General features: G+C 48.9%; 1 protein-coding gene and 1 long non-coding RNA gene across 2 annotated transcripts; one reads left to right on the top strand and one right to left on the bottom strand.

The window, feature by feature from the left end:
* Window positions 1–16,421: 16,421 nt before the first annotated feature.
* Window positions 16,422–18,303, bottom strand: LOC147004206 (uncharacterized). Its single transcript, XR_015047229.1, has 3 exons — window positions 18,212–18,303; window positions 17,095–17,195; window positions 16,422–16,863 (listed from the first exon to the last, which is right to left on the bottom strand). It is a non-coding gene; the product is annotated as an uncharacterized LOC147004206 (long non-coding RNA).
* A 9,442-nt stretch (window positions 18,304–27,745) lies between these two features.
* Window positions 27,746–56,626, top strand: Spocd1 (SPOC domain containing 1). Its single transcript, XM_085838393.1, has 16 exons — window positions 27,746–28,541; window positions 41,127–41,139; window positions 43,197–43,209; window positions 45,758–45,796; window positions 46,650–46,790; window positions 47,244–47,301; window positions 47,473–47,551; window positions 48,711–48,870; window positions 48,972–49,088; window positions 51,369–51,494; window positions 53,172–53,355; window positions 53,509–53,659; window positions 53,980–54,115; window positions 54,540–54,629; window positions 55,040–55,226; window positions 56,004–56,626. Exons 1-16 carry the CDS (start codon window positions 27,746–27,748, stop codon window positions 56,624–56,626), a joined length of 2,913 nt encoding a protein of 970 aa, XP_085694519.1.
* The last annotated feature ends 13,950 nt before the right edge of the window (window positions 56,627–70,576 follow it).

Below are 70,576 nucleotides of genomic sequence, written 5' to 3'. Positions count from 1 at the left end.
ATTGGAAGTATCTAGGGCACAATTCCTCATCCTGAGAGTCAGCAATGAGGGAGGAAAGAATCAGGCCCTTAGCCTGGTCTCTACCACTTCACCTCAACCTGAAAGTCCTGCCTTATGAGGAAAGCTATATATATATATATATCCCAGATTAGAAGGATTGATAGGATTTGGAAGCCACTTTCTTTTTATATCCCTTAATAAAATAATTGATTCAGGCAATAATCACTGATGGATGGAACAATTAATCACAGGAGGTTGATAACGAATGTTCTAATGGGAAGCAGGTCATTACCTCTGATGGCACCAACACTTGAGAACTTCATGTGTCCCCTGCGATGCTGTGACACACACAACTCAGCTTGTGAGTTGTTTCCCAAACATGAGACCCTAGAAAAAGGATTTGGGTCCAAGTAATTTACCTCGGAAATGATCGTAGGCATAAAGGAGAGGGGTGGTGATGCTGGGGAGGAAGAAAGTCAGTAACAGAAGGAAGGATCCGAGCTGCAGAGATGACTACACAAGCGTGAAGACCTGGATTCATATCTCCAGCACCCGTGTACCACCTGGCGGCATGGGGTGTGCCTCTGATCACACCACAGGGGAGGTGAAGCCTGGGGGGGCCCCAGGACCTCACTGGCAGTCAGTCTAGCTATATGGGTGGGCTCTAGGGTATGGTGAAAGACTCTGTCTTGGAAAAATAAGGTGGAGAGCAAATGAGGAAGCCATCCAAGATTGGCCCTTGGTTCTACATGCACCCACATGTTCACACTCATCTACACACACACACAAAAGATTAAAAATGAACTGATGTGGGGGTGACACTCAAGCAATGGAAGCTCAAGGCTACAGAACATTCCAGAAGCCTCCCCTAGAGAAAAAGAAGGCTGGCCATTTAGCCTCTGGTTCCCATTCTGTTCTTACTAAGCGTCTTCCAGGGATGCTAAGCTCCCAGTAATTCTCAGGACCAGAGAATTCCCATGCGTGGCTGGTTCAGAACAGGTGGAGTATACTAATGACCTCCAGGACTGGTCAAGGATATGTGGCCAGGCACTGCCAGCACTGCTGTGGATCCTTGCCAGAGGACCGAACCTCAGGTTGACCTCTAGTTATTGGAAATACAGGGCAGGGAGGAGTAAAAGAGGGTTATGAAGAAGAATCCAGTAGATGCGCTCTGACAGGGAGCATCCTACAGGACATAGGGTCCTCCAACAGGGTGATTTCTGAGCTGCTTCCCACTGTGAGTAGCTGGACATGACCTTGGTGGGACTTATCTGAGGAGTGTAAAGGCAAGCCCTCACGAGGTCCAGAAGCTGAGGCATCCCTCCAGGACTCTAGTCTGGGCCTCTGCTTTCTGGATTTCCCAAGCTGTGCTGCTCAGGATGGAGTGGCTTCTTGGTTAAGCCCTAATACAGACAAGCTGAGGAGAACTGTGGGCGTGGTCAAAGTGGGTCTCAGACAAGCAATGGTTTCCCCAGCATCTGCAGCATCTTGACAGATCCTCACAGGAGCTTGAAACTCAGTTATTGCTGCCAGGTGCAATACCTGCCCTCTGTCTCTCTGCCCCCACCCCCTCAGCCAGGCCCCTGCCTGCACACCCTAGGCAGGTGTCTCTGGTCCTCACTAAGCACAAGCATTTCTTTAGGACTAGGCTTCTGGCTGTGGCAGGTGTGTGTATGTGTGTGTGCAGGTGTGTGTGTGTGTGCAGGTGTGTATGTGGTAGGTGTGTGTGTAGGTGTATAGGTGTGCAGGTATGTGTGTGTGTGTAGATGTGTGTGTGTGTGTGTGCAGGTATGTGTGTGGTAGGTGTGTGTGTGTGTGTGTGTGTGTGTGTGTGTGCAGGTGTGTAGCAGGCATGTGCTTTGAGAGTTCTGGGGAGCCCTGCTTTGCTCTCAGGACAACCCAGTACTTCTTGGGCCGGATCCACTTCCCCCTCACAGACTTGGGCTCTCTGTGAATATACAGATTTGCCCTGGTCATCTGAGCAAATAATCTGGGTTTGTTCAAGGTCATCTGAGCAGCCACCAGTGGTCTCTGAGCATCCTGGCTCTGAAGCACTGGGTTGAGGCTGAGGGTGGCTTGTTAATGTAGTTGCCTGGCTCAAGTCTGTGAAGTCAATGCAAATGTCAAGTGGCTGATATGGTTTCATGGTACTGAGCCTCTCCACAGGTCAGGCAGGGTCCAGTGTTTGCCCTGGCTCTGTCAGGTGTCAGGACCTCCCATCCTTCTGTCTAGGGCTCCTCTGACTCACATTCCCTCATCTCTGCCAGTGTCCACCCCCCACCCCCAGTCTTTATACTGTTTTGTTTACCCTTGGGGACATTTCTGCCTGTCTCAGCCTCTGGCCTCTTTTTTTCTAACTCTCAGTTGCTCGATGTTCTTTCTCCCCCCGAATGCAATCTGTGACCCAGTTCCTCATAGCAACAATGCAAGGTAGCGTCACAAGCATGGTGGGCGGGCAGAGGCACCATTGGCCACCTTCTCAGCCGTCTTCGGCTGGCTGTGTTGGTAGATGTGGGACTGTCCAGTTTAAAGGCAGGCGTATTTACAGTCAACAGAATTGCCAAACCATCCTTGATAAAGACCTCCTTAACCGTATAACGTATTTTTTTAACCTTGTAATCACTCTTTGTTTATTCTGATCCATGTACCCTAATCCCATTCATCTCTTTATCTCTTTGTGTCTGCCCTCTGCCCTTGCAACCCCTCCCCAGATAAACTTAAAAAACAAAAACAAAAACAAGGCAAAGCAGAACAAAACAAAAGGCATCTTATTACGGGAGCTGCAGGCTCAGCTGTCCCACAGCGTGGCCCTGGGTCCACACATCTTCACTTGCAAACGTTCATTGCAATGACTCCTTGGTCTGGTCTGAGTCCTCTGGCTTCTGCTACTCTATCAATACTGCATCCTCACCTGGACTCCTTTCAGATATCCCTGAGTTATGGCGGTTCTGCTGCTTTCAATCAGCAGGCCTGGCCCCTTTACGAGCACCGGCAGTTCCTAGATGGGGTGGATGTTGGGGTGGGCCCACTCAAAGCCCTGGATCTGGGCCTGGGTGGGAGCCGAGTTGGTCAGCACCCCCAGCTCTCCCACACCCACGCCACTAGAGTGAGCTCTCCAGCACTGCCTTGGCTAGTTCACCCAATGCCCTGCAAGGGGCAGGGTCAACTCTCTTACTCTCATGCCCTCGGGCTGGCTCACCTATCTCCATGCCGCCAGGGTCAGTTCTAGTGTGCTACCCAGGCAAGATGCAGGGCCTGCTCTCTTGAGTGCTGCAGATGTTGAGGGGCGGGGCTGGCTCTCCTGCTCTACAGACCTCTGGCCAGCTCTCTGACTTAACACAGGCAGGTTTGAGGAAGGAAGGGCATCTCTCCTGTGACCACTCCACCTCTTGGCAGATGATGGGTGGATCTACCTCCCCACACACCCATGAGCCCTTCACTTGGTTCCCCCAACCCCATGGCCAGCTCTATTGTGCTACCCAGAGGAGGTGCAAGGCCCGCTCTTCTGATTGCCCCAGTGAGGAGCAGGACCAGGTCTGCACAACCCTTGTTCCCAGGCAGCAGCCCAGACTAGGGATCTCTGCATGGCCTTTGGTGGTAATATGAGCTGTAAGCATGGACACAGACCTCTGCTGCTGCTCTCCTGGGGACCCAGACATTGCCGTCAGTGTAATGTGGGCTAGAAGTTAGGTCCCCATGGCCTCAGGTAGCAGGGCAGACTGCCCATATCAGGCAGTTCCTTTCTACCCTTTCTCTACCACACACTCGCACATTGCACAATGTCGTGGCTCCTGTGGTGGGTGGTGTCTTTGCTGAGCTGCCTCACTGGCCCTTATTGTGGGGTTTTGAGACAGGGTCTCCAAATGTAGTTCAAGTCAGCCTTGAACTTGCAATCCTGCTTTAGTGGCCCAAGTGCTAGGATTCCAGGTGTGACTTTCTACTATGTTCCTTTAATATCAAGTTTTCATTTTTTTTTATCTTTTGTTCATTTTTCTATTGGGTTTGGGATCTTTTCATTGATTAGGTGGGGCCTTTTCTGAATTGTAGAACTATTTAGCCAGGGTAGACTTTTACCCTGATCTACCCTCTTTTACCCAGGTTCAGGTTGCAGGGAGATACTCACTTCCATACTATGGCTTCTCCCATGGATGTCAACAATCCTGCTCTCTGATAAGTGAGTGGGGAGAGGGTTTATATGCCTGTGGGACTCCCCAGAAAAGCCTGAGCTGTGGGTGGGTGGGTATCACTACAGCTGAGCACCTCAGGCCCCTGTCTCTGGAGGTCCACAGCAGATAGTGAAGAGCTGAGTGACTCCTGTTGCCCTCCAGCCAAGGTGGCCTGTTGCAGACACTTGAGAAGCTACAGAGAGGATCAGCCAGATGTGGGAAGTGGGTGGCCTGGATCCTAGCAGTTCCAGATGTTTGGGTGGGTGGGGTGCCGGGGGAGGTAGGCGACCTTATAAGCACTGACTACCCCACTTTGAAGTCCTGCAGCGACAATTTTCTCCTCCCACATCCCGTGACCTCTGCCAAGGTCACGGCTCAGTCCCACTTGCCTGCCCAGTGCCCGACACACTTCCTCAGGGGCACACAGTCCGGGTCTTCTCAAGTCATGTTCGATATCTAGTTAAGGGGTACATTTATCTCCAGCGTTCCCCGGGACCTTCCCTTTTGATTTTCAAGAACATTTTCTTCCCTCTGCCAGAGCAGTCCTTTCGAATCAAAGGCTCGGCTTTTCCAAAGTGTAGTTTCTGATGTGGGCTTCAGTGGACTGGCTGCGAAGTTCCTGAGACAATGAGAGGGAATGCTGGCTGCCTCTTTCTCTTTATCTTCTCGCAGTAAAGCTCCAGTTCTCCTCGAGGTAAAGTGGAGCCTCTGATTGACGCGAGGACGCGGGGAAAATGAAAGCCAAATTATTATTATTTCAAGTTGTGTTCTTGCGGCGTTCCCAGATGTCTGTGGTACGTCTGTGTTCCTTGTGTGTTTGTCATCTTTTAACTTTATTCACAGAGTCTTCTGTCACTTGCAAGTTAACTGTTTTTAGTCAAATTTAGATGTTTTTTATTTTTCTTCTAGTGCTGTTCTGGGGTTTGCTTTTTACATATAGTTCTTACAATCAAAGGGACTTCATTCGTACGGTGTTGAGTGCGCCCGAGGTGGAGTTCCAATTTTGTACTTTTTCTAATTGTATTTATTAAATAAATTCTTCATCCAGTGGTCAGAATCCTTCACTTCTGGTACATAGATGGATAGATGGAATTCATCTTGTTTTGTAAGATATTTTTACTTATGGTTTGATCAGTCCCTCATTTTTCCATGTGTGTGCGTGTGCCTGTGCTTGCACGTGTGTGTGTGTGTGTGTGTGTGTGTGTGTGTGTGTGTGTGTGTGTGTTTGGAGGCCAGAGGAGGAGGTCAGATGTCCTCTATAACTCTCTGCCTTGTTTCACTTTTTTTTTAAAAAAAAGATTTATTTACTTATTTATTATATAAGTACACTGTGGTTGTCTTCAGACACTCCAGAGGAGGGCGTCAGATCTCATTATGGGTGGTTGTGAGCCACCATGTGGTTGCTGGGATTTGAACTCAGGACCTCTGGAAGAGCAGTCAGTGCTCTTAACCGCTGAGCCATCTCTCCAGCCCCTTGTTTCACTTTTTAAATTTTTTTATTTTAATTCTAGTAAGGCTAGCTAGACACTTCCAGCTATCCTCCTGTCTCTGACACTTGCAGCCACTGGGGTTATAGGCACATGTGGCCAATCCCACTTTTTTGTGTATGTGTTTGAGATTCAGACTCTTATCTTCAGACCTGTATAGTGAATGCTCTCACCTACTGGCCCATCTCTCCATCCCTGACTTCCCTCATTTTCACTAGGAAAAAACAATGTTTTTTGAGACACGGTCTCTCTAAATAACCTTGGATGACTTGGAATTCACTACATAGACCAGGATGATCCGGGACTCACAGGGATCCCCCTGCCTCTGCCTCCTGAGGGCTTCACTCAGTGTTTTCCTTCATTGGACATGGTGGCACGTGCCTGTAATCCTAGCGCTCTGGAGGCTGGAGTAGGAGATTGCTGAAGACTTTGAGTCAGGCTTATATACAGAGGGCAACATAGTGAGCCTGAGGCCAGCCTGGACTACGTAGCAAACCCTACCTCAAAACACAAAAATAGGGCTGGGGAGATAGCTTAGTGGGTAAAAAGCTGGTCTCTCCCACACCAATCACTATCAAGAAAATGTCCCTCAAGCCGGGCGTGGTGGCGCACTCCTTTAAACCCAGCACTTGGGAGGCAGAGGCAGGTGGATTTCTGAGTTCAAGGCTAACCTGGTCTGTAACCTCCCCTCCTCAGCCTGAAACCTGGCTGAACAAGTTTCACTGTTAGCAGGAATAGAGCATCAGGGGTGGAGTCTGCCACCCTATCGTTCTGCCACTCCCACTGCTACTGCCTGCCGCCTTGCTGTTCCTGAGCTATCACGTGGTCACCTGAAACTGGACTCCAAGGATTATTTGGCAGGAATGGGCCCCTTCCCCTTCTTCCTAACCCAGTGTCTGGGAATCGTAAAATTAAACCTTGAACAGACTAGTTGTCTTGGTTTCATTCTCTCTCTGGTCGCCTAGCTCCCTCTTCTCTTCCAGATTCCAGGATGCCTCCCAGACTAGAACCCAGACATGTAAGCCACTGGCCGGCCGCAACACTGGTCTACAAAGTGAGTTCCAGGACAGCTAAGGCTACACAGAGAAACCCTGTCTCGAAAAACCAAACAAAAACAAAAACAAATGCCCCTCAGATATGCCCAGAGACAAACTGGTAGAAGTAATTCTTCGATTTCAGTTCCCTTTACTCAGGTGACCCTCGTTTGTGTGAAGTCAACACAACTGACCAGCACACCATCTGAATGCTACAGCGGGATGGAGATGGGAGGCGAAGCCTTGGAAGCTGCAGGGTGAATAGCTGGTGTGCACAACCCCCTAGCAACGGGCAAACAAGGCAGGTCATCTCCCAGCGACCTTGCGTGTGCACTCACACACAAGAGTGCATACAGACATACGCGAACATACATCAGATACACAAAGATAAACAAAGCACGTTTTTTTCCCCTTTCTTGCAGGACTCCGGAGTGTGGAATGGGAGTCAGGGCTTAATGGGCACAAAGTTTCCATTTGGTTGTAGAGACGATGGTGCTGATGGCTAGAAGGCGTCTTGAATGTGCCGAATGCCACCAAACTGCACAATTGAAACAGATAAGATGGTGAATGTTGTGTGTGTTTTCCTGCCACCGAATACTGTATTCTTTTTTTTTTTTCCTGGTATGTTTTATTCTTGTGTAATCAGCTTTGTGGGGTTTTTTTTTCCCCTTCCAGATTAACTGGAGAATCAACTTGTCACATTCTATTAAAAGTCCCTTTGATATTTTTACTGCAGTTACATCAAGTTTATGGATTGCCTTGGGGAGAAGTGACATTTTTATGGCCCTGATCTTTCCCCCAGGTGGAGGCCTTCTCATTGACTGGGATCTCTTTATGTCTTTCAGTAAAGTTGTATAATTCCGTTTCTATCAACGTGTTCTTAGCTATGTGACAGTTTGAGTTGCTGCTGTGAATGGAATCTTGGGTACAGCACAGGAGCTCTGGCTCGAGTGACTCTAGCCCATCCCTGGGCTACATGGCTGGCCTGCAGGGACCTAGGACAGGAAGCACACACTTTGGGAGTCATTTCACCAAGAACCCTGTGAAGGCAGCACGTGGGTCTGCCCAAGGTTTCAGAGCAAAAGGGAGAGGAGGGTGGAGCTCAGCTGAAGGGGCTGGCAAGGTCAAGAGGAGGAGGGACTTTCTGGAAGGTTCTTCTAGATCAGAGGAACCTGAACTTGTCACCAAAGGGACCTCAGCTGAGATGGGAGCCTTTGCTTGTGTGTGACTCTTGAGGATGTAGTTCAAGCTGCAGCGCGGAGAGATCCTGATGTGCTCATTTCCTTCCTTTCTCTGAAGCCTGCTGACCTCACCAGCAAATAAGGGTGAATTCTAAGAGTTGGCTTCACTCTCTCCGCTGGGCTGCAGGTGGCAGGAACTGTGCAAGCTGAGTTCATTCTTGGGCAGAGTTCCTGCTGGCCCCCAGGGGACACAGATGCCTTTGGGCCCACAGCTTGGCAAATGTCGGGGCAGGGGCTGTGCCCCCATTGACTCTTGGGCCAGGTTCCTACCCTGGGCACAGTGTGCACCCCACGTTGAGCACAGGGTGGTGTGTGGTCAGTGTGCAGGGAAGATGACTGAGAGATGCGGGGCTTTGAGAGATGAACGAGGTTTTCTACCCCTTCCCCAAGGGTCTTAACTTGTGCCCCAAAGGAAATCCTTTTGTAGAACGCCATGGAGTCCTTCGAGCATCTCCTTTCATTTATTTTCTTTCTTTCTTTTCTTATTATAAAGGCTCTTCTGTAGCCCAGGCTGGTCTCCCAACTCACCACTTAGCCAAGGGGGACCCTGAGCTTCTGAGCTTGGCAGTTTATGTGGTGCAAGGGGTCATTCATACCCAGGACTTCAAGCATGCTAGGTAAGTCGTCTACAGAATGAGCTACACCCCCAAACCTATTAAGTGTATTTCTGCAGAGGTCTGGTAGGATGGGTGTTCCCACACACACTAGACATGGAAGCATTCACAGAGTATCCACCCTAGGTGAGGTGGGACTTCCATGTGGTAACAAAGCCTTGGACAGTCTGGGAAGACAGTCATAAAGAACACTTGGGGAAGGAAAATTTATGAGAAGGATACAGGCCTCCAGGCATGGAGGTCCACACCTTTCATCTCAGCACTGGAGAGGCAGAGGCAAGCTATCTCTCTGATTTAAAGGCTAGCCTGGTCTACACAGTGAGTTCCAGGACAACCAGGATTATTTAGAGAGACAAAATAAATAGATAAATAAGAAATAAATGAGAATGTGAAAGAAAGTCACAGCTGAAGGGGGCGGCACGCTGAGAAGAGCTGAGAAGATTCTGGGTTAGGGGACAGACTCGCAAAAGACCTGAGGCTGGATGGAGAGCTGAACAGTAGCCAGAGTGGCTGCCCCCACCCCCCCATAGCTGGGATTTCTGTAATAGTGAGTTGGAAGAACTGATACATGCCCACCAGGTTTCTGCTTCTGCTTCCCCCTCCCCAGTGCACGTCATCGTCACCTTTCCGTAGGTAGGTGACAGGGTCATCCCACAAGTCAGGTAAGAACAGACCTGTGTTGCCTGAGGATTCTGTCAGCCACCCAACAGCAGCCGCCTCCAGCTGTAAAATGGAAGGAAGACTGGCTGGTGAGTTGTTGGAATTTTCTGCTCTGAGTGAGGCAGGGGCAGAAGACCTTGCTCAGTTAGGTGCTGGCTGTCATCTGTGAGGACCTAAGGCACTGGCCGTCACTCAGGATTATCCTCAGCCCTACAGAAAAAGCTGGGCCTGGTGGTGCACACAGGGGAGGCAGAGTCAGGACGGTCCTTAGGGCTTGCAGCCCAGTGGCTGAGCCTAATCAGAGAACTCCAGTCCCAGTGAGAGACCCTGACTCCAGAAACAAGCTGCATGATTTCAGAAGAACAAGGCCTGAGGTTGACCTCTGGCCTCCATGTGCCTAAGCATGTGAATACACACACACACACACACACACACACACTCATTAAATACATTTAAAAAAGCATCTATCTGACACCTCCTTCCCTCTATTTGTCTGATGACCTCCTGGCCTGGCCACCCTCTTCCCATCTCTTTTCCCTCTGTCACCAGCCAGCTCACCCTCAACTTTGTAGCATTTAGGAAAGAACTCATTTATAGTCTTGGACACGGGGCCCAGCACCCACTCATGCCTTCAACCAAGTCTAGGGAAAGACCTTAGACTAAGACTTAAGGTCACTGTAAAGAAGAAACTGGGCTCTTCCATCAAAGCCTTGACATGTTGTTCCTCCAGACTTCCGGCATACCTCAGACATTTTTCCTTTGCTTTTTTTATACTCAACAGTTTGGCTGAAAATTAAGTGCTTGAGTCACACACACACACTACACACACACACACACACACACACACACACGCACGCACGCACGCACACGCACATGCACACATACACAGGCATACACACACACATGCACACACATGCATACACACAGGCATACACACATGCACACGAGTGCACACGAACACACACACGCACACACACATGCACACACATACGCACACGCACACGAGCACACACTCACAGAGGCACACACACGCTCATGTTCACGCACATGGCTTTGTAGGTGCTGCTCTATGTTTTTTCCCATCTGATGCAGTTTGTTCCACTCTGTGTGGCACCCAAAGGATTATTTATCAGCATCACAACCTAATCATTTTTTTAACAACCTATTTTTCTGGGTCTCATTAACTTTTCAATACATCTCCCTTTTTTTCCTAGAACATTTCTTTATGTCTTAAAATATTTATTTTATGTTATCTTAGTTGATTTCTTCAAAGACTTCTTATGCATATACGATCCATGTTAGCTCTTTGTCTCTGTAATAAAATACCCAAGGCAGGCTACTTTATAGTGCAAAGAGGTTCACTGATTTCACAATTCTGAGCTGCATGGCACAGACTCTGGTGAGGGTCCTCCTGAAATAGCTCATGAAAGAAACATCGATCCATCTCTGTTTCTGTGTCCTGTCTTCCCCTCCTGTTGTGAAACTACTCAGAGCCAGTCATATAAATATCCATAGGTCACACCTTGTAGTCAGCCTGAGTTTCCACCCTCTTAATATCATTAACCTGTCACACTGAGGCTTAAAAACTCCTGCATTAGCTCATGGTCCCTGATTGTTGTTACCTTTGTGCTGCTGTAACAAAATACCTAAATCTGAGTACTTTATAAAGAAAAGAAGTTGGTTTTTTTTACTCATCTTCTAAAGAACCAAGGGCATAGCACTGGTCTGCTGGCTCTGGTGACAGCTTCATGGTAGATGACATCTCAGTTGCTGAGTGGCCATCTACAGCCCAGCACCTGCGCAGTTTGAGTCCTGGGACCTTGACTAGAGCCATCAAAGGAATGAGAAGAGTACACACACACAAACAGAAAGGCTCAGAGGGTTCCGCTGCTGCTACACTAGCACCCTCAATCCTCAGAGGTCTCTGTGGCTGAGCAGTCTGGGGCAGTAAACGTCGGGGAGGAAGAAGCTGTGGTTGCTAGTGAAGTGACCTCTATGTGTTCAGAGCCCCCCAAGACCAAGTTCTCAGCACAAAGAGATTTATTTGCAGCAGAGAAACAGAGGGCAGGGAATAAGAGACAATGACAGGAGACAGAGGATGAAGGAGAGGAAGGGAACAAAGGGAGAGAGGGCAGGGATATTTGTCCCTAGGGGGGGGGGTGGCAGGGTGATGGTGGTGGTGGTGTGGGGGTTGGGGTGGGGACAAAGGACTGCCTCTGGATAGAGAGGAGACAGATGTGGCCTATAGGCAAATGACAGATTATAAAGGGGAACGGGAAACTGAAGTGTTAGGATGAGTTGGTTTGTTTCGATTGGGAATATTAATTAGGGTAGCCAAAGGGGGCTTTTGATTGCTGAACTTCAATACTTGGATAGCTGGACCTTGGTATTAGCCTCAGGAGGAGGAAGTGGCCAAATAAGGAGACAGACCTTGGTGGCTAGCTTTAGGAATGTAATCTAATGTTTTTTAGCAAGGCAGAGGGAATTGGGGAGAAGGGCAAGGCCTGCCAGAGTCATGTTTGCTGTGCTTGGGCTGGCCAGAGTCCCTACAGCCAGCCTATGCACACTATAAACTCTTAGACTCCAGAGGAAAGCTTTGCCATCCGCTAAGCCCCACCTCTTAGAAGTGCCAGCACCCAGCAGTGTTACCCTGGGGGCTAGCTTCTAGCAGCTGTGCCACATACGCAAAGCTCCCCCAACCACAGCAGTCATTTTTTTTTTCTCTAATCAATTAAATGTAAAGCGGTTCACCTTCCTTCCCCGCCCCCCCCCGGGGGGGGCTAGGATTGAACTCACAGCCTCACCCCTGTTCTGCAAGCCCTCCACCTCTGCACTCTACACTCAGCCCGTTCCTGCTCCGGGGCTGCCCACCCCACCCCCCAGCCCCCTTTCCTGTTTTCCCCCTTTCCTTTACGCTTGTGTTTTGGTGGAGTGTTATTTTGTGCTATGTTCACGCTGACTGACTTCTATTCTGCAGTCTCTGCCATCTTCCTTCCACCTTTTCCGGAGCCCTGAGCCCTTCTGTTATCTTGTTATTATCTCCCCAGCTCTCCTATCAAGCACTTTATCTAGGCATTTGGTTTGTTTCTGCTCGGGTGTCCTGTGTTTATTTGACTGCTTGGTTCCTCTTTTCATCTCCTTGCTTGTCCTTGCCCTCCTCGGCTCCTGTATCTGTGTTCAGATCTAGAGGAGGTTCACTGTTGCTAGTATTTGATTCATGTGAACTTTCTCTTGACAAACATTGGCAAGAGGTCAAGGTGGGGAGGAGCCAGGGCTGTTTCGGGGTAGCAGAATTTTCCTTTATTGTATGAGTTCTTTGCGCCTTTGTTTCCCCACAGGTAAAGACCGTCCTCAGCTGCCTGGGTGGGGTTTTTTTTTTCTATTGTTTTAAGATTAAACAAATTTAAACTCTGTGTGTGTGTGTGTGTCCGGGTGTGGGTTTGCATGAGAGTGGAGAGCCCATGAAGGGTATTGGATCCTCTGGAGTTACAGGTGATTGCATGGCAATGGGGTCTGGAAACCAAACTTGGTTCCTCTGTAAGATCAGTATGTGCTCTTAACTCCTGAGCCATCGCTCTCTCTAGATCATGTTTCTTTAAGCAGATGTAGATTGTGTTATGCACACATGTGTATGTGCACAAGTGTGTATGTGCACATGTGTGTGCATGTGAGTATGGAGGACAACCTTGGGTGACTTTCCCAGGAATATTGTGCCTCTCTTCTTTTTTTCTTCCTGTCTTCCTTCCTTCCTCTATTCCTTCCTTCCTTCCTTCCTTCCTTCCTTCCTTCCTTCCTTCCTTCCTTCCTTCCTTCTTTCCTTCCTCTCTCTCTCTCTCTCTCTCCCTCTCTCCCTCTCTCCCTCCCTCCCTCCCTCCCTTCCTCCCTCCCTTCTTCCTTCCTTCCTTCCTTCCTTCCTTCCTTCCTTCCTTCCTTCCTTCCTTTCTCCCTGAGACAAAGTCTTTTATTGGTCTGAAACTCACCAATGGGGCTAGACTGACTGGCCAGAGAGCCTTGAGGATTCTTCTGACTGCTCCTCCCAACTGCTGCCATTTACAGGCAAGTGTCAGCATGCCTTGTGTTTGCAAGGCAAGCACTTTATTTACAAGGCCACCTTCCTAGCTCCCCCCCTCTATCACATACACACATACACACATACACACACACACACTCGCGCGCGCGCGCGAGATGCATGTGGAGGTTGAAGGACAACTTTGTGGAGTCAGTTTTCTCTGTTCACCTTTACATGGACTCTGAGCATCAATCAGTATGAGGTTGTTGGGTTTGCCAAAGTGCCTTTACCCACTGAGCCATCTTACTGACCCTGCTTTGCTTTCTGACACAGTGTTTTTTAAACTTTGTCACCCAGGCTGACCTGGGATTCACTATGTAGCTCAGGTTGTCCTTGAACTCACAGCCTCAGACTTCTGAGTGCTGGGATTACAGGTGTGGGTTACTATGCCCCGAGTGTGAATGGTTTCTAATTCGCTCTAGTTCTTTTTCTTTTTTTTTTTTTTTTTTAAGATTTATTTATTTATTATATGTAAGTACACTGTAGCTGTCTTCAGACATTCCAGAAGAGGGCGCCAGATCTCGTTGCGGATGGTTGTGAGCCACCATGTGGTTGCTGGGATTTGAACTCTGGACCTTCGGAAGAGCAGTCGGGTGCTCTTACCCACTGAGCCATCTCACCAGCCCTCGCTCTAGTTCTTGTTTGATGAAAACCAGTCAGGTTCTGGAAGGCCACTACTCCTCAGGTGGGCCTCTATTTTGTACATCCAGGTCCCCTCCCATCCTGCTTTGAAAGGGGAATTCCTTGCCACCCCCTTCAGCCCCCACCCCCACCCCCAGTTTCCTTCAGTGGCTTCCAATTGTCTTCCTTGGGGCTACACAACTGCACTCTTGTTGACACAGTTGGCCTCATCTTCTATGGGCTGTACTCTATCTACATCAGCTGACATCCTTCCCTTCCCTTCCTACCTTGGCTTCACCCTAGTGCTTCTGCCCCTCCTGCTCTGCCTGGTTCTACTGAGCCTCCAGTTCTCAGCTGAGAAGGTCAGTCCCCCAGGAGACCAGACTCCCAGCAAGGCTCAGCCAGGACTACACAGAGTTAGGACAAACAGGGCTCTGAGTCCACCCAGGGAGTGACTGGCCTCTTCACAGTGGTGTTCACAGTGAAAGGTCACTATCCAACAGTAGCCTTGGGATTCCCTCAGCGGGATCCAGGCAGCTCCTGGCACAGAGAATGTTGCTGAGTAGGTGGAGAGAAAGCGCTTCAGTCTCCTGCAGGCTTTAGTTTTTTTCTTTCTTTCTTTCTTTCTTTCTTTCTTTCTTTCTTTCTTTCTTTCTTTCTTTCTTTCTTTCTTTCTTTCTTTCTTTCTTTCCTCCCCTTCCCCTCCCCCTCCCCCTTCCCCGCTCCTCCCTTCCCCCTCCCTTCCCTTCCCCTCTCTCTCTCTCTCTCTCTCTCTGTCTTTCTTTCTTTCTTTCTTTCCTTGGAATAGAATCTTATAATGTAGCTCCCACTGGCCTTGAACTTGTCCTTCTACCTCAGTCTCCCAGTTTCCTGGGGGCTGTACACCAATGAAGAGGGACAGAGGATATTGCAGAGCTGCCTCATAGTTTGTAGTTCTGGCCTGGCGGGCTGTGGCTGTAACCTGTGGAGATCTCTGAGGGACCAGGGCCAAACTGCAGCCTACAGACAGTTTTAGTTTTCCTTTGAATTGTGTTTTCATTGTGCAAACAGCATTCAGAGAGCAAAAGGCTATGTTCAAGAAGCAGGAAAAGCCACTGGCCCCCATCTATCTTCTCCATCTGATATGTCAGGAATAGCACCGGACCTGCAGTCCAGTACCAAGACTGTTATCTGTCTGGGGTTCGGGCCAGGCCACCTCTGGCAGGCTTTACTGCCTATCTCTGTGCCTTGCTGTCTCCCTTGCCTGCCTCACAAGTCTATGGAGGCAGTTGGGGAATGAACTGTGACAGTATGTATTGGCAAGTCCTTGGCGGAGAGTCCAGCATAGGGCGGGCACTCTGTACCGTTTCTTTTTTTATCAAAGCAGCTGCTTTCATTTCTTCTCGTATTTTCTGCCAGGCTTTCATCAAGTCCAGATGAACGTTTCGCACACTGAGGCCATGCTTTCAATGTAACTTTGCCGTTATCCTTGCCTATACCAAGGCAATGGCTTTGACGGTTTCATAATTGTTTTGTGGCGGAACGCCTTGTCACTGGATTGATCCATCCTTATTTACCCAGCTGTCTTTCTGCTCTTGGGCTCTTTCCTGTGTTATAAAAGACTCTGGGCTGAATTCTGCGCTCTGCCGGAGCAATCCTTTCATTTGTATCTAGTTTGTATCTCTTCTGTTGAAGCCAGACTATTCTTCTGTTTGTAGTTACTGTTTCTGTCTCCTTTCTGGAATTGTCTACTCATGGCCTTGGGGTGAATATCACTTAGCAACTCAGATTTTTTTTTTTAGTGATGTTTAGAATTTATGAAATGCAAATACTCTACTCAGGTGGATTTTTTTTTTTTTTTTTGTATTTTGAGATCCATTTTCTCTGTATAGCCCTGACCATACTGGAACTCACTCTATATACCAGGCTGTCCTAGAATTCAGAGATCCACCTTCCTGTCTCCTGAGCACTGGAATTAAAAGACATGGGCTACACTATGCTTGGCAGTTTTAGTTTTTTTTTTATGTTACATAAATGTTAAAAGTTTTGTTTTTTAACCATCTTTGCATTTGTAATTTTCTCTGATTCTCCCTCTCTTACTTTTCAACCTCCACTCCGTCACTCACTTTGTAGACCAGGCTGTCCCCACAGAAGTCCACCTGCCTGTCTCCTGAGTGCTGGGATTAAAGCTGTGTGCCATCGTGTGCTTCCTCCCATTCTGTCCCTCCTTCTCCTTTCCCCATCCACCTACTGGTCTCTTTCTTCCTTTTCTTATCTCTCTTTTTAGGTCTCATTGATCCCAGGCAGGCTTCAAACTTGCTGAGTAGCTGGAAATGACCTTCAACTTCTGATTCTCTCACATCTACCTCCTGAGTGCCCGGATGATGGGGGACACACCACTGCATTCAGGTGCTGGGGACTGACCCCAGGGCTTCGTGCTGGAAACATGAACACCCTACCAACTGAGCTATATCCCCAGACCTAGTTTACAGCTTCTTTTATTGAATTTATTCAACAGACATGATGCAGACTTCTGCTTTGTGAGCCGGGTGCACGAAGAGGCTTGAGGTAACAGACAGGGCAGGTTCTGGTTTGCAGAATAGGGATACAGCCATGGAAACCATTGCAGTGTAGCCTGATAATTAGATACAGAAGAGCAGCAGCAGGGATTGTGGGACTCTGCCAGCCTCCTCCTAAGAACTTCCATGTGCTAGCTCCCTCAAACCTCACAAAAGTCCCGAGGCTTGATAGTCATTTTGATTTACTCCATTCTGAAGATGAGGAGGCCGGTTACATGGTTTTCCCAAGCTCCAAAAGCAAGTCACAGTCAAACTAATTACATTTGGGATCAGATAAGGGGACTTCAGAGCTTGCTTTCTTCACCAGCTCACCACCAACAATGAGTAGCTAGAGATGTGGTGGTAGTGGCTGCAGTGTCGTTGGAGTCCTCTTGAAGGAACGCCTCCAGGGAGCGGTGAGTCAAAACCGAGTACTGGAAAACAGAAGACAACTTCAGACAGCCAGGGCTACACAGAAAAACCCTGTCTTGAAAAACCAAAAAAAAAAAAAAACTAACTAAAAAAGATAACTTCAGGAGCAGATGAGGGACTGGAGAGGAGGGATGTGACACAAAGCGGGGCTGGCATCCCAAAGGGGTGAAGAGCCTTCCCTTGGGGCATGGAGTGGCCCGAAGCCTAGGACTCCCTGGGCTCTAACTGCCTACCTTTCAGTAACCTGATTATTCACTACAGGTTCCATGTGAGACTCTAAGGACATGGAGGTGAGGAAGACATGCAAGGTCCTGTCTGCATGGAGTTTACAGTTCTGGAAGAGATGAGAAGGAAGCTGGATGGAGAATATTTGCCATTCATCAGTGCTCCACAGACTGTTAAGCTTTCTTCCTGGGGCCGGAGAGACAATGCGCTTCCAGAGGACCTGAGTTTGATTTCCAGCACCAACATGGCAGCTCACTACAGTCTGTAACTACACTCCTGGTCAGATGTGCAGGCACTGTGTGTGCATAAGGAGTGTGGATGTACATGAAGGCAGAACACTCATCACACGTGAAATTAAAAAATTAATATTGTTTAAAAGATTTTTCTCCTGAATTTTGGGTCATTCCCAGGATCTTGAATTGCTCTTTATCAAAGCCCAAGGCAGCCTCCCTTGCAACCGCAGCCCCTTGCAGCCGCAGCCCCCTTGCAGCCGCAGCTTCCCTTGCAGCTGCAGCCTCAGCCTCCCTTGAAGCTGCAGCCTCCCTTGCAGCCACAGCCTCCCTTGCAGCTGCATGCAGGTGTGTGACCTAGACTCTTCCAGTAGATGTTTTGGCTATGATGACATGCTGGCACCTCTGTTCTAGAATCAGCAGTGGCTCTCCCATGGGTCCCTGCAGAGTGTGACTTGGCGAGATCCTTTCCAAAGCTGCATCTAGAGCCTGCTACTATAACATTCCCAATACGTTCTGCTTAAACCAGCTGCTTTCAAGCAGGTGTGTACTAACAAGTGTGCGAAGAGTGAAAGTGTCCATTTAGATACTCAGAGGAACTCAGGGGTTGAGAGGCTAAGAGCCTGGTCCTACCCACAGAACCCAAACCCAATAGAATACAGAGAACAGGTGCTCCCACCCTGGTATGCTCAGTCGGGCTCCCCAGCCAGGTGTTCCTGAGAGCGCTCTCTCTCTCTCTCTCTCTCTCTCTCTCTCTCTCTCTCTCTCTCTCTCTCCTGATATGCTCAGTCGAGCTCCCCACCCTGGTGCTCCTGGGAGGATACTCCCAGTGCACTCAGTCCCTCAGGGGTTGCACACACATTTGACCACTGGGTCTCCCTTCTTTGATACTCACCCTGGATGGACAGACAGAACAAGGCTTTTCTCTCCCCTAGTGAGGCACACAGGCTGCCACTGGCTGGAAAGAGCCTGTGTTCATGGTGCCCAGGCACAAGGCTCTGGATCTTTTGCAGGGACTGTTGTTCACTGTGTGTTGTCACATGACCCTGCATCCAGGTCAAGAGTCATGAGTGAGGGGCTAGGGTTTGAAGCCTCATGGACCTGTCCCAGGACAAAAAGGACAAGTAGGGTCAGTTCAAGGCTGTGACCCTGGGCTGGAGCTGTCAGCTCTAAACATGTCTCGCAACAGGCTGGCTCAGTGCCCCTGGGACCCAGACTTGTACCCTTGAAACCACTGTGCTGATCAGCGGTGGAGAGATAACAGGGGCCCTCGCCCACCATTCTGGATCTGCTTTAATGAAATCATATCCCGGGGGATAAAATAACTGGAAGGGAGTTAGGGAATTGCACAAACGGGTTTATCCACAGGCCCACAGCCTGTTAGCAGCCCAAGAAGCAAAGCTTTCTTTCTGTTGGATATATCTCTCTGCATTTCCCAAGGCTGGTGGATCAATAGCTACAAACAGCCAAAATAAATTTCTGTTTCTGCTCCTTGTGCCCTCAGATGGAGGGGTGGACTGCTAGAAAACACAGGCTCACATCAGGAGTCACGGCTGTTTACGGGTGGGCACGGCGAGTCAGGACGGTGCTTTGCATGTCAGGGTTTCGTGCTTGCTTCAAAGACATAGAGACAGATCATAGGAGAAGAGGTACCTGCACCTGCCCTGCTGGCCTCAAGGCCTCTGTGAGTGTCAGTTATTCTGAACACTGTCAATGTCTGCAGCTGGAAGCTATATCCGTCCTCTGGGAAGGGAAGGCCTTTGTTCAAGGTCACAGAGCTACTGCATGGCAGAGCTGGGCAGAAGCCAGCATGTGAGTTCCAGTATCCTTGCCCCAAAAGTTTGTCCTCTTGGGCCATCTGACCCCTGTATGCAGGCTTGGGGAGAGGCTGGAGTCATCGTACAAGTCTCTGCAGGGAGAAGAGCCTCCTCCTTCTGGTTGTAGCACCAAGGGTGTGGAGAGCGATACCAGGCTTCGGAAGGACCTGCTCCCCAGGGCTGCAGCTCTATTTTTAGCCTCAAATCCATCAATAAATGGTGTCTGGTGGAGCCAGAGACTCTTGACTGCCTGATACTGAGAGCAAGAGGATCATTTATTAAGCACTTCCCGTGCAGGGCATCGTGTGGCGTCTAACTGGACTGTGAGCTTCGGTCTGCACACTACTGCCATCGTCACCAGAATAATCCCCATCACTGCATACACAGAAGGAAATGAAGCCTGAAGGTTGGGGATGCCCAGTAGATTATACACTGAGCCACGATCCAAATGCAAATCACATTCCTCAGGCCCGTGGCCTCCTGGTCCATGCCTTGTGGTCCTCATAGCTACTCTGATGAAATAGGCCCTAGTCAGTGGCAGTCTGGTCAGTCAATTGTGATTCTTAGAAGGCGGCGTCACATGGGAGAATAGATTACACTAGCTAGCTGGGAAGGGTCAATTGGCCTGAGTCTTGGGAGTTTCCAGATGGAGGGAGCCTAGTGTTGTGAGGCAGGAGAGTACAGGGAAGGTAAAGGGCGGATGTGGCAGCATATGATGGGGTCAGGAAACAGCACACTGAGATAGGGGAACTAAGGTGCAGGCAGGACAAGATGGAGAAGGATCTTGAAGTCAGGCCCGGGGAGGTGGCTGCTGGTTAAGCTCTCACTGTGCAAGCCTGAGGACCTGGGTTTGTACCCTCAGCACCTATGTAAAAGCCAAGAAATGCAACGTGCACCTACAATCCCAGGACTGGGGGCAGAGACAGGAGGATACCTGGAGCTCGCTGGTCAGTGAGTCTAGCTGAATCGGGGAGCGCCAGGGTCAGGGGGAGACCCTGTCTCCAGGAGTAAGATGGTGAGCAACTGAGGAAGACATGGGAGTCCTCTCTAGGAACGAGCACACAGGATCACACACACACACTCAGATCCATGCGGACGCACAGAGGCTCTTGAACATAGGACGCAGTCATGTCTGCATTTTATGTGGACTGTGGGTAGAGCTGGGGTTTTGAGGGAAAGACTCGAGAGACGTTGAGACTTCGGGGAACTGACGACACCAGCAGTATCCGAACTACCTGCTGTGCGTGGTGTGTGTGTCCTGTTAGGAGCTTTCTAGAGACATCATGTGATTCCCAGATCTGGTGCTCAGCCAATGTCAGCCATTTAACCTTGTTCTCCCTCTGTGACAGATGAGGAGACTGAGGCCATGAGAGAGCAGTGATGGTCTGATCATTGCCGTGATGATTCTGGAAATGCTGCTCTGTGGAGGGAGAGAGCATCTGACGGTTCTCAAGGGAGACGGAGGTTACCTGACATCCAGGACTGGGGACAACACAGCAGGCTCCAGAGGTGCCTGAGAGGTCAATTCTATTATCTAGCTACCTTCCTTTCTCCTCCCTCCTCCCTCTTCCCTCCTCTTCTTCCTCTTCCTTCTTCTCCTCCTCCTTTTTTTTTAAAAAAGACTTATTTATTTATTATATGTAAGTACATTGTAGCTGTCTTCAGACACACCAGAAGAGTGCATCCAATCTCATTATGGATGGTTGTGAGCCACCATGTGGTTGCTGGGATTTGAACTCAGGACCTTCTGAAGAGCAGTCAGTGCTCTTAGCTGCTGAGCCATCTCTCCAGCCCCTCCTCCTCCTTTTTAAAGGCAGGATGCCACACATTCCAGGTTGGCCAAAAGCTCTCGGATAGCCAAGGGTGACCTTGAACTCCTTATTCTTCTCACTCCACAACCTTCGATCTCTGCAGGGCTGGGGATTGGACACAGGGCTTCATACATGCAGGGTGAACACTCTACCAAGTAAGCCACACTCCAGCTCTCCTGCAGTCCTTTAAGTAAGTTTGTTCACACCCTCAGAGGGTGGCAGTTAGGTTCTCTCACCTCGAAGTTCCCTGGGCTGAGATGGAGGAAAGATGCTATTTCTGCAGGGTGAGGAAGAGGGGAAAGGGCAGAGTCTCAAGTTGCCGCTACAGGGGTGTAGCCAGGGGTCAGGAATCAGACCTTGCGACAAGCCTGGAAGTGAGTGGAGAGGGATCAGTCTTTTTCTTAACTGCATTCAACGTGAGGGTGACATCAACGGTCACCCTCACGATCACATGCACGCGCGCACACACACACACACACGCACACGGCTGTGTACAAATGTCAAAGAGGTTAGAGTCAACTGAAAGAGCAGATAATTGCCCAAACACAAGTTTTGTTTGCTTTGCTTTTTAAAAATGTATTTATTCATGTGTTTTATGTATATGAGTGCTTTGTCTTTGTACACACCAGAAGAGGGCATCAGATCCCTTTACAGATGGTTGTGAGCCACCATGTGCTTGCTGGGAGTTGAACTTAGGACCTCTGGAAGAGCAGCCAGTGCTCTTAACCACTGAGCCATGTCTCCAGACCCATTTGCTTTGTTTTTTGAAACAGAATTCACATAGCCCAAGCTGGCCTCAAATTTACCATGTGGTTGAAGGTGACCTTGAATGTCTAAGCCTCTTGCCCCCCTGAGTGTTGACTTTGCAAGCCTGGATCACCATCACCAATTTACCTCGTGCTAGAGAACAAACTCAAAGCATCATGCATGCTAGGCAAATACTTTGTCAACTGAGCTATCCCTCCAGTCCCCAAACTGGATTATTTTGAGCTATCCCTCCAATCCCCAAACTGGATTATTTTCAACACAAAATAAAGTATTATTGAATTACATTTCATAGATAAAGTATCTCCAAGCCCACACTGAGATGAACCCCTAAATGATGTAATCAAGGAATTGGGACAGAACTCGCCTGTGACATTCCAAATGACAGATGAAGTTTTTGCACCTGTGAAGAGGTGGGACTCAGATCCCCGCCCCCCATGTGGAAGACTGTGCTTGCACCATGACCTCCCCTCTCCATCATAGTTCACAGTGGGGAGGGGGAGGGAGAAGAACCTGTTTACAGGAGAAAGCTGACCAGGTTATCCAAGACAGCACCAACAGTGACGTCCTACGTGTCCACTGGCAGCCTTGGCCAGGGTGCCAGCAGTACTTAGCCATCTTGAAAAAGGGCCACCTGTCCCACGCGTGCACGCGCACACACACACAGTCACCAGCAGCAGTCACATCCTCTGATGGTTGTAGCTGTCAATGCCCTTGTGGGATGAGGACCATAAACCCCTGGCTGTGAACCCAGAGGACTCAGAGGTGTAGCCATGTGTGTGGCATCGTCAAAGGTCGAGGACAGTGTCATCTAGTGATTTGTAGTTGTGGGATTGAAACCTTCCCATGGCAGCAGATGTGACCCTGAGTGTACAACTGTGTCTACAAGAGTCCCCAAAAGGTTAGAAGGACAGTGCCACTTGTTAACCTCAGAAGCTCCTGGGTACAGTTATGTCTGGTCATGCATGTGTGGAGCCCTGTGTCTGATCCTCAGCCCTGTGGACTGAGCCTTGGGACACAGAGCCTCTGGCTGGAAGCTCCCAGGGTCTGTTCTTTGGTTTTCTAGTTCGTGAGTTTGGCCACTATGAACGCATCCGTCATCAAGTGCAGGAGCCTGGGACCATGCCAGTCCCACTCTCACCCCTGCTTGCTTCCCGTGGAGGTCGGATTAAGAATGATCCCCAGAGACTCATAGATGTGTGGCCTTGTTGGAGGAAGTATGGCACTTGGGTTAGGCTTTGAGGTTTCAAAAGCTCACCCTCAGACCCAGGCTCAGTCTCTCTGTGTCTGTGTATCATGATGCAGCTCTCAGTTCCAGTGCAGTGCGTGCTGCAATGCTCCATGCTGTGATGACAAGGACGATGGACTAGACCTCTGAAACCACGAGCAAGCCTTCAGTTCGGTTCCCTTGGTTATGACATCTCTTCACAGCAATACAATGTGTGCTAAGACACCGCTTCTTAGGGTGCGCATTCTGTCCTGTTTCCTGGAGGTCATCTATTTGCTTCCTTCTCGTTCCTTTCTCTACCAAGCCTTTGGCTTGCTTCCATCTGTGGCCCCCATTTTTACACACTCCCTCAGTTCCTTGGATGGTCCAGCCTTCCAGACCTGCCCAGCCACTCCTCCTACAGCCTCCGATAACTCATTGGAAACATAAAATTTATTTCTACTTCTGTAAGCCGGGCAGTGGTAGCGCTCACCTTAAATTCCAGCACTTGGGAGGCAGAGGCAGGCAGATCTCTCTGAGTTCTACTTTTAAATTTAAAAGAAATACAGCAAAAAAAAAAAAAAAAGCAAGATGTGTTTATGACAGGAGAGAGGGAAGTAGAAAGAGGGGGTTGTGGGGGAAGGAGAGAGAGAGAAAGAGAGAGAGGAAGAGAGAGAGAGAGAGAGAGAGAGAGAGAGAGAGAAAGAGAGAGAGGAAGAGAGAGAGAGAGAGAGAGAGAGAGAGAGAGAGAGAGAGAGGAAGAGAGAGAGAAAAACACATTACCTACAGCAGATACTGTATAAGCCTGAGGATCCCGGATGTTGCAGATGTACGCTTACTGCTGATAGAGTGCAAATTGGCATAGCCCCTTGGGAGCATAGCTGGGTTTCAGGAGAGTAGAGCATTCCTCATTTCCCCTGGCAGTTACCTCTGGTGCCAGGGTCACCCTCCCTCAGCTCCCTCTAGTTTAAGCAGCTAAAAGCATGTGCTGTTCATTCAGAGGACCTGAGTTCAATTCCCAGCACCCATGTCTGGTGGTTCCCACCTGCCCATAATTCCAGCTTCAGAGGATCTGGCATTCTTATGGCTTCTGGAGGCACACACACTCATACATACACTCACAGGTACACACAAACACAGATACACAAACACACTCACAGACACAGATACACAAACACAAACATACACATGGTATGTGCACACACAGACACAAAGACACATATCTCAAAATAAAGCAAAAAAAAAAAAACTTTTCTTTTTTTTTTTTGGTTTTTCGAGACAGGGTTTCTCTGTGTAGCCCTGGTTGTCCTGGAACTCACTTTGTAGAACAGGCTGGCCTCGAACTCAGAAATCCGCCTGCCTCTGCCTCCCGAAAAACCTTTTCTTTTAAGACAAGGTTTCTCTGTCATAGAACTCATTCTACAGAACAGGCGGACTTCGGACTCACAGAGATTCGCTTGCCTCTGCCTCTGGAGGGCTGGGGTCAGAGGTGTGGGCCAACACTGCCCGGTAGAAATAATGTAAATCTTAGCAAAAGTAAAAGAGAAGAAAAAAGAAATTTAATCCCAGCACTGAGGAAGCAGAGGTAAGGTAGGTAGGTCTTTGTGAGTTCAAGAACAGCCTGGTCTACACACTGAGTTTAGGACAATCAGAGCTGCATAGAGACACTCGTCTCAAAGCAAACAAACAAACAAATAAATTTCCCATCATGTAGATTAATTGTGGAACAAGGAAAATACAGAAGCAAAGGCAGAATGTTAGGAGGAGCGGGCTGCATTGTTTTTCTGTTTGACGTCATAGAACCCCACTTTGAAAAAGCCTTTGAAAATACTATCTCTCTTCATCTTAACACTCTTAAAATAGCAACGTGGCCGTGGCCAAATCCGGAAAACACTCTACCCGTGGTGAAGGTTAATGTCACTGGGAGCTGTCACCTGCCCCAGTAGGACGTGACAGAAGACACTTCCCCTCAGTGGCACTCTGAAGAAGGCCAAATGCGGGAGGAAGCCATTAGAGAAACCCCAGCTGATAAACACTGTGCAAGAGGAGTACGGTCCCCCTCAACAACTGTCAAGGCTGTGAGAAACAAAGAGTGACAAGGACACTTTAGAACAGGAGATGGCAGAGCCAAGGACGCTCCAGTGTCCAAGCTGGAGCCTGGGACCCAAAGGTCACAGGGGATTCAGAGCTTAGCAGACAGCCCTGTGGCCGTCTCCTGAGCTGTAGGGAATGTTCCTTGATAACACACAGAGCAAATAAGCAGGAGAGCAGGCGGAGGCATGCACGGAGATTCTAGAAATATATACTTTGGAACCTTTTTTTTTCTTCCCAAGCTGGAAATTACGCAGAAATAAATAAGCTTTTAAGACAAACATTATCTTTGAGTTCCATACTTTAAAAAAAAGGTATTTTTTGAATGCTTCTTAAAAAGTGGTTTTGAAATATCTAAAGCAGGAATTTAGACACATAAATCCACAATAGTAATGTAAGCTTTAAAAATACCCCACTGACATGGGGTATTTTTAACCCATGACTGATATTTAAAAATACCCTCTGAGGGCCTGGAGATGTGGCTCAATGGGCAGAGTGCTCACCCACCATGCCTGAAACCCTGGCTCCATCCCTAGCACAGCATAAAACACTGTGGTTGTCCACCCCTGTGATCCCAGCACCCTGGAAGTGAGAAGATTAAGGTTCCCATTGGCTACTTACTGATTTCTAGGCCAATCTGAGATTCATGAGGCCAAATCAAATCAAAATCCATAAGAGAGAGAAAGCAATTGACATATCAATTAGATGAAAAATATTTTCAAATATTGCTTCCATTCTCCCATTCCAGGGTGCCTTCCTGCTCTCTGTGGAAGAGGTGAGGTGGAAGTGGCTTCCCAGAATCCCTTGCAACTGGTATTTTATTTGTTGTATCTATTTAATTCTGGGCAGGGTCTTATACACCCAGGCTGGCCTCTGAACTCAAAGGCAGAGGGTGGTGCTGGGTGGCCTTCACATTTTTCTTTTTCTTTTTCTTTTTCTTTTTCTTTTTCTTTTTCTTTTTCTTTTTCTTTTTCTTTTTCTTTTTCTTTTTCTTTTTCTTTTTCTTTTTCTTTCTCTTCTCTTCTCTTCTCTTCTCTTCTCTTCTCTTCTCTTCTCTTCTCTTCTCTTCTCTTTTCTTTTCTACCTTTGCTCTCTCTCTCTCTCTTCCTTCCTTCTCCCTCCTCCTCCTATTTATTTATTTATTTATTTATTTATTTATTTATTTATTTATTTTTGAGACAGGGTTTCTCTGTGTAGCTCTGGCTGTCCTGGAACTCACTTTGTAGACCAGGCTGGCCTCAAACTCAGAAATCCGCCTGCCTCTGCCTCCCGAGTGCTGGGATTAAAGGTATGGGCCACCATGCCCAATACATTCAATTTTTAAAAATTAAAAAATATTCAAAAACTAAAAACTGGGTGGAGGGGGGAAGAATAGTAAATAAAGTCACCACATGTGGGATCAATAACTAATTAATCATAAATTATAATATTATATATAAAATCAACAGCGAATTATACTATTAACAATAAATATAAATAATTAATAGATTAACGAATTATTAAGTACCATATCACTTGGTTTTTAAAATTTAAGAGCCAAGTGATATGTGCATGGGAGTGTCACCCATAGTTATGAAATCAGGCAAACAAAATCGACCACAAAGAAAAAAAAAACCAAAGTTCCACAGAGTAGAGGGTTGAGAAATGAGAGGAAGTTTAAACTTTTCTATTTCTTGACGTTCTATTCGACTAGAAGGCACATGTGTGTCTAGATATATTGTATGCCAGACAATATTAAAATATCTAATTAGGAAAAATAATCAGATTTGAGTTTAACAATCCCCAGGGGTTTCAGACACCTCCTCCACTCTGTTTACATTCTCAGGCAGCTTTCAGCATCCAGGGGGTCTGCAATTCCTTTGCCCACGCACCCCGCACCCCGCCCCGTCGCGTGGAGGCAGAATGATTGGCACCTCCTCCCAGAAGCCCTCGGCAGGAAGCGAGCGCCTCCTGCTGGACAAGAACGCCAGCACCCCTAGGGAGCCGTTGCTGGGCACCACCAGGTCCCGCCTCCCACCCCTAGACGGGTCAGGGATGGAGGACCATCTTCTCCGCATCACGTGCTTCTTCCCTCACCCACCCCCTCCCGCCCCCCAGGAGTAGAAGGAGAGGAGCTGTAGCAGCTCAGGAGTAAGCGGTTGGAGCTTTAGGTCTGAGGTCCTAGGGCGTTCAGGGACTGGCTTGATTCAGAGTCCCGTTTATAGGAGTGGGGTATAGATAGGGCTGAGGGTTTCTGCTCCGTGTGGAGCTGGCTTTTGCATTTCTGGGAGAATCTTCTCTTTTCTGCTCTCTGTGTGCTTTTGGGCAGTCTCTGAACCAGCTAGGGTGAAGCGAGATACCTCATTTCACAGTGTCACTGATAAGTAGTGACGTTTACCCTATTTCATGTAAGCAGAAAGCTTAAAGGGTAAAAAAGCTCTTGGAAAGCTCAGAGGAGTGGCCCTATCTGGATAGCTTCCCTTCTGTGGGCTAGTGCGAGGAGTTGGGGGTCGGGGGAGGGAGCATGTCTAGGGGGTACAGCCGGGGAGGACTACCCAGTCAGGCTTTCCCTGAGACCTCCCTCTTTTCCACATAGGCCTGTTGACGAGCTTTTAGCCAGGGCTGGTGGACAGAGGACATTGTCTAGGCTCCAGGACTCTCTGTGTGACTTCTTGGCTACTGGAAGCTCCATAAGTCTTTGTGATACATCACTGGACTTCCCAGATAGAGTACTGGTCTGTACAGAGGGGCCAGCGAGAATGGAAGAGGCCAGCAGCCCCAGCCTTAGACAAGCCACCACTGTCGAAGGAATGGTTTCCTCAGAGGATCCTACACTCAGCAAAGAGGGGCTCAGTGCAAAGGGCCCGCCCCCATCTCCAGTCCTGCCCCCTCGCAGAAGGAAATGCAGGAAGTGTGGAATCTGTCCCCAGGAGGAGGAGAAATCAGGTTCTTCCCTGAGGCTTGGTCAAAGACCAGATGGGGACCCTCCGGACCGTGCTTCTCCAGAGGCCTTTGCAGGTCCCCCAAGGCTTCTTTCTTCTATGGACACTGAGCCTGGAGAGCCAGGTGGAAGTTGGGTGGAATGTGCTCTAGAAGCCGAGGTTGAAAACATGCTCTTTTTTAAGGATGGGGTTGCACCAGACAGCCTTGATCACCTTTTTGAATTCCCAGGGCTCTTTGGAGGTGAGCCCCTTAGTCTGGTCACCCGGGAGCCTCCTCAGAGTCCAGCACTGTACCCAGAGGTGCTGACTGAGGATTCTACAGATCAGCAGGAAGTACAGCCCGCGTTTGCGGTTGGCAGCCCTGGCACTCCACCTGACCCGGCGGGGCCAGAGGACAAGACCCAGTCAGGGTCCAGGATGGAGCTGGAACAAGGACTTGCTGCCCCAGCCAATTCCTGTGCTAGCTTCCCAGAGCCCTTGGGTGGGCTCGATGGTGCACCCCTAGAGCAGAGAAGACCTACACATGTGAAGAAGCGGCCTTGGGCAAGTCCAGATGACTCAAGCCCGGATCACGCAGAGGGAGCCAGTAAAAAGGATTTTCCCAGACTGGTAAGTTGGAGCTGATAGTTTAGGCTAGGATGGCTGGGTGTGGCACTTAACAGAAGTAAACTCCAGTGTCTCTTATTGAGCGTCTTCTCTCGGACTTGTTCTGTTTGGTTTGCTGGGGACTGAACCCAGGGCCTCACACACGCTAAGCAGACACTCTGTGACTAAACCGCATCGCCCAACCCCTTTTATTTTGATATGGGGTTCTCACTGAGTTGTCTAGGCTGGCTTTGAACTCACTGTAGCCTACGGTAGCTTTGAACTTTTGATTCTAGTGCTTCAGGTTCTCAGTCTCTGGGATTACAGGTGTGTGGCTTACTAAGCCCAGCTTCCCAGCTTCTATACATTGAAATTCTAGAGTCAGGAAAGGAAAAAATAAACGACATTACCGAGTTCCTGTAAGGGCCCATTATCTGTTAGAGGCAGCAGGTCCTGGGTTCAAATCCTGCTCTAGCCTACTTAATCGCCTCCCACTATTCTTTAATAACTTTTCTCTCATTCAATAAGATTAATAATATATATATAATAAGCTGGGTAAGATGGCAAATATCTTTGATTCCAGCATTCTGGAGGCAGAAGCAGGTCAAAGGTAGGTCTATGCATTTGAGGTCAGCCTGGTCTACAAAGTGAGTTCCAGGCCAGCCAGGACTACCTAGTGAGACCCTGTCTGGAATAAAAAGGACATACACACCCCTCTTTAATGGGATAATGAGATAGGACATGAAATAAAGTGTCTAGCTCAAGATGGGAGGTAAGTCACTCCACTTCCATTATGTTTGCTTTTTTTTGTTTGTTTGTTTGGTTTTGGTTTTTTGAGACAGGGTTTCTCTGTGTAGCCCTGGCTGTCTTGGAACTCACTTTGTAGACCAGGCTGGCCTCGAACTCAGAAATCTGCCTGCCTCTGCCACCCGAGTGATGTTTGCTTTTTTTTATAGTGTTAGTAATAGTCCCTCAAGACAAGAATTAGCCCACTTTACCAGATAGGGAAACTGAGGCTCGGGGGAATTAACAGACCTCTCCAAGTTCACACAGGGATGGAGTCGGGCCTTCCATCCTTCCGTGTTCTCTCTTGTCACTGTTTCTCTCTGCATTCATTGTCTGTTTAATTATGATACTAATTTTGTTAATAACCATATTTAATGTCTACAAGCCCGGGGTGGAAGGTAGTACTTATTTTTCCCATATAACCGATTATTTTTATATTTATTGAATGTGTATTATGTGCTAGATGCTTTTGATATAATTATATGAAGCAAAGAAAAGGAAGTGACAGTGGGTATCAAACCCAGGGAGTTTGTCTTGTGTGCTTGTACATTCAATGTCACCGGCTAAGCTTGTTCAACATGCCGGGTGCTGAGTGTGTTATCTGAGACCTTTGTACAACTTCTGAGGTAAACACTGATGATATATACCCATTGCTCTGATTTGGTCACAGAGGCTCTAAGAGATAAAATGACCAGTCAGGGTCAAAGAGCTCATTGGTAACACTGAGACAGGAGGCAATGAGCTGCCTATGTGTTTATCCTTGTTTGTGGGATAATTCTATCCCAACTCTGTGATATTATTCTTGCAAGCATCTATATTTTGGCTTTTGTCGAGATGGTGGGTCAAGGTCTTAGGTAGCCCAGGCTAGTCTCAAACTTCCAGTGTAGCCAAGTCTGGCCTGAATTTCTGACCCTCAACCCTTCACTTCCTGCATGGTGGGATTGCAGGCGTGTGTCACTACACCTGACTCAGAACCCTTGCTCTGCTTCGTTGTTGTTTATTATTCACTTTGCCTGTGTGTCTGTGTAGGAGCGTTTGCTCGTGACTGCAGGAGTCGGTGTAAGCCAGAAGAGGGCGCTGCATCCTGGAGCTGGAGTCACAGGTGGTTGTGAACTTTGAAGTGGGTGCTGGGAACCGAACTTCGGTTCTCTGGAAGAGCAAAAAGCATGCTTAGTCTTTGAGCCATCTCTCCAGTCCCCCAACTAGTCATCTTTCATTTCAAAAGGAATTTTAATTTGTCTTAGAAAATAAAGAGGAGCCAGGGGTGGTGGCACACGCCTTTAATCCCGGCACTCTAGAGGTAGAGGCAGGCAGATCTCTGGTGAGTTCAAGGCCAGCCTGGTCTACAGAGTGAATTTCAGGATATCCAGGGTTACACATCTCAATAAACAAACAAAACAAACAAATAAACAAAAACCAAACCAAAACAACAACAAGAAAGACGACAAGGAGGAGGAGCTACAAACCCTGCACTCCGCAGCCCCCAGCGCAACCTCCTGTCTGAGTTCAGAACGGGCCTATCACGAATCTTTTTCCTACACTCATCTCATCTTCCCCAAACTGGCATAATTGTATCCTATTTTATTTTGCCTTCTGATATTTAAAATATGTCCCAGTTAGGCTGAGACTTGGCTCAGTTGGCAGGGTGCTTGTCTACCATGTACAAAGCTCTAACTTCACCACTGGGGAGTGTTGGTGGTAAATCACCAACCCTAATATGCCCTGGCAATGAAAACACAACTCAGTTAATATGAATACATGCTGTGCGCCTAGATTGGGCAGATCTACCGCTACACTACCATCTTCCACATCTATGGGACCCCTTAGAACTTGCGGTTTCTCCAGGCCTTGTGCTTCTGCTCCACTTTCCTTCTTCTTCCTCCTCTGCATCCTCTCCCTCTTCCTTTTTCTCCTTCTCTCTCTCTCCCCACCTTCTGCTCCACCTTCCCTTTCTCTGCCCAATCATCAGCTCTCCTTTATTTTACAAATTAAGGTGGGAAGCAGGCTTACAGGAAATCACCTGAATGCTGACTCATTCCTTGTTTGAAGCCACTCACTGGAGTACAGAATTAACATCAAATATAATTAGCTCCAGGGTTATCCACAACAGGGGAACACTGCATAAGTAGGGTGCAGTGGGGTACACCTCTGATTCCAGTGCTTGGGAGGTAGAAGGAGGAAGATGAGGATTTTCCTTGGCTACAAGGCGAGTTTGAAGCCAGTCTGGGAAGTGTGAGAGAGCTTGTCTTAAAGAAAGAAAGGGAAGAAAAGAAAGAAATGAGAGAAAAGAAAGAAATGAAAGAAAAGAAAGGAAAGAAAGAAAAGAAAGAAAAGAAAGAAAAGAAAAACAGAACAGAACCCTGTAGGCATAAATATTTTTGCAACTTACATTTAATAAAGGTTCACCCTCTCCCCTAGCCCTCCACCCAGCAGAGGGAGTGGAAGAGAAAAGTTATTAGGATGGGGGTGGGGGGGGGAAGTTGACCTGTTCAGCAGTAGTTCTTTGGGGGGCGAGCTCCCTCTTCTTTGGCAGCAGTTCAGTCCTGTAGCAAACACCAAATACGACTCAGCAGCCGCAGACCAGTCCTCTAGACAGGCAGACGGCACACAGGAACTGGCAGCTACAGACCAGTCCTCTCGGCAGGCCGACACCAGGCATGAACCAGCAGTTGTTGCTCAATCCTGAGGAGCCATTAGGTTCCCCAACCGGCCTCAGTGAGGCTGGGGAGGTTGCAGGAACCTCACGAGCAGTTCTTGGGCAAGCTTCTCTCAGTGGCTGCCTAGAGATGCATAGTGCATAGGGAGGCGGAACAAACCAAGCCAATGCTCGGTGCTCGTCTCCCACTGTCTGTGGGGTCATAGTTATACTCCTGCCTCCAGCGTCCTTTCCCCCGTGTCTGCTTCAGGAAAACATTTGTTCACATGTCTGCTTTAGCAAGACATCCTTTCACCTTTGTGCCCCACCAAAACATCATTTGACACAACTAACTTTCCAAAGAAGCTAGATATTTCCACTTCAGAACCCAGAGCTGGAGAAATGGCTCAGCGGGTGAGAGGGGTCCTGCAAAAGCGAGAGACCCGAGTAAGAAACTGAGCATGGACCAGGATGCCTGTGACTCCTGAGTACTGTGGGGGATGGAGACAGGAGGCTCACCGGGGCTCGCTGGAGGCAGCCTGTCAGCCTACCTCCAGATTCAGTGAGAGACCTTGTTGTCTCAGAAAATAAGATGGAGGTGATAGAGGGTGACATTTTGCTCCCTCCTCTGCACCTGCATGGATGCTCTCTCTCTCTCTTTCTCTCTCTCTCTCTCTCTCTCACACACACACACACACACACACACACAAATTCATAATTTTTTGGTAGACTAAGAAGCCCCGTGGATGCCTTTGAGACTGTGTTCATTGGGAAGGAACCACGGTGTGAGCCTGTGCCCTTCAGGTCCCTTTCATGAGATTCTGTATAGATGTGAACGTCTGCTCTTGGCCTTTTCGTGTGTGAATAGGTTGTCAGACTGCGCAGCATGGTGTTGGGCTGCTTTGCCTTTTGGGCTCTGTAGCATTTGAAGGTCTTTCCAGGTTGGCGCACATGGTTCGGCAGAAGTTCTGCCTTTCCCGACCCTGCATCAGAGCTGTGTCTAGCTGTCTTTGTCACGGCCGTGGGCACGTTGATGAGAGAATGAGCAAGGACTTCCTTTCCTCGTTTCCAGCCACTGGAGGGTTCTGAGAGCTGCCGCTCAGCCTCACTTTGCCTGATGACCCAATCAAGTGCCTTCACCTTCCGGGATGTCACGAGGGTGTTAATAATACCTTGTGGGGTGGTGGTGAGGAGTCACCGTGGTGACACATTTACCATTTAGCTCCATGCTTGTGACAAGAACTGCGCAGTTTTGTTGTTCAGGCAGGGATGCTGGGGAGAGGTTTCTGGTACATCTGGCTTCTCCCCACTCCAGACAACTTACTTGGATTGAACGGCAGGGTTGGGGTTCCTAGGGTTACAGCGTTTTTGGTGGAGGGGGGCTTGCTGGAGTGCCATGTCGTAACCAGGTTTCCTGCTTGGCTTGGCTCGATGCAACCCACGACTGGGTGTTGCTCCGAGCATCATTCTGGATACTGCAGCTCAGCGTACCATCCCACAGCTGCCCAAACAACCCGTTTCCATGGAAACCGGTGCCCAGCTGCAGGAGAAGAATTGGGGCTGGGTTGTGACAGGGACGGGCAGTGGGTGGCTGAGGACAAGCAGAGTGGGGTGTGGGCAAGCATGGGCAAGCATGGGCACAGAGCCCAGCCAGTCATCTGCCAGAGCCTTTAGGGGACCCCACAACTTTTTGCTGGAGGCTGCCTGGGTGGAAGCAGAGCCAGACTGAAGAGTTCAAGGTCAGGCTCTAGGTACACAGAGACACCAGGCAGAGCTTTTCCTTTCTGAGTTGTAATTGCCTCCTCTGTGAAAGAGAGAGAGCATCCACTCAGCCTGAGGACCACCCAGCTCTGAGAGGAGAGCCCAGCCAGCCGTGTTGTATTCTGTCTTGAAACCGAGAGTCTTGGAGGGAGAGGGGTCAAGACGCCATCCTTCCCTCTGTCTTGAGTTCGGTAGTATCCAGAGAGATCAGGAGCTGCTCTGGGGATGGGGTAGGAGGAGGTATGGGGAGGGCGGTTCTGCTAGTTTGCCCTCTTCCCTGAGGATGCCCTCATAGCTCCTCTGCCCTGACCCAGACACCCAAGCACAAGGTGCAGCCCGCAGCTGCCCAGTGTCAGGAGGTGCAGGGGGAGAGGAGAGAGTGTTCCCAGTGGGTGACCTAAGAATGGCACTTTATCTGGGAGTGTAGCTCAGGGGTAGCATACTTGTCAAGCATGCATAAGGCCCTGGGTTCAATTCCCTGCACAGAAAACAACCTAACAACCGATTTCTCTCTCACCTCCTTGATTCAGCTTTGTGTGTGTGTTTGTGATATGGGGTCTCCTGTATCTTAGACCGGCCTCAGCCTCACTGGGGAGCTAAGGATGGCTATGCACTTCTGAGCCTCCTCCTACTTCCCATGTGCTGAGCTTGCTGGCTTGTGCTACCAAGTCTGTCCCACGAGGTGCTGGCCACTGAGCCCAAGGCTTCACAGAAGGGAGGCAAACACTCCGCTGGTGATGCCACACCTCGGCCCCCAGCTCCTTTTTGACTAGGGAGTTTATTTGCTCTAACAGGAGTTTCACACACATCTCATTTAATCCCCACAAGAGCACGAAAGTCAACGTTAATATCTCTGTCCAGCTGCTATAAGAAAATTGGCTTTCAGAGGCCATTGATTCAGTCAGTTTCATGTGGATGGACGGGGCAGAGCTGGGACTTGTATTTAGGCCTGTGCAAGTCCAGAGGCTGCCAAAGGCCTGCGTAAGAGGTTCTGATGTATATTGGACTTTGTTGTAATTTGTGGGATGATTGGAGCAGAGTGGGGGCGGGGAGGGCTCCTACCTGGGAGGGGCACAGACAGGGTAATCAGAAAGTTGAAGTTCAGAAGACCATGGATGCCCAGACGGTGGAGTAGGGCAGAGGGCCCAACTGTCTGAGCTGGGTGGGTCTGGACAAGGGAAATAGATGCTCAGCGAACAGAGGAGGTAGAACGAATATGCCGGGAAGAGGGGAGGCTTGGGCAGTGGGGCGTGTTACAGGAGTAGAGTGGTAGGTGGGATTAGGGGAGACTGAGAAAGATCAGCAGATTCAGCATTGGTTGGAGGAAGTGCAGAGGTTCCAGGAGGGAGACCTTCTGAGGCAGGCACCAACGAGTGTTGGTAGAGAGAGCTTGACATGTCTCAGGTGCTGATGGTCACTCCTGTTGCCATGGCCCTAGAATCAACACTCTGAGGAGGATGCTGGTATATCCCCATTTTGCTGATAGGAAAACGGAGGCACAAAAGACTTAGTAATGTTCTCCTGATTTCACCAATCCTAAATGCTGGCAGCAGGTACCCACTGCATGCACATGCCACAGATATATTTATGGCCTGTGGGACTTTGTAGTGCTTTTTGTTGTTGTTTGTTTGTTTGCTATTACACATGGAGATGCTGTGAACAGTTTAGAATACATTCTTTGGCATAGTTGACCAAGAATATCTTCAGAGGGCACAACCTCTGGAGATGGATTTCTAGGTGATAGGGCACGCACATCTTCAGTGCTAGGGACTCACCAAAGTGATGGAGGTCAGGTGTGTCTGAGGTGGTGTGACCGTAGAGTTACCGAAGCAGGGTGCACCCCACTGGCTCTGTAGACATGTTTCGGTCTTTTCCTTTGCTGACACTTGATGCTATCAGCTTTTGATTTTTGCCAAAATAGAGATAATTAGCATGTCTCTGTAGTCTTGATTTTGCCTTCATGTTAATTCCTTAATATAAGAAACTTTTTGGGCTGGTGAGATGGCTCAGCAGGTAAGAGCACCCGACTGCTCTTCCAAAGGTCCTTAGTTCAAATCCCAGCAACCACATGGTGGCTCACAACCATCTGTAACAAGATCTGACTCCCTCTTCTGGTGTGTCTGAAGACAGCTACAGTGTACTTACATATAATAAATAAATAAATCTTAAAAAAAAAGAAACTTTTCATCTAGTTTAGCCGTCTCTGTTAAAACTTTGTCATATATATATGTATATATATAATATATGTATATATATAAAATATGTGCACACACATACATTTATATATATGTATGTTAACATCTTATGAATCCATAGGAATTCTTTATATATTCTGGATACTATTCCTTTCCAGTTGTGTTTTATTGTTATTTGTGGATGTGTGTGTGCCTGTGTGTGAGTTTGTGCATGAGAGTGGGTACCTTGGAGACCAGAAGAAGGCATCATATCCCCAGGAGCTGGAGTTACAGGAGGTTGTGAGCCACCATGCGGGTGCTAAGAGCTGAACTCAGGTCCTCTGTGAGAGTAGTGAGCATTTTTTTTTTTTTTTTTTTTTGGTTTTTTGAGACAGGGTTTCTCTGTGTAGCCCTGGCTGTCCTGGAACTCACTTTGTAGACCAGGCTGGCCTCGAACTCAGAAATCCGCCTGCCTCTGCCTCCCAAGTGCTGGGATTAAAGGCGCGCGCCACCACGCCCGGCTCTGTAGTGAGCATTTTTAACCACTGAGCCAGAGACTCTCCAAGTCCACAATTTTGCGTTTCTTACAGTATCTGTTGGTGAAAGAAATTCTAAAAATTTTTATTGTGTAAAATACATATAACATAAAATTTGGGTCTTAGTTTTTAAGTGTATATAGGTCAGTGGCATTTAGTACACACACACCCTACAACTGAATTCACCTATCAGACGGTAATTCCCCGTTCCCATTCCTGTTTACCTCTAGATCCTGGTAACCACAGCCAGCCAGCCTTCCTTCCTTCCTTCCTTCCTTCCTTCCTTCCTTCCTTCCTTCCTTCCTTCCTTCCTTCCTTCCTTCTTTCCTTCCTTCCTTCCCTCTATTGTCTTCCTCCTCCTCCTCCTCCTCCTCCTCCTCCTCTTTTTCTATGGCTTCTTGAGATCCAGTTTCTCTGTGCACCCTGGCTGTCCCGGAACTTGCTCTGTAGACCAGGTTGACCCTGAATTTAGAGATCTGACTGTCCCTGCCTCCTGAGTGCTGGAATTAAAGGCGTGCAATGCCACCTCCATTGCTGCCACCATTGAACCCTCTCAGCTCCTTTCTGTACAGAAACAATTGTGCATCTTAAAGAACAGGGACAGGGCAGGCAGGTACTTGGGCAGGGAAGTGAAAATCCCAAAGGGTTGGTTGGTGTAAGTGTCAGCAGATTAATTTTTCTTCTGGATGACAGATATCATGTCTGGGAAACTGGTCCTGTCTGCAGATATTGGCAGAACTAGCAGTGAACTTGAGGGTCTCTGCTGGGTTTCCTCAGGCAGGTGATTTAAGACTAGGGTCATCCTAGGGGGGTAGTGTTGAGCTTTTAAGTCCTTGTAGACATAAGTTTGAGAATTGGTTCCTTGCAGGAACTTGGATAGAGTTTGGTCAAGGGGACACAGTCTTTGTTACTGGCCCTGTTCTCTGTGTAGCTCCTTACAGAATGTAATTTCTGATTCATGGGATGAAGTCCCTCTTCTCCCACACCATGTTAGCTACCAAGCGTCACCTTCTTTTCAGGATGGCAACAATTCCTTAATAGTATTAACAATTAAATACTCATTCAATCCAGATGGTGGTGGTGACGTATGCCTTGATATATATATATATATATATATATATATATATATATATATATATTCCCTGTATAGATCAGGCTGGTCTCAAACTCATACTCCACATGCCTCTGCCTCCTGAGTGCTGGGATAAACGTATGTACCCCCATAACCAGCTCATGATTTATTTTTATAGTCTGCCTTTTAATGTTGGATCCAAATGAAGTCTGCGCATTTTAAGTGCTTGATAAGTATTTCATGTTTCTTTTAAACCACAGGCTCCCCTGTCTCTTGTAGGGTTTTGATTCCTTTTCCCAGAAGCTGAAGAAATGAGGTTGTTTATTCTATAATGTATTGCATTCCTGGTCCATAGTTAAACGGTCCTTAGGTGGGTCCTTCGGTCCTTCTGTGTGGTGTTTGTTTGTTTGTTTGTTTGTTTGTTTGTTTTTTGAGGCAGAGTTCCTCTCTATGCCCCAGGCTGTCCTGGAACTTGCTCTGTAGACCAGGCTGGCCTCGAACTCAGGCTTCCCCTACCTCCTGAGTGCTGAGATTAAAGGCCTTCATCATCACTGCCCGGCCCTGTGTGGTGCTCTACAGCTGTGAAAATCCTGGAGAAGAACCACCCCATGGAGGAGTTATTCTAGCGAGTGATTTCAGAGGGTCTAGTCCATCACCACAGGAAAGTCAGGCTGAGGCAGAGGCAGTGACCAGGAAGCTGAGCGGTCTCCCTCGCTATAGACCTCGTTTGGTATTGTCTAGGCTCCCAGCCAATGGGATGGTGCTGCTCACATTTAGGGCTGTTCTTCTCCTATCTGTGCATCTTCTTGGGAGACTCCAGCACCGGCCTTCAAGAAGTGTGCTCAGAGCAGTCTCCCGGTGTCCTCATTACAGTCGGGCTGCAGGTGGGCTAACTCCTGCTCTCTCTGTTCCCTGTGGACCCTCCAAGATGGTGTCTGCATCAGAGGATCAGGACCTCGTGTCACTTCCCAGGGGATGAGATGGTCTTCCCATCTGAGGGCTCACAGGAACTACTCATACTGCTTGATATTTTCCATGCCTTTCTAACATGGAAACTTTAAAAATTGCAGTGTCTGGCTGCTGCTGGCATATTAAAAAAAAAAAACGATTGATTTTTGCTCATTGATTTTGTATGTAGGAATCTTGCTGAACTCTTACTAATTCGTATAATTTATCTGTTAGGCAGTTGCTGTGTTCTGTAGACACAGTTCCATGCTGACAAATGGCAGTTGTGTTATTAAGTCCTTATAGTCCTTTGTGTCACACACACACACACACACACACACACACACACACATCCTTACCTGCTACATTAATATAACCCTGGATAAAGGTGGTTGTGGGTAGCGTTGACTGTCGTGAGTGTTAAGTGAAATTGTCCAGGATTTCACATTGAAGTGTTTTCCTATTGATGTTCTTTAGCGTGCCGGGGAAGCTTTCTTCTGTCCCTGGATTGCTAATTATTCTGAATGCACAGTGCATTTGGGGAGATAATCATATGATTTTCACTCCCTAATTTATTAATGTAGTAGAGTTAATGAGTTTTTAAATATTAAGCCAATCTTGCCTTACTGAAACAAACCCGACTTGATAATGTCCTGGTGGGGTTTTTTTCCTGTGTATCCTTCCTATTTGCTAAGTTCTTTTAATAATTTGCTTGCAATTTTTTTTTCGCATTTCAGTTGATGAGTTAACTGTCCCGAAATGACTGATCTGTGGGTTGTACAGTCTTCTGGAGTAATTTCTATGAGGTTGGAATTACTTGATTTTTGAACATTGTGGGAATAGAGTATTGTTTAAAGACAGACAAACAAACAAACAAACAAACAAACAAACAAACAAAATAACCCGAAAAACCCACAGTCCTTAGAACGGTATTTTCTTCAGGAGAGCTGTTTCTTCCCTGTGGATTGGGAGTATCCTGTGGTTGCAGGTGTGTTATGAGTCAGCTAGTTGGCCGTTCTTTCTTTCTACACAGATAGAAGTGGGCCAAGTGCTGGTCCCTGGTAGCATCAAGGGAGGCAGGAGGCAGGTGGGAGCCACAGCAAGGTCCCTTTGGTTCTCCTGCAGGGCTCAGGTATTGAGACCCTTTGTCCTATAAGGTGATGAATCATGGATGGGCCCCGAAGGCTGGGATTCCTCAGCCCTTGCTTGTAAATGGCTTTGCAACTTCCAGACAAGCCCAGGTGGAAAGAGTTGCACGCTGGAACCCTGGCTGCTGTCAAAGGCTGAGCTCACTGGGGTACGTGGTGGTAGCATCTGAGAGAGACTGTGCCTTCGGGGCCTAGGCAGTGAGTTGGCACAGCCTGTAGTTTGTTTGTTTTCATTTATTTTCATTTATTCATTTTTATTTCTTATGTGCATGGTGTTTTGCTTGCATATATGTCTGTGCACTACGTGCATGCGTGATGTCCGCAGAGTCTGGAAGAGAACATCAGATCCCCTGGAACTGATGTTACAGGTTGTTGTGAGTGTCCGTGTGGGTGCTTGAAACCAAACCCAGGTCCTCTGGAAGAGCATCCAGTACTCTTTTCTGCTGAGCTTCCTGCAGACCATCCTGCAGTTTGTTTGTTTGTTTGTTTGTTTTAAAGACATTTATGGCCTATTCTGGTCCTGATGTAAGGCAGTTAGGCTGCCTGTTGGACTGACAATTTTCTCAAGGCAGGGAGCCAGAGTCCCAGTAGCTGTTCACTAGGGAGTCAGGTTGCTTCACCACTGGCATCTTGTCAACTAGAAAATGAACTTCAGAAGGGGTCCTTACAGTACAGACTTACAGAATTGGGGCCAGGGAGGTGGCTTTGTAAGTCAAGGTTTCTGCCGCTAAACCTGAGGGACCTGAGTTTGATCTCTGACATCCAAATGGCAGGAGACGTACACACAGGTCCATCACATCCAGAACATGCCCGACCCCCTGAATAAATAGATGTAATGAAATTAAAACAACCTCCTTTAACATATCACTATCACCGACAGTGACTTGGACAGATTTGTTTGTTTGCTTGCTTTTTGAGACAGGGTTTTTCTGTGTAGTCCTAGTTGTCCTGGAACTCACTCTGTAGACCAGGCTGGCCTTGAACTCAGAAATCTGCCTGCCTCTGCCTCCTGAGTGCTGGGATTAAAGGTGTGTGCCACCACGCCCGGCGACTTGGATAGATTTTAATATCACCTTACCAGTGCTTTGCACCCACCCTGTGCTTCAGGAAGAGGGGAGTCTGCTTATCATATCCATCTCGATGTCTTACGTTCTGAGCCAATCTTGCTGTTGAGTTGTCTTTTTCTAGATATGAGTTCATGTTATCTGCATTTCTATTCCTTGGCTTATTGGCATGAATATTTCACAATGGCTTCTTGCCACTGGTACACCTTCTCCAACAAGATCACACCTTCTAATCCTTCCAAACAGGTCAAACATATGACCCTATTTGTGTGTGTGTGGGGGGGGCATTCCCATTCAAACCACCAGGGATGTTTTTTTTTTTTTTTTTAATTTATTATATGTAAGTACACTGTAGCTGTCTTCAGACACACCAGAAGAGGGCGTCAGATCTCGTTAAGGATGGTTGTGAGCCACCATGTGGTTGCTGGGATTTGAACTCTGGACCTTCGGAAGAGCAGTCGGGTGCTCTTACCCACTGAGCCATCTCTCCAGCCCCCCATGGATGGTTTAACAGTAAGAGTAGTTGCTGCTTTTGCAGAGGCCCCAAGTTCAGTTCTTAACACCCACGTGAGGGTTCACAGCTACCTCTTTTTTTTTTTTTTGGTTTTTCGAGACAGGGTTTCTCTGTATAGCTCTGGCTGTCCTGGAACTCACTTTGTAGACCAGGCTGGCCTCGAACTCAGAAATCCGCCTGCCTCTGCCTCCCGAGTGCTGGGATTAAAGGCGTGCGCCACCACGCCCGGCTCCACAGCTACCTCTTAATTCTAGTTCCAGGGCTCCTGCACCCTCTTCTGGCCACCTGAAATACCAGGTACACATGTCTCACTCACCTGAGGGCAAACCCTCATTACCTAAGGAGTACTAACCTCTGGTTTGTGGCTCAGGCTGTGCAGTGATTCATGTATGTTACATGTATCCTTGAAAAGAATGAATGTTCCGTCGTTGTTGGGGCAGTGTTATCCATGCAAGGTAAAGCAGCCGGTTAGTTGGTTTGCCAAATCTTTTTTTATTCCCACGGGTTGTCTTGTCTGCTTGACTCAGAGACATGGGCCTGTTGTGATAGCAAATTTGTCTTTTTCTTGTAACTCTGTCAACGTTTGCTTCCTAGCATTTGAGATTATGTTATTTGATGCTTATGAGTGCCGAGCTGTGGCTCTGTGGTAGACCCGAGTCTCACTGAGTTGTGAAGTCTCTGGAATGATGTTTTTCTGCCTCTGAAGCCGCTTACTCTTTGCTGTTTAAATCATTCCGGTGTTTCGTTGTGCTTGGAATACAACCAATCTCACATTACTACTCCATTTTTGTCTCTTCGCCTCATTATATTTTAGAAATAGTGTTTATCTTTCATAACAGGATTTTCTTTCTTTTTTTTTCTGCCCCCTGCAACTCCTTGAAGTGGAGCAAATAAACACTTTTTTTTCCTAATAAGTGAATAAATAACTAAAAACCTGATCATTTTTGTAATTGTCTGGAATACTAATTCACTTATGTATTAGTTCTTTTCATTTGAGACATGACTTTGGTATATAGCCCAAGCAGGACTCTAACTCATAATCCTCCTGCCTCAGCTTCTGAGACTGCAGGCATGTGCCACAGACCCAAGTGCATTCTGGCAACTCCTGGCTTATCTACCTCCGTTCCATCTTGCTGTGTCTTGCTTGGACCCGTTCACTGGCTCTCCTGGGAATTTTAACACGAATAATTCACTTGCCCAAGGATACAGCTTCCCCTGAATGGAACAAGAGTCATGGGATGTTTTAATTCCAAGCACGCTCCTTCCCAATTTGTGAACCATTGTTATCGGGTAAATTGGTCCTTTCTTATGTTTTTAATCCCCCAAATTACACACCATCATTGTAATTCTAGACAATGTTTAGGTTCAACACGGTATTTTTTTTTTTCCTGGCTCAAAGTTTCTCATTGCAACTCATGTTTCCTGTGTGGGATAATTTGTTTTTCCTTCCAACTCAGGTTCATCCTTTAGTGTTTTTACATTTTTTTTTTTTTGGTCTTTTTCATTCATTTTGCCTTAAGTACATTTTGTTTACTGAGTAACTTGCAATTATCAAGAAGGATAACTTCTGTTTTTCTCTGCTGTGTCTTTTCTCATTATATTCTCAAACAAAGATTTTGCCCTGATCTACAGTGGCTAGGGATGATTGCTTTATTTGAGCACCTTAAAAATAATACCCCACGTGCTCTGCTTTTCCTTATCGACACTGGGGAGTCAGCTGTTTGGCTAAGTGCCTGTCCCTTCCATAGGCACGGTGTCATTTAGTGAATGCTGGGTGAAGGTAGCACCTTCTAGACTCAGACTGGCTGGGCTTAAATGTCAGCTCTTTGGTTTGCTACCTAATTAGCCAATCTCTGTGCCTCGGTCTCCTGTAGTGTAAGATGTGTTAAAGACAGGGTTGGTTGCCCACCTGGGCGTGGTAGAGGGCATTCAGAGCACAACAGCAGGCCATTTTAATGGTCTTGCTGGCTATTATTTTTCTTTGATTTTTAAAATTATATTTTTATTTTTTAAAAGAAGTAGGTGTCTATCTGTGCACCTGAGTGCAGCCCATGCGTGCAGGTGCCCGTGGAGTCGGGAAAGGGTGTTAGAGCCCCTGGAATCTCAGTTACAGGTGGTTGGTGGGTTGCTTAACGTGGGTACTGGCAACTGAACCCCAGTCCTCCTCAAGAGCATCAAGTGCTCCTAACCCCTGAGCCTTCTCACCAGCCTCCCTCGCTTTTTAAATTGTGAATCTGTTTGCATGCGTGTGAGCGTGTATGTGTGTATGTGTGTATGTGCGTGTATGTGTGCATGTGTGTGTATGTGTGTATGTGCATGTGTGTGCATGTGTGAGTATGTATGTAAGTGCATGTGTGTGAGTGTATGTGTGGATGTGTGTGTATGCGTGTATGTGCATGTGTGTACATGTGTGTGTTTGTGTGTATGTGCATGTGTGTGTATGTGCATGTGTGTATATGTGCATGTGTGTGCATATGTATGTATGTGTGTATGTGTGTGTGAGAGCATGTGTGTGAGTGTATGTGCATGTGTGTGTATGTGTGAGTGTGTGTATGTGCATGTGTGTGTTTGTGTGTATATGCATTGTGTGTGCATGTATGTGTATGTGCATGTGTGTATATGTGCATGTGTGCATGTGTGTGTATGTGCATGTGTGCATGTGTGTGTATGTGTGTATGAGCATGTGTGAATGTGTGTATGTGCATGTGTGTATGTTTGTGTATGTGTGCAGTACACGCATGCATGTACACTTGGAGGTCAGAATAGGACACCTACTCTGCCTGGAGCTGGAGTTACCGGCAGTTATTGTGAGTCATTACATGTAGGTGCTGGGACCAGAACTCAGGTCCTCTGAAACGGCCAGCTGCTGAGCCGCCTCTCCAGTCCTTTCTTGATTTTTTTTTGAATTTTCTTATTCCTGGGGATTGATGTCTATAGGTGTGAGGTTCCTTTAATTTCCCTGTCTGGACTCCACAGAACTTTTTAAAGCTGTGAATTGCCCTCTTTTATCAGTTGGGGAGAAATCCTTAGCTGTGTACCTTCAAGTGCTGCCTCTACCACATTTTCTTCTCTCTCCTAATTAGCTAGATTAATTAGTCCCGCTCACTCCCAGCATTTGCATCTTCTTGACTTTGCCCCGCAGTCTCTGTGCTGCGACTGTTCTGGATAATTTCTTGAGATCCATGTCCCAGCTCATTAATTGGCTTCAGCTGTGTCTAATATGCTATTAAACCTATACACCGAGGTTTTATTTTTTATTTTAATTATGTTTTTATTTCCCGAAGTTGTGTTTGGTTCCCAACTGAATCTGATTGTTTTTGTTTTTTCCCTTCCATCCCTGTCTCCCTTTAACGATATCATACTTCCATCCCTTCCTGTGTTCTGTCTCGAACATCAGAAGGCTGAGCCTTGTGCGGCCGGTGGAAGGACCCCTGAATCCAGAGCCAGCCTACTTCGAGGGACAGGCTGGTCTTAATACCTTTCCCACTTCCCAGCCCTGCGTCCCCTTTTCCTTTTTCCTCTCCTGTCACTTTCTTTGAAAGGCTGATTCATCTCATGGTTTGAAAAAGAAACCGGCCGGGCGTGGTGGTGCACGCCTTTAATCCTAGCACTCGGGAGGCAGAGGCAGGCAGATTTGTGAGTTCGAGGTCAGCCTGGTCTACAAAGTGAGTGCCAGGGCAGCCAGGGCTACACAGAGAAACCCTGTCTCGAAAACAAACAAAACAAACAAACAAAAAAAACCAAAACAAAAAACCAAATGCTGAGTCTCCATCCCAGCACCAGGGTCTTCCCCGCCGGCAGTCAGGACTGTTAGGATCTGTAGAGACTTCCAGATATGTTTTATGTGTAGCCAAGCAAATACACATTTAAAAATTCATTCTCCCTGTAACGCAAATGGTAGCATGCTACATATATTGTTCTGCACTCGCTTTTTAATAAAAAATATGTTTCTGGTTATGAAAGAAATACGTGTTCATCTTGAATAACATCAATTCCCAAGTGTACACATGTAGAAAATGAAAGTCTCCCCGGAATTCATTCCCTAGGGATAACATCTATTTTGCATCTATAAATATATATTTACATAAATGGGCTTATGCAACAGACAATGTTTTCTAACCTATTTTTCCCCCTTTCCTCCTAATAACACATCACGACATCATCCCATGAATCTTTCCATAGCCTCACGTAGGGCTGGGGCTGTGGAATCAGGGAGAATTAGGCTCCAATATTAACTGCACAGCTCAGCAGCTTAGCACTCGCTACAGACGACTGAAGCCTCAGGTTCTTCATCTGTGAAGTGGTAGCAGGGTGTCCACTTCCTCGTGGTCTGGGAAGGCACTGAGTTCATGTAGGTTGTGTGCCCGCCCTCCAGGCCCCAGGAGAAGGTCGTCTTTTAATGACTCCCATCCCTGATTAATGTTCAAATAGTATTTATAGTCTGGATGTGTTATAGTGTATTAACAATGCCCGGTTAGTAGAAGCTAGTGTCTTTTTTTTACAGATGTTAGCCCTGTAAGCACACTGTTGTTGTGAGTACTTTGGGTTGGGCTGGATTACCGGGTCCTCTGGATTCTAATCTCTGGACCCTCTTTATTTTTTCTCCAAGGAGGCGCGAGTGCCCTGGGGGGTGAAGACTGCATACTATGTAGGTGCTGCTTCTTCATCGTCATCCTTCATCCCGCTTTGCTCTGGAGTGTGGGTGGGCCAGGGCCAGCCCCCCTCAGCAAAGGCTCTCTGAGCCCTCTCTCCTGCCCTCTCCCCTTACCTCAGGGATGCTAAAGCTTAGACTTCCGGTTTCTTTCAGACCTTGCACCCAACACCACCACCCCTCCACACACAAACTCACGTCCAACATAATTCCTGTAATTTGCTATATATTGGAAAAGAATTAAAATGTATCTTTGAAAAAAGAGAGAAGAGTCCAGAGGAAGTAAGGAGAGAAAAGAATTGAAAACCCTCTATCTACCAATCATGAAAAGGCACAGCTTCTGGGCTCCAAAGGAACAGAGGTTCCCAGCAGTAGTGGTGAAAGGGAGAGATAGGCTAGCAGCGCTCAAACTGCTCATCACCTTTAAATAGCCACAAAGAGCTTTCTCTCAGAGGCAATGCATGGGTGATAAGAGCTTTAGCTTCACAGAGAGCCCCTGGAATGTTTGAGCAGGAGGGGGTGGAGTGAGGACAGGTGTGTTCTTCCTGATGACGGTGACAGGGGTCCTAGTGTATATATAGCCTGCTGATGGCAAATGGGCCAGGGAGTTAGAGGGGAAGCAAGAGGGTCAGCACAAAGACAGGTGGCTTCATTCCTGGGACAGAGGCTAGCCAGGCAGCAGACACTTAGTGAGCCCTACTATGTGCCAGGCCTTTGTAGATTCTAGAGGGTATAGTCCTGACCCTGTATTCATTGAAGTCACTGGCCGGTGGAAGCCAGAGATGATAAACAATTGAAGCCAAGGCAGGAAGGATTTCAGGCAGAGTCTTGCCATATTCTCTCTCAGCAGGTCTGCACTGGGTCAGGAATCAGGCTTGTGGGAGCCGCCAGCAGCAGTCAGCCAGGACAGATTGAACCTCTGGAGGAGTTGGACACCAACTCAGCCAGAAGGAAGAGAAGGCCCACAACTGCTCACCCTACCCCTTGTCAGGTACAAAGCTGGCTTCCTTGCCTAGGGGGCTAGTGATTGATCTTGTCCATGGGGACGTTCCACCTGATGTCACTGAGGCCCAGGATCGGATGACTTGGCCAGGGTCACAGAGAGGCAGGTGATCCCCATTTGGATGCTGGCCTGGGTTCTTGGATGCTCTTCCTACTAGGTTTGGGAGTTTAGGGGAGTTGGGGAATGGTATTCCTCTATTGTGTTTGGAAAGGCTCTATCTACGGTGAACTCAGCTGACCCTGCTACATCAGGGTTTCCAGCCAATCATTGGAATGGGACTGTGGGGTATTCTTACATCCTTCCTTTGCTCTAAAGCATCTTAAGGGACCTCTCCCTAGGGGCCGAGTGGCCATAGATGAATGGACACCGCCCCCCCCAACACACACACAAGGCAGCTTTGGCTGGACTGGGCCTCTCCACCATACTCATCTCTCTCTGCAGAGTGATCCTTCAGAAACTGAGCATACAGAACTTCTTCAGCAGAGGGCAGAGGACCCAGGTGACGAGAGCCAGGGGGTGGAGTCTCACCCTGCTCCACACTTCTGGGATCAGCTCAGAGTTCTTCTCCAAAAGAACAGGGCTCCTAGGGCCATGAGTGGGGGGGATCGGAGCCCCTCCCCCCTTTCCTTGTTGTCCCCTGGGATTGCATGACACATTGTCCCTACCCCAGGCGAGCAGGGAATGACACCTTTGGATGCTGGAGTGCGATCTACCGTGGTCCGTGCCATGCAGGAGGTGCTGTGGACTCGGTAAGGCTATCCTGTGTAGCTTCCGGCTAGGCCACATTTGGGGGCGGGGATGGTGCACACAGAGAGAGACAGAGACGGAGACGGAGACGGAGACGGAGACGGAGACGGAGACGGAGACGGAGACGGAGACGGAGACGGAGACGGAGACGGAGACGGTATGTATGAGTGCCTAATTCTATTTGATATTGGGGTGGTTACTGACCCACACAGCCAGTGGCAAGCTGAAATGTGAACCTGGGTGTCTGTGATGCGTGGCTTCAGTTGCAGAGAGTCTGGGCTGACAGGATCTCAGAGTTCTGAGGGTTCTCACTGACAAGAGGGTGAAACCAAGCTCAGGGAAGGCAGAGTCAGCAGTAGATCAGGATCGTGACTGCCCTTCCCTTGGTTGATCTTTTGCTATACCAACCTCAGCTTGGTTCTCTTGTCCGGTTGACTCCTTAACCTCCAAGCCCAGGCTTGACCCTCTCCACGCCAATGCAGCTGTCTAGCGGGACCGAGCAGCCTGACTCTGACCCTTGCTTTTGCTTGCTTAGGTCTGTTGGGTAGCGTTAGGGTGTGTACTGGCTGGTTTTGTGTGTCAACTTGACACAGCTGGAGTTATCACAGAGAAAGGAGCTTCAGTTGAGGAAATGCCTCCATGAGATCCAACTGTAAGGCATTTTCTCAATTAGTGATCAAGGGGGGAGTTCCCCTTGTGGGTGGGACCATCTCTGGGCTGGTAGTCTTGGTTCTATAAGAGAGCAGGCTGAGCAAGCCAGGGGAAGCAAGCCAGTAAAGAACATCCCTCCATGGCCCCTGCATCAGCTCCTGCTTCCTGACCTGCCTGAGTTCCAGTCCTGACTTCCTTGGTGATGAACAGCAGTATAGAAGTGTAAGCCGAATAAACCCTTTCTTCCCTAACTTGCTTCTTGGTCATGATGTCTGTGCAGGAATAGAAACCCTGACTAAGACAGGGTGAGTCCTGAACTCTGAGCTCTCCCTAGGTAAATGGAAGATGTAACATATCTTCTGCACAGAGCAAGGGCAGGAGTCAACAGGTCCGTGGGAGAGCACCCATCCAAGAACGGAGATGGCTCGGCCCCTGTCTCCCACCCTTATGCCTCCCTCTCAGAATAAGTGAGGGAAGAGCTTTCCTGCTCAGCCTTGCTTGTCCTCACAGTGCCCAGGAGCTTCCTGACCTGGCGTTGAGGGAAGATGAGGTAGAGGCCATCGCAGAGGGCATTGAGGAGGCCCTCTTCCACCTGACACAAGACACCAACCTCCGCTACAAGAACAAGTACCGCAGCCTGCTCTTCAACCTGCGAGATCCCCGAAATGTTGTGAGCTGGGGGTGGGAGAAGGTTGGGGGACACCAGGAACAGACTGAAGGTTGGAATGGGTGCTGTCAGGGTGGAACGGTGCATTCTCTTCCCCCGCACAGGACCTGTTTCTCAAAGTGGCTCACTGTGACGTCACCCCTAACAACCTGGTGCAGATGAGCTCAATCCAGCTGGCCCCCAAGGAGCTGTCCCGCTGGCGGGACCAGGAGGAGAGAAAGGTGAGAACTTTGTAGACAGACCACAAGAAGGGGGAGGGCAGTGGAAGACAGGAACGGAGGAAGCAGGACAGATGGACAGTCAGGACTGAGAAGGAGCTGGAGTCTTCCACGTCAAAAGTAGGAAGAGAGCCCACGCACCATTTCTCTGTGGAGCTGGGCTGTGTGGGCGGTGGGTGGGAGGCTTCTGTGAGGCAGTCCCCAATGCTCTTCTTTTTAGCCCAACCTCAGGTTTGGAAAAGGGGCCTCACAACTCCACCCCCCTCAGTCGCTGCCCGTGGGTCTTGCCCTGCATGGAGCTCTTGGGAGTAGGGAAGACATAGCATTGCGCTGGGTGTTGGTGGGTGGAGGCGGTGGTCCAGTGCTGAGGGGCTGAGGTGTAGAGGATGCTAAAGTGCTGTTCTGGAAGAGCTAATAACCAGGTCCAGCCAGTGTGTCCATCCATTCAGCTGAGTTTCTGTTCAGGCCCTGCAGGTAGTTTAGGGGTTCCCTCTGTGCAGCAGCCATTAAGAATTCCAGGGTGGGGTGGGGTGGTGGAGAGATGGCTCAGTGTTTAAAGCACTGGCTGCTCTTCCAGAGGTCCTAAATTCAATTCCCAGCAACCACCTGGTGGCTCACAACCATCTGTAGTGGGATCTGATGCCCTCTTCTAGCACACAGGTATACATGCAGATAGAACACTCATACATAATATAAATACATCTAAAAAAAAAAAAGGAACTCCAGGGTGCCCCCCCCCAATGTATGTAACAAATGTGCAGGTTGGTCTTCATGTGGGTCCCCCCAACAGCTGGAGCAGGGGCTGTCTCTAAAGCTGTTGTCTGTCGGTGGATCCTGTTCCCCTAACTGGCTGCCTTGTCTGGCCTCAGTGGGAAAGGATGAGCCTAGCCCGCAGGGATTGGAGGGTACCAGGATGGGGGGAGGGGGTTCACCCTCTCAGAAGAGACAAGGAGGGGAGGATGGGGTTAGAGACTGTGTGAGGGGGGACCAGAAGAAGGGAGGTTAGTGATCGGAACATCAAATAAATAAATGAATAAATGGGGGGGGGGAGGAATTTCAGGGTGGGAACTGGGAAGGAAGCTCAGCTTGTATGGCTGGCTTGTATGGCTAGCTTGTATGGCTAGCTTGCCACACAAGTGTGAGTTTGAGCTCCAGAATTCAAGTAAAAAGTCCGCATGTCGGCGTGTGTCGGTGTTGGCTGGGAAGGTGGAGACAGGCAAGCCTAGTCGAATGAAAGCCCTTGCCTCAAAAAGTAAGGTGGGTGACTCCTGAGGAAGGCCATGGAAGACCAACCTCTGGCTTCCACACACATTTGCACACACGAGTACACGCATCTAGCCATCCACTAAGGTGCATGCCCACATGTGTGCATATGTACACAATCGAGAATTTCAAGGTAATGCACACAGGTCGTGACAAAGTGTGAGCCTCTTTGAGAACAGAGTTCAGTGTACCATCATCATGGAGTCCCCCTGCCTGGGTGTGGGGTCCAGGACCCCTATCTTTTTGCACCATTAGCAAAGGAGAAGGGCGGGAGAGAAGGCACAGTGGTTAAGAGCACTGCTTGCTCTTCCAAAGGACCCGGGTTCAAGTCCCGGCAACCACACAACTGTCTGTAAATCTAGTTCCAAGAGATACGACACCCTCACACAGACATGCATGGGGGCCGAACACCAATCTAAATAAAATAAAATAAAATAAAATAAAATAAAATAAAATAAAATAATTTGTTTTAAACACACAAACAAACAAACAGAAAAGGAGAGACAGGCTTCCAGGTCAGATGATTTTGCTCAAAAAGGAGAATGACAGCTAGCCAGTCGTTCCTAGGAACCTCAATCTAGGCTGGGCCCGCCTCATGCGTTGCTTAATACCTTGCTCTTAATCCTCAGAGAACAGATAAACTGAGGTTTAGGCCAACTAAGTGGTGGTCCAAAGTCAATCTAATCTTTAAATCTTTATTAATAGCCCATCTGGGACTCACTGGGACTCAGCCTGCACACTTGTTCCGTCATCACAGCCTCTCTGAGGACGGGTGGGTGGGGCAGAAGCAGAGTTGACTTGGGCTTGGGTGAAGGCCAACTGCAGTGACATTTCTTAGAGGAGGCAGGACTTCAGTGGGACCCGGAAGGGTAGGGCTGAGGGGGGCTGACTTTCTGAGTGAACGGAGAGAGGCTTGAAAATGAGGGGAACCCCCAAGGGAGGGGCCTTGAAGGAGGGAAGGGAGGGACTGGGTCCTCAGTGGCCAGAGGCGCCTGGCTGAGTTTGACTTGGTTGCTGCAGGGCCTGGACATCATTGAGCAACAACAGAAGGAACTGTACAGACTTCCCGCCTCCAAACTGACTCACAAGGGCGAGGTAGAGATCCCACGGGACTCGGACCAGATGCTGACCCTGGAAGACCTGATGGTAAGGGGTGACCTGAGATAGGCACAGGTACTTCTTACCCTGCTGACTATGGGGCCCTGAGCAAGGCCATTGCCTACGCTGTGGGCCCCATGTTTAAGACAGTAGGTCTGGCATTGGTCGCCCTTCTTTTAGCCTAACTCCAGAACACTTGCACAGGTGGCACTAAAGGCTTATCATTGCAGGCACCCGAGCCCCAACCACTCTGGCTTCAGGCAAAGGATTTTCCTAGATGCAAGAGACAGAGGCCTGTTTTATCAGTGCGTTTATTTGCTTGGAGTTGCCACAGGCAGGGACACCCTGCCCTCCTCCGAGCTTGCCCTTGCACTGGAGAAGGTCCAAGATTTAGGCCTCTAACTGATGGGACAGCTGAATCCCTTGGTGGAGCACCATCCTCTAGCAGAGCACCTCCATCTTACCCAGAGCCTGGCTTATGTGTCTCAACTTGGTTAACCAGCACCTCAGTGACCTGTGGTCCGCAAGACCTTCCCCTTGTCCCCACATCCATTACTCTCAGAAGGCCGATTTGGCTTGGTTGAGGTCTCTATGGGTCAGCTGTCATCTGGTTCTGATTAGGAGATGGGTGGAGGGCTGGCAAGTCTCTTAGCTCTTGTTCATTTGCTCAGTACAGATTTGTTGAGCCTTTCCTGGGTGCCAGGCCCTGGGGGAAATGACAAGGGGGTTGACAAGATAATACTTGGGGGTTTGCCATCTCCCACCCCAAGTGTTCAAGCCAAGAAGAATCACTGTCTGTGTAGAGAGGAGCCCTCGGGGGGTGCAGCTGCTCCTCAGCTGGAGCCAAGCACGTCCCCTCAAGAGGCTGGCATGTCAGCATTAGAGAGGTGTCAGGAGAAGGGAAGAGAGGAGATGGCAGAGGAGAAGGGGAAGGTGACAGAGAAGAGCAATCTTCGCTCTTACTGAGTACCTGCCACGTGGCCCTTTCACAAACAGCACCTCATTTGAACATGGCGATTACTGACAGTTGGTGTTCGTGCTGAAACCCGAACCATTGCCGCAGCTCAGTGTCATGGGCTGGCCTGGCGTGGAGCAGGCGTGTGCACCTGGCAGCCTTTTGAGATCTTTGCAAACCTTCCGAACAAAAGGGATTCCTATTGTGAGGGCGAAGGTGGTTACGATATTTACTCTCCTGGGCTCTGTCATCTGCTTCTGAGGACTTGACCCAAGGAAAAGATGCAAAAGTTAGGAAAACACTTTGTGCACAAAGATGCCTTTGGGGCGTCTTGCTAATGACAACTGGAGGTGACCTGAATGTCTAGCAACAGTCTTACTGTTGTCTAGCAACTGCTACACAGTTGGCCCACGGGGGAGGAGGTCTAGAGAAGGGGGCAGACGTGTCCACTGCAATGAGTGGGATACAGGGAGGATGCAAAGAATATGTGACCCCAGCTATAATAAGAGCATCCCCAGACCCTCTGCATAGGAAAACATTGAAATAATACCCAGTGTACCAACCATGGTCTGAACAAATGGTGGGGTTTTATTTACAATTATTAAATAAATAATTTCCCAACATTTCTTTAACATTTTTCAGTTTTTGGAATATAGAAACATATTTAGAAAAAATAATAAACCACATTTTTGAGACTCTCTACATATAGAGGGCTCCTGATCTTCATGGCCACCTTGCCATCTGTCCCCTTCTACCCCTGTGCTTTCCAGGAACCCATGGTGCCCAGAGAGTGCAGCCTACAGCCCCTGACAACCCCTCTGGAGGGCACCACCAATTGGCACCAGCACCACCAATGTGACTCTAACTGTCAAGTCTGCACGGGTGGGGAGGAAGGCAGGAAGGCTGATGATGGTAGCCAGCCAGAGCTACAAGTGGACATCAGCTACAACGTGGGTGGGTAGCTGGGTTTGTAAGTGGCAGAATGGGAGACCCTATGCCCGAAGGTCACCTTGGAATGAAGCTGGCTCAAGGCTTGCTTCAGGTCAGGCTGCGGGCTGGCTTCTCCCTCCGCATACACAGTTCAGTTCTTGCCTCTGCTCTTTGCAGATCGGAAATCCTCAACTAAACTGCCAGCCTTCTCCGGGGCCATCATGAACAGGGAGGAAAATGCCATCCAGAAAGCCCCAGGTCCATCTCCTGTGTCCTCTCCAGAGGTGCTCAAAGTTGGGGAGACACCCCCCAAGGAGCCACAGGACAGGTATGACTGGTAGCCGATAGGTGAGAAACCCAGCATCCTAGGTGTGGGAGGCCATCAGCTGGAGTAACAGCATCCACACACTGCAGGAGCGTCCTTCCTTATGACCGTGTCTTCCCTTGCCTGTGAGCCTCTGTTGTTGTATCTGAGTATCTGAGGTGGAACTCACACACCTTCCTGGTTCTCTCCTGCTCAAGGCCCGTGCTTGAATCAGTGTTCGGGTCTCGGCAATGAGAACGCAGTACTGGCTCTGCAAACAGAAGGGACCCTGGGGACATCCCAATGAATGACTTTGCTTGGCCCTGCCCTATCCCTTCTTCTAGGCTCCAGATGCCTGCTGGGCCCAAAAATGCCCCGCCCAGCCCTACACCCTGGGAGGGCTCACTGGACATGTTCTCCATCAAGCACTTCCGGGCCAAGGCCCAGCTGATCTCGGGACACAGCTGTCAGCTTGTCCAGGTACTTACAGCCCTCACACCCTTCTCAGCTCAGTTGGCAATTCTTCCAGTGAGCCTTGTGCTAACGAAGCAGGAGGGCAGACGATACCCTAGCCTGATTCTGACACACACACTCAGGCTATTAACTCTACCCCGAGACATAAGGGAAGAGTCTCTGCGAAGCTTCCTAGAGCCCCCCAGTTCACAGGAGGGTTTTAGGGGTGACTGATGAGTAACTATTAGTGGGCTAAGGAGTGAGTGAGGACCCATGGGACTTGGGGCAGGACAGGCTGTAGGCCTCCAGGGGGTAGTTAGAGCTCTCTGGAGGAGTCCCTGAGGGTTCGGATACACTGTCCTCCTCCTCTGACTTTGGCCTGAGGTAATGGGAAATGATTCAGCCTAAGAGGGAGGGAAGCTGGGTGCTGACCAACCACCTGCCCCAACAGGCTCTCCCGGATGTCATCCGCTCAGCAGGCCGCCTCCCTCCAAGCCATGTTTGGGATCTTCTAGATAGTATGGGCCCATCCAAGGCAAAGGTAAGCTGTCTGCCCTCTTCTGCCCCCACGTCTCAGCTCCTTCCCTCCCCAGCTAGCTCACCAGTGACCCTTGGGCATGATTCCCCTTTCCTGCTTCTTCCTAGAACAGCAGTTCTCAACCCATGACTCTCTCACAGGGGTCGCACATCAGCTACCCTGCATAAATATCAGATATTTACATTATGATTCATAACCGTAGCAAAATTACAGTTATGAAGTAGCAACGAAAATAATGTTATGGTTGGGGGGTTGGTCACCCCGGCAGGAGGAGCTGTATTAAAGGCTCTCAGCATTAGGAAGGTTGAGAACCACTGAGCTAGAGGAAGTAGCTCTCAGAGGTCTGCTGTCCTGAGTGTGCCTGCAAGCCCAGAGGATGACTGCTCCCTTGCCACTTCCTCTGTATCCTCCAGGACATCTGTGTGATCAGGCTGTGTCCCCACGGGTCTCGGGACATCCAGAACTACCGTCTGCTTTACTCCTACCTCAACAACAAGCAGTGCCACTGCCTGGCCACTGTGCCGCAGGTGAAAATGGTCCTGCTGCCCCTGCCTGCCTTTGAGCCTCTGCCAGCCAGGCTGCGCCCTCTGGGGGGCCCAGGTGAGAACCACTTACATGCCCAAATAGAACTACAGAGCAGCCAGGGCAGAGGCAGATCCAGACAGCTTGCAACAAAAGTAGCAGCCAAGAGGAATAGGCATGCTTGTATCTGCTGCTGAGCTAGCTAGGTTTGGCTTCAGGGCAGGGATCTGCCTAGGTGTGGCCCTAGGAAATCACCTGTGGAAAAGGACTTTAGGGACTCACAAGTAGGATGTGCCTGCCTGCTCTGAAGCAAAAAGCCTTAAGGCCTGGCTGGGCTGCAGTTCCCAGTACTGGAGGCAGGTTGGTTGACATGTCCTCCATTAGGCTGTTCTGGGTAAAAGCCCAGCTTGTGTTGGGACATAGCTGCCAGCTTGTCTAGGTACACCTTTCTTCATGAGGTCTCTCTCTCTCTCTCTCAGTGATACGTCCACCTCTCATTTATTCATTCTACAATAAGCCACTGCCTCAATTTGTGGTAGGCTCAAAGACAGATGATGATACACCGACTCCCGGGATGGTGTTGACTGTCTTCACTAAGCCTTGAGGTCAAACCATCCATGCCTTAGCCTCTGCCACATGACTATTGATCACCTAGACCGAGCACTCTGAGACAGGCTCATTTGCCTGCTTGCTTTCTCCCACCTCAGTGTCAGGAAGTTCTCATGACCAAAACTCCAGGTTCACTGCAGCTTTTGCTGGTTGGTGTGTGTGTGTGTGTGTGTGTGTGTGTGTGTGTGTGTGTATGAGTGTATTTACTTCCTCCAGGTCTTGGAACCCTCTTCCTCCTCTTTTCAGGTCTTGAAATTACTCACACGAGCCTGTTACTAGCTGTACTATTTCCTAAGGATGAGCTTCCAGACACAGCTATGTCCATCCCTGTGTCGAACAAGGTCCCAAAGACCGTGTCCTTCAGCAAAAGAGTGGAAAGGATCCGCTACTCACCAGAGGATAGGAGGTCAGAGGCCACCTCATCTCCCCTTGAAGAGGACCCAAAGCAGAGCTTGGCCAGGGGCAGCTTGACTCCAAGGAGTGTTTGTGCTCCACAGAGCCTCCCTAGAGGCAGGGGGAGGCAGGGACCTGGGTGGGGACAGTGGTCCCCAGAAGCAGCCTGGCGCTATTCCCAGCATCCCAGTTCAGCAGATCCAGTGTTCCCTGGCATTGGCCAAGGACAGCACCTCCACAGGGCCTCCTGTTTCCACCACGACCTTCTCCAGCACCTCAAGGTCTTAGTGACCATGAGTCACCAGTTCCAGGCCTCACTGTGGCCCCAAAGCCAGGATTCCCTGCCCCCATTCACTGTAGGATCTGCAGTTCCAGACCCCCCTGGACCTTCTTTGGGCCCCATGGACGGAGGTGGTTCTAACTGTCCCCTGCCAGAGGGGTCAGACCCTTTAGAGCCGCCAGAACAGGAGTGTTGACTCCTTTACCGATGCTGAACCTGAGGAGGGGCGAGTGAGCTCTCCCACACCTGCCTAGTTTGTATCTGTTCTGCAGTCTGTTTGATGTTGATTTTTTGGTTCAATAAAAACTTGGCAAAGTAAGAATTGTATCTGATATCTGAGAAGGAGTCTCTAGTCCCATCCAGGTGTGGCTTGATGTATCTTTGAATTTTTGTGCACAAATGCATGATTTCCCCAGCTGCTGACTGGGTGTTCCCGAGCCAACACTTTATCCCAGGACAAAGTTCTTGCTATGTGGCTTCTGGAGACATTCAAAACAAAACAAAACAAAACAAAACAAAACAAAACAAAACAAAAGCCTCTGAGCCAAGTGTGAGCATGCACACCTTTAATCCCAATGCACAGGAGGCAGAGGTGGGTAGATCTTTTAAATCTGAATCTAGACTGCTCTGCATAGCTAATTCCAGCCCAGCCAGTGCCGTACAGTAAAACCTTTCTGTGATGGCTATTCTTGCATGTCAACCTGACTACATCTGGAATTAATTAAAATCTAAATGGCTGGGTATGCCCTTGAAGGGTTTCTTTCTTTCTTTCTTTCTTTCTTTCTTTCTTTCTTTCTTTCTTTCTTTCTTTCTTTCTTTCTTTCTTTCTTTCTCTCTCTCTCTCTCTCTCTCTCTCTTTCTTTCTTTCTTTCTTTCTTTCTTTCTTTCTTTCTTTTTTGTTTTTGTTTGGTTTGGTTTGGTTTTGGTTTTTCAAGACAGGGTTTCTCTGTGTAGCCCTGGCTGTCCTGGAACTCACTTTGTAGACCAGGCTGGCCTCCAACTCAGAAATTCGCCTGCCTCTGCCTCCCAAGTGCTGGGATTAAAGGCCAGGCTCCTTGAAGACTTCTTAATTAAATTGTTTAAAGCAGGAATCTGGATCTTTTGAGGAGGGAAGATCCACCTTTAATCTGGGCCACACCTTCTGCTGGTGCCTGTATAAAGAACATGGGGGAAGGAGGCTTGCTCTTCGTCTGTTTGCTCTCTCTAGCAAGTCCATTCCCTTACTGGCCTTAAAGCCTATTTCTCAGGGATTCTGGTGTATACTGAAGACCAACTGAAGATCCAGCCTTGTGGACTGAACTGGATTCTGGTCTTTACATTGGTAGGCAGCCATTGTTAGACTAGCTGGACCACAGCCACTCTAATAAATCAATCTCTCTCTGTCTCTGTCTCTCTGTCTCTCTTTCTCTCTGTCTCTCTGTCTCTCACTCTTTCTCTGTCTCTGTCTCTGTCTCTCTCTCTCTCTCACACACACACACACATATACTATAAGTTCTGTACCTCTAGAGACTAATACACTATCTAAAATTAATCTGAGTTAAGGGGCAGAATGAGTGGTGGGAGAGAAGACAGATGGGGTGGAGGAGAGAAAAAGGCACAGGCAGGTAGGGGTGTTAGGAAAGTTAAAAGGGTGGCTTTGTTTTATTATTCACTTAGCTGTGGTGTGCACATGCACCTGTGGGTCTCGGAGGTCAGAGAAGAGCATTGTCATCCTCCTCTAGCACCGTCCACTTGACTGTTTTGAGACTGGCTCTCTCCCGGAACCAGCAGCTCACCATTCTGGCTAGCCAGCAAGCTTTACACGTCGGCTAGTTGCTATCCCCCTTCCTTTAATGCTGGTGTTAACAGAGTCTTAGCCACTGAGACGCCTCTGCAGTTCCAGGAGTTGTTTTAAATTTCAGAAGCAATAATTTTTTTCTTTTGGATAGGTGAGGCAGGGATTGGCACAAAATACCATCATGTACCCTGGGAGACCATGCCCGTGTTTATCTGTGAGGGGGCTTCTCATATACGTCTGTGACCTCAGGTCCCTCTCTGTGTGGGGTCTCTGTTGAAGGTGAATGCTTTCTGCAGGTCCTGCCAACCTCCAGGGACAGCCAGGGTTTAGGCCTGAGAAGACCTTCGGCCTGTTGAGTGGTATAGAGGTTGACCACTGCGGCCTTGCCTTGGATCTGGAGAGAGCGTCTCACAGCAGCTTTGAGTCTGGGGACTGGCTAGCTTTCCCAGACTGATTCACTCAGGACAACCTCCTACTCCCCTCCCTGTTACTCCTCTCACCCTATCCCGCCCCCCCCCCGCCCCCCAGCCCCTTTGCTGCAGTATCCAAATCATGCCTCATTCTGGAGCCCCTCTTTCTACCCCATGAGCTCTGCGGCTGCCCTACCCTCAGCCGACAGCAGAGGGGGCCCTCTACCTTGGGATGGTGGTCGGGGCTGGCAGGACCGAGTCTGAGCTGGGGGCGGGTGAGAGAGAAAGTAGAAGGGTTGGAAGCGAGGATGGTGGGCGAGGGTGGGTTGTAAGTGGGAGCAACTGAGAGTATGCTGGACAGATGAACCAGGGAAAGAAACGGGGCTCCTGAGGGAACTTCTCTGGCTCAGAGTGCACGGGATTGCGGCAGCCTCAGCGCTAAATGCAAATGAAGCAAATTACTATGCAAACCTGCAGCTCCTCTCGGAGCCGCAACTTGGGTGGCTTTCCTAACGCTGCTGAGGTTGGGGAAACTGCAGCACAGGTCTCTCCCTGGCCCGGGGCTTTCTCCTGTGGAGACAGCAGAGGCATTGGGGGGAAGAGCTAGCTTCTGTCCACCGCGGGGCCTGCCCTTAGAGGTTCAGTTTGCCCTTCCATAAGCAGGAGTGCAAACGTGGCCTTCTGACAATTCGCCCTGGGGATCGTGATTCAGAGGGATCCTGAAACCCGGCATCCTGCCTCGGGGTGGGGGCTGGACATATGACACCCCCCCCCCCACCTTCTGCTCCTAGTTCTCAAGCCCTTTTGCTTATCTCTTGATAGGGACCAGGAACGCAGCTTGGCATGACGTTGCTAGGGGGTGTGATCGGCGGTTGCTAGGTTCTAGGAATGTTGCTATGCGACGCCGGGCAGGGCCCTGGTTGCTAGGCCGAGGAGGAGTCGCCCGCTGCCCAAAGGGTTTTAGCGAACTGCGCCCGCCCCCACCAGGACGGGAGTCGGCACCCCCAGGCTGGGCGCAGTCTCTGGGGTTCCTTCCGGTTCACACCCTCTGTCACTCCGAGATCCTCTGGGCTCCAGAGCGAGGAACCCTGGGTCTTTGTACACGTGTCTGTGCGCCTGCTGGTGCGGGGGGTTGGGATAGAATGTCTCTTTTGAATTTCCATAGCAACTGCTCCGGTGTCACCCTATTGCTCCCAAAGGTTTAAGCAGTGGCGTTACAAATTTACATATATCTGCATGTCATTAACATAGAGGCGGAGCCGGAACTTGTTTGGGCAACTATCCCTGGACAGTTCTCCTGGCTTTGCTTTCATCCCGTCTGATGGCCACCTGGACTGCGCATGCGTGAGTTTTGCCTCTCGGTGTTTTTGGTTTGAAGTGGGTGGGAGACTTTTGACGGTGGCCATAAGCTCTGGTCCACTCACCTTACAGAAACATCCTAACCGAAGACTCAGTTCCTTAAACAACAGTGACTTGTTGGACCCCAGTTCTGCCTTTTCTGGCTGTGTCTTAGGTTTGTGCCCTTTTTTGTGACTCAGTTTCCTTCTCTGTAAATAGGCATACTAATCTTGAACTCGCTAGGTTAGGTGAGGATTCGTGGACTGCAACTTTGGCGCACACTCGTTGATGTTCTGGTGCACAGTAGGCAATGTATGGTTGTTTTCTGCCTCCCTCCTTAGAGTCCAGTTTCACTTGGAACCCCCGACATAAACAAATGTATTTCCTTTGCAGCTCCAGACATGGCAGGAGAAACTTCCAGATGTCAGGGCAGACCGGATTCTAGCCGTGAGATGAGAATTATTGGCCAGACCAGGTTGGTGCACTGTGGACCCTGTCCTCCACTCCGCTGCCACTCTTAAGGAGTCCACGGTGTCCTGATCCCTTGCATTCTTAGGCCGGCACCGGAGTTTAAGGTGGCAGCAGCAGCTGGCTGAGAGGCTGGACTAAGAGGCCTGTGATGAAGTTGGGGTCCAAGGACTGGAGAGGTGCTGTCTTAGCTTTCACTGAGAGAGGACTGCTGAGCTCTGGGACAACTCCTTTGTCCTTCTTGGACCTCAGTTTCCCTACTGAGGACACTTGGGAGTCTCTGCTGCAACCCAGGGTGGGGTGGGGGTGAAGAGCTGTCTTGCTGCTGCAGGCACTGCAGGGAGTGAGTTCCCCATTCTTGGGTCTATGCAAGCAGATGTGTGGCTGGAGCAGAGCAGAACTTTGAGCTGCCTCCTCAGAAGATGCGGAGTCCTTCCCGAGTCTGTTCTCTGCCCTTCTTGTTCTGGTAGAGCCTCTCTCGCTCCCCTTGCTTTCTCCCAGTGACCTTCTGACCTCAACAGCCTTGACTGCTAGAGCCACATGGAGGCAGAAGAGGCATTAAAGGGCAAAATCCAGTTCCATTCAGTGCTGGGGATAGCTCTTATTAGGCTTAATTAAAATAAATGGGATTGCTTCCTGTCCAGTGTAGAATATGTGGCTGGCGATGAAGAAGGGCGTAGGAGTTTGGCTCTGATAGGTCATTTGGCTTCTGGGAGGAGATAGGGCTGTATGCAGACCATACCTTGTGGTTGTCATTCTGACTGCTGTATACCGGACTGCTCTCTGCTGGCAGTAGATCAGTCCCTTCTCTGTAGCCACCTGTGCTCCACAGGTGAGAGTTCCAGGGACAGGCTGAGAAGCTGGCAGTGCCCGGCTGGCCTGCCTGTGTCCCACTCTAGGGGCCAATTAAGTCTCTATCCCTAGCTGTGCCGATTAACAGCTAATAAGGCAGCAAACACCTGCAGCTATGGAGGCGAATTAAGAGCAACAGTCGGCATAATACACAACCCGATAAGTGAGCAATTAACAACCGGAGAAAGATTAATAGAAGCAATTATGTCCTACTCGGAGCTCTGTAAATACGACTGTCAACCACCGGGGAATTCAGTCCAGTCTCACCTGGCCCCACCCTGGCCATAGCCTCTGCCGGCAGTGGCAGTGGAGACACTTGAGCTAGTCTGTAGAGGCTGGACCACACAGCCATTGACTCATGGGGCACGCCTAGATATGTACACATATGTATATACATCTAGGCATATAGAGAAATGGCCCATAGAACATAGTTGCACAGACATGCCCCAACCGTAAAACTCACATCCCCACAGATGGAGATGGGTAGACAAAGACACATAGAAATCCTTCCAGAAATGCATACAGTCCTTCAGAAAAATGCCCTCTGTGTCACAGACACTCCCATGTCACACAGAGCTAGAAATAAATAGTATATGCTATATATAGTAACCTAAATATAGACATATAAACACACAGCTTCATACACATGGGGTCATATTTACATACATACCATGTTTGCCATCTCCTGATGGCCACCTTGCTTAGGGTCATCTTAGTGAGAGCTAAAGCATGGGAGATGTGGCTTGAAGGTAGGAAGGGACAGGAGGGGACAGAATGTGTGTGAATGTATATGCAAGGATGATGCATGCTTATGCTTCTAAGCATTCACACATGCTGACATGTGCGAACATGTCATCAGTTTGTAGATATGTTCCAACATGTCAGCATGCATGCACCTGTATACTTACATTTATATTAACCTATATTGATGTGTCATGATGTAAACATGATTGTGTGTTCTTCATGTGCTTGGGTCTGGTAGATCTGTGGCTCTCTCTCTCTCTCTCTCTCTCTCTCTCTCTCTCTGTGTGTGTGTGTATGTGTGCATGCGTGACTCATACTCAGTTCTGCATAGTACCACTGTCCATGAGAGGGGATTTACATGTGACCTGTCTCTCTATGGGGCTGAGTGAGGGAAGGGTGCCTTGAGGAATCTAGGAATTCTGGTGATCCATGATCCTGTGCAGCTAGAGTCCACCTCCAGGAAGTGGAGCTCGAGGAGAGTTAGGGAGTCCTTAGGGGCTCTTTGGTTAATTTGGATTTCCTTATAGGGTCTTCCATCTGCTCTAAAGAAATGGACCTGAAGGTTCTTCTGATCTGAATGAAGTTCCCATGGAAACCCCTCAGACTGGGAAACTGAGGCAGGAGAATGCTATCTTAGTTGCTGTAATGAAACCATCATGGCCAAAAGCAGTTTTCTTCAGATTACACTTCCACGTGAACTCAAACAAGGCAGGAGCTGAGGCAGAGGCCATGGAGGGGTGCTGCTCACTGACTTGCTCCCCATGGATTGTTCAGCCTGCTTTCTTAAAGAACTCAGGACCACCAGCCCAGGGATGGCCCCGCCCACAACAGGCTGGGCCCTCCCAGATCAATCACTAATTGAGAATGACCTATAGGCAGATCTTGTGGAGGCATATTCTCAATTGAAGATCCCTCCTTTTGGATAACTCTAGCTTGTGTTAAGTTGACCTAAGATTAGCCATCACAGGTGACAAGTTCAAGACCAGCCTAACCTACAGAGTGAGTTCTAGGCTGAAATTATACAAACAAAACTAATATGCAAGGCCAGGGCTGGGAAGATAGTTCAACTAGTCAGATACTTGCTATGCAAGCAATGGGAGCCTGAGATCAACCTTCAGAGCCCACAGTGCTAGAGAGGCAGGTGGGGTCAGGGGGATCCCTGGCCTCACTGGCCAGGCACCCTCACATAATCTGCAAGTCCCATGTTCCCTTGAGATACCCTGCCTTGTTTCAAAAACAGAGCAAAACCAAGCAGAACCCACAATGAACAGTTCCTGGAAAACACTGCCTAAGCTTGCCCTCTGGCTTTACACACACACACACACACACACACATGAATACTGCCCCCACTCCAAAACTATCCACACCCACCAAGTCTCCAGTCTGGGACACACACCATCATACATAAAAATCCTGCTGTAGGGGCTGGAGAGATGGCTCAGAGGTTAAGAGCACTGACTGCTCTTCCAAAGGTCCTGAGTTCAAATCCCAACAACCACATGTTGGTTCACAACCAACTGTAATGAGACCTGATGCCCTCTTCTGGTGTGTCTGAAGACAGCTACAGTGTACTTAGATATAATAAATAAATAAATCTTTAAAAAAAATCCTGCTGTAAAAGGATACAGGCCAACATGTAAACATAGAAAATCATGAATGTAGACACAGGGAATGCTCCTTGCAGATACACCAGGACCTAACCTATCCACCATGCCTCGGCCCTCTCTCACACAATATCACACCCATGGGCCCACACACTGTCATTGTCTGAAGTGAGCCTAGGGCTAGCCCTAGAACTCAGAGGGTGTCCATCGACAAGTCCCCCCACCTCCCTCAACCTCTGACTGACCAGATGATGGAAGTTGCCGCATCCCAAGAGAACTCTCCATCACTGCTAGCCTGCCTGCTGATAGGCAGGTGCACCGAGGCCCAGCTGTGCAGAAGGGGTGACGTGTAAATAAGATAACAAGGCCCACCAGCACCTCCTCCAGCCTCCATGCCCTACACCAGGATAGACAGTGAGTTGGCTCCGAGCCTCCCCTACACTCAGACCTCTGCAGGATGCAAAAGCACCCTGGGCTTAGATGGATGCTAACTCCCACTGGGAAGAGGGAAGAGCCACCTCCCAAAGCCAGGATTGGGAGACCACAGGCAGCCCGCTACTCCCCTGCTGACCACTGATCAATGAAAGTCAACAGAATGTCAGACAGAGAAGCAGATCTGGGGACCCCACAAATCTATCACAAAACATCTGCTTGATGGACTCTCCCACCCAGTCCCTCTGGTCTAGTCTTTGTGATTCAGTCTCGTTTTCATTTATTCGTTCACTCACTCATTTGTCCATCCATCCATCCATCCATCCATCCATCCATCCATCCATCCATCCATCCGTTTGTCTTCTCACTTATTCTGCCAATAAAAACATGAAGGAAACCATGACATTTAGTGACCCTGCTTTTTCTGGATGCTGGCCGGGACATACAGAGTGGGTGAGGGGCAGACATGACCTGGACCGGCAGGGATGAGCGGAAGGGATATCTCAGACTCTCCTTCTTCCTCAGTTTCTTGAGATGCAAGAGGAGGGGCCACTTCTGCAGCTGGAGGGAGAAGCACCAAATCCCAGGGCGGTGGATAATAATAGCTGCCGAGATACGCTCTCCCGTACGCGGTTCTAAGTGCTTTCCATGAATTAACTGAGTACATCGGTGCAGCAACCCACAGAGGCAGCTACTATTATTAACCCCATTTGTGGTCACAGGGAGGTTAAGTAACTTGGCCAAGGTCAAACAGCTTGTCAGAGCCATCCCAAGTGTTTAAAGCATTCCAAAGGAGGCAGCTAGCCTTCCAGCCCCTCCCCTATGCTGCAGCTCCTGGGGCCTTCTGTGTATGCCCGCAGACACCTCTGCATTTCAGTTCATTGCTAGTCCCCTTCCTCCCAAATAGCTCCTCTTAGAGGTGAGGAGATGACCCCACAGGCTCTATTGGCTGGCTTCTGGTAGTTTGGAGGGCAGAAATCTGGAGTCCCAGGTTGAGATCTAGGGTCCCAGGTTGAGGTTCAGGGTATTCAAAAGGGCTGGAGTCCCAGGTAACACAACCCTTTGACCCTGTGGACCCATGAAACCATTAACTCTAGCAGAAAAAGGCTGAGAAGTGGAGGCATCTAAAGTAGAGGACCCAGGGATATCTGTTGCTTGGGTCTCAGAGTCCTGGAGGTGGTTCGTAAGTGACTGGTCCAGCCAGACAGTGGTGGCGCACGCCTTTAATCCCAGCTCTCGGGAGGCAGAGGCAGGCAGATTTCTGAGTTCGAGGCCAGTTTAGTCCTCAGAGTGAGTTCCAGGACAGCCAGGGCTACACAGAGAAACCCTGTCTTGAAAAAAACCAAACCAACTAACCAACCAAACAAAAAAGTGCCTGGATCAGAGTGTAACCAGAGAGTCAACCATGCGGCAGGGGTTGGTGGAGAGGGGCAGAAGCGCCTGAGTATATTCTCTCTCCCGCCTCAGCCCAGACCTTGCCAACTTCAAGCTACTTGTACCCAGGAAAACACTTTGGGTCCAGTTCCATGCTGGAAGCCACGGTGGGTCTCTAAAGGATGACTTAGTTCCTAATCTTGTCACCTCTCTCACTTCTTTCCTACTGCTCCTGCCCCAGGGGTTAGGGAGGAAGTAGGGTTCCCAGGGGGAAACCCCTCGGTGTCCACCGTCGTTCCGCTCCGCTTCTAAGGGCCCCAGGATTCCTGCTCAGTCTCCAGAGGCTTTTTCACACAATTACCCAGGCCAGGAATTTCGATCCCTGGTGCCAGCGCTGCCCTTGTTATGCAAATGTAGGCAAATGAGATGCAAACAGAGCAGTCCCAGATTAACAGAGAAATCCCCAGCAGCTGGAGGAGTCACCACAAAGTCAGCTTGCTCTAGCGTCCCTATTACCCCCTTGTCAGGCGTCACCCACCTGGATCCGCCAGGGCCACCACCCTATCCTTCTCCCCTCTAAACCAGTGATCCTCAACCTTCCTAGTGCTGCGACCCTTTAATTTAACTCCTCATGTTGTGACCCCAACCATAAAATCATTTCACTGCTACGTCATAACTGTCATTTTGCTACTGTTATGAATCGCAATATAAACACCTGTGCATTCTGATAGTTTTAGGTGACCCCTGTAAAAGGGTCAGTCGATCTCCAAAAGGGGTCCCAACCCACAAGCTGAGGACTGTTGCACTAAAAGCTGTCTTTTCAGACATAGGAAGGGCCTCCACCCTTCCAGCCTCTCTCCCTACATTTACCAGATCATGGTAGAAATGGAAGTTAGTAACAGTATCTCCCAATTTTGTTCATATAGAAGAGGGAATCTCTCTCTCTCTCTCTCTCTCTCTCTCTCTCTCTCTCACACACACACACACAGAGGATAGAAGAGTCCCTGCTAAGTTCACACAAATACACTCATTCAGATCCAATTACACACAGCCTTGCCCACTGTACTGCATAAATCAGTCCAAGCCTTTGCCTTTTCCCTTTCCTGACATGCTATAAATTAAGCCACCGTCATTCACAGGCTACAGTGCAGTGGGTCATCTGCCTGTGTCCTCTCTCTGGGACTACAGGATGAAAGATACTCCTGATAGAAGGCCACTAGGCATGATGACCAGTAAGCAAAAGACCCTTTCCCTGGGCATGACCCTGGAGAAGGAGCCCAGTGTGGGTAGTGCCTACCAGAGCCCTTGGAGGTTCTGGCTAGTGTCTGTGCCTGTGGGAACCTGGCCCCTGGCAGGCCCAACCAGTCCAGGCCCAACTTCTAAAAATAAGAGCTGAGGAGCGAAGCCTCTGGTTGGTTCTGTGGGAGCCTGTTGCCGTGGCAACCCTTCTCCGAGGCCTCCCTCCTGGCTGGGCTGCCCCGTTTGGCTTCAGGTCTCCGTGCCAGTCCCCCTGTGCTGGCCCCTCTGCCAACCAACCCTCTGTCCTGTCTTCCTTGGTGGGGGGAGCAGGTGGGGGTTGGGGGTGGCACAAGCGGGAGGACCTTGGGAACCCCGACAGAGCACAATGGCCTGTGTGTGAGGCCCAGGCTGGATCTGCTTGTGTGGAGTGTGTGACAGTGGGTGTGTGACTGTGTGTGGCCTCTGAGCTGTTCCCTGGGTGTGCATCAAAACCTGTGACTCGACTGTCAGAGTCCCCGTGGATGGCTGTGCTTTGTCTCTGAATCTGCACCCATGTGTGACTAGATGTATCTGTGTGTTGAGGGAGAGAGGTGGCTATGGCTTCCTGGGAATGTCCCTACCCAGTCCCTGGAGTTATAGGTGGGCAGTATAGAGGAGAAGGTAGCTCAGAGGAGCCAGGATTAGGCCAGGGGTCAGCAGGGCATGGCAGGGTTAACTTCTCCTAGGACCTGCTATCAAATACCTAAACTCCAAGTCTTCGCCACGTGGGAGCTGGAGAACTAGAGGGGGAATATCCAAGGGTAAAAACTAAACCCAGGAGTTCACGAATGCACATGTGTATTTGTGTGTGTGTGTCTGTCTGCGAAATGTGTGCTATTGTCGCTGCCAGTGGTATAGCTCCTCTCCCCCAGCCCACCTCTCCTCTCCAATCAATCAACAAATCTCCCCTCCCCCAACCCACCTCTCTTTCTCAATCAATCATCAAGTCTTGTCAAATCTGCGGCAATCACCGTTTCAGCAGTCCCTTCTCATTTTCCTCTCAGTCGCCATGGCCAGACCAAGCCCACCCGTTCTTTCTTACCCGCTCTGCTCTTCCGCAGGCTCTGACAGCACTTCAGGATAGCTTGCTGCTTTAGCGGCTTCTTGTGTTGCCACGCCCATACATCCCTGTCCTTTCTGCATCCCCGCAAGACTCATGCACATTTGACTTTATCCTCAAAGCCAAACACAACTCTTCAACCTGGTCTTTGGACTCCTCCACTCTAGATTCGTCTCCCAAGTTCTTGCAGCTTGAGCTACTACTGAGAGCTTCCAGGAGTGGTCAGGATGTCTCTGGTCTGTGCCTGTGCACATGACTTTCTTGCCTAGAGCAAGGAATCTTCCTGTGCTAGTCTCACTTTGGGACTCTGGGTAGACATTACTTTTGTTCCCAAGGTGGGCCCATGATTTTCTGACACCCTGGCAGCCCTTTCTCCATACACAATGTCTCTGTCTCTCTTTATGGGATTGAACCTGGGGCCTTGCACGCACTACCCGCTGAGCCTTTTCTTACTTGTTATTTTGAGACATGGTTTTACTGAATTGCCCAACCTCGTCTTGAAATCACTCTGAACCTAGGTATGACCTGCACTTTGAATCCTCCTACTTCAGCCTCCTGAGTAGCTGAGATTCCAGGCCTGGTGGCACTTTGTAGGTGTGTGTGTGTGTGTGTATAGGCCAGAGGTGACAGCAGGTGACATCAGGTATATATTTTTAAATTTATTTATTTTTCATGTGGTGTTTTGCCTGCATGTCTGAGTGAGGGATCTGTATCAGATCTTGGAGAAACAGACAATTGTGAGCTACCATGGGTGCTGGGATTTGAACCTGGGTCCTCTGGAAGAGCAGTCGGTGCTTTTAACTGTTGTGTCATCTCTCCAGCTCAGCCTTTATCTTATTTTTTCTTCTAATTTTATTTTTCTAACTTTTTTTGTTTGTTTGTTTGTTTTTTTCGAGACACAGTTTCTCTGTGTAGCCCTGGCTATCCTGGAACTCACTTTATAAACCAGGCTGGCCTTGAACTCAGTCTTTTTTTTTTTTTTTTTTAAAGATTTATTTATTTATTATATGTAAGTACACTGTAGCTGTCTTCAGACTCTCCAGAAGAGGGTGCCAGATCTCGTTGTGGGTGGTTGTGAGCCACCATGTGGTTGCTGGGATTTGAACTCTGGACCTTCGGAAGAGCAGTCGGGTGCTCTTACCCACTGAGCCATCTCACCAGCCCCGGCCTTGAACTCAGAAATCTGCCTGCCTCTGCCTCCCCCGTGCTGGGTGGCATGTGCCACCACACCCGGCTTGCTTCCTTTCTTTTGAGAATACAGGCATATACTGCTGCATCAAGCTTCTCACAGTGCATGCTTGGGTATCGAACTCAGATCTTTCTGCTTGCTCACCAAGCCCTTTACTGATCACCATCTCCCCAGCCTGTATGTATTTCTAGCAGCGTTTCCCTGGAACATCTGTAGATTTGAAGGAAAGATAAAAGTCTAAATTGGAACAAAGAAGTCACCAGTAATCCTCTCAGATCAACGGTGTTTATTTCTCGCAGACACTCTACACATTGATTACCTATTTCCTCTGTGCATCCAGTACCCTCCCCTTTCGAAAGTTTTTTTTTTTTCCCCTTGCTTCATTTCTCTGATACAGTGTGACCAGTCCCCGCCTCAGGTGATTAAAAATTCCTCAAGAACATGACTTTTAATGTTTGCACAATATTCTTCTATATGGATGGATCATAATTTATTTAACCAACCCTCTACCACTAGACGGTTTTGTCAGCTATAATTTTTCACAGTTATAAATAATAGCACTGAATATCATCGTACGTGGTTCTCTTTTATTTATTTATTTTAAACACCTCTAGTTACTTCTTAGATTAAGCCCCTAAAAGTAGACCGATAAGGTAAAAAACTCTCCACACCAGCTGCCCAGTGGCCTTCCAGGAAAGTGGTTCTAACTCCCTTCATCCTCGGAGCCTAGCTTCCAGGGACTTGAGCTGTCATCCACTCTGCAGCTGTCTTTAAACAACAAAACAAAGCAAAACAAAAACCTGGATTAATTTCAGGCGGCAGAAACAGGTATTGTGTGGTAGTTCTAATTTGCATTTCTTTTTCTCCCGGTGAGATGAGCCCTTTGTAGGACTCCTAGCAGTTGAGCACCAGAAGAACTGTAATTATATTTGTACTCCCGGCCTCTGCCACACCCTCCTCAGCCCAAGGTCTGCAGCAGGAGAAGGACTGTGTTCCTGGATTACCTAACTGAGACTTCCATCAGCCTGGGCTTCTGGCTTAGCTCAGCTCTGAGACTTGGACAGAGCTTATACTTGGGCCTCATGTTGAGTGGGCTTGAATGTGGCCCAGTGTAGTGTGGGAATAGGTGTGTGAGCAGCCGCTCATGTTCCAGGGCGAGGAGACCACTTGTGCTAATATTCATAGATACAAGGCTACCCCAGTGAAGAACCAAGGTGTAAGAATTAGCTAGCTCGTCTCTTCCAGAGGCCCGAAGGTTCTCTGATGCCTTTTAGTTCAGAGATGGGCAGGAGCTTAGGGGAAGGGTGCGAATGAGACGTGGCAGCAAACAGGCCTGGGGTCAAGTTCTGCTGAGACAGGGAAGTCTTCGTCTTTTTGTAAATGCAGGCACAGCTCTGTTAGAATCAGCAAGCTTTGTGGGTTATGTTTTGTTTTTTTTTTTTTTTTGTTTATGCCTTTGGCTGGAAGGATTTAATTACTCTCTTTGGTGATGGTGGAACAGAGAAGGAGCACACCTCTCCCAGGGTGGCACAGCATCTCTTCGGGAGTTGGCCCTCTGCCACAGGGAACATCTTGGAGGCAAACCTCGGCCAGGGTGCCCTCACCCATTCTGGTTCAGGA

The sequence above is a fragment of the Mus caroli genome, unplaced genomic scaffold, assembly GCF_978045245.1.
Source record: "Mus caroli unplaced genomic scaffold, Mus_caroli_1 scaffold_6, whole genome shotgun sequence".
NCBI classification, from domain to species: Eukaryota; Metazoa; Chordata; class Mammalia; order Rodentia; family Muridae; genus Mus; species Mus caroli.
The sequence above is the reverse complement of the archived record's forward strand: the minus strand, read 5'-3'. Positions and strand labels throughout refer to the sequence as shown.

What these genes read in the sequence shown, in the direction of transcription:
- Spocd1 (XM_085838393.1), top strand. Translation starts at nt 27,746, where the DNA reads ATGGAAGAGGCCAGCAGCCCCAGCCTTAGACAAGCCACCACTGTCGAA. An exon ending in GGACATCAGCTACAACGTGG is followed by an intron (nt 53,356 to 53,508) that starts GTGGGTAGCTGG and finishes TGCTCTTTGCAG; the next exon opens with ATCGGAAATCCTCAACTAAA. An exon ending in GCGCCCTCTGGGGGGCCCAG is followed by an intron (nt 55,227 to 56,003) that starts GTGAGAACCACT and finishes TCCTCTTTTCAG; the next exon opens with GTCTTGAAATTACTCACACG.